Consider the following 57,831-nt stretch of genomic DNA (forward strand, 5'->3'; position numbering starts at 1 on the left):
ATGACGCCAGGCTACGATAGTTATTCAAAGGATACCTAGCTAAGAGGATCCGATCCCTTCTGGTGCCCAGATGTGGGGGACCCGATATCAGGGTTTGGGGCACCTCTTGCTAGTCCAGCATCAGACTGGGAGACCTTTCCCGTGTTATCCAGCAGGAGCATGAACCGGGGCAGGACTGCACCTGGATCTGGAGGTCGGGGCTGAAAGTGCATCCTAGGTTCTTCGGTGTTTAGCATGCTGAATTTTTTTTTTAAAAAAACCATGGCTGAACCTGATCGGGTTGCCTATGTACCCCTTCATAAGGGGGATCAAGCCACATGTAGTTCTTTTTAAGTTTCAAAAACACAACGAAAAAATGAATCAAATAATTTAATTCATGCATGCTTACAAGATCAAATCTAGAAATCAGCACATTAAGAACACATAGGATTATACCGAAATCGTTTAAACAATTATGCTAAAACTTTTATGCATGATTAACTATCAGATCTGAAACTTAAGAACTCTATTCCAATTAATCTCCAAATATCCATTGAATGAATTCTGGAGATATCTCCGTGAGGAGTCCCAAAAGAGGGTAAAATCTCGGAAAATCGGACCTAGACCTTGACACCATAATAAATGATTAATGCTAGATTAATACCTTTTATGATGGATAAAAGTTGTGGATCTGATCCTTGACTTCGTAGCCATGCACACGAATGGCCTCTACGAGAAGTACACGCGAAGCCCTGAAGGATCTTCTTCCGCAGCAGTGCTAATAGTTGCAGAACACTTGAAAGCTGAAATCTACTTGTCGGGATTCAATCAACTCTTGATCAATCGTCTTGAAGCAGATGGAGATGAGGTTTGTAAGAAAAGTAGAGGACTCAGATCTGATCTTGAATCTTCTAGATATTCAACCTGAAAACTCTATCTAAAATGGAGAAGAAGAGGAGGAGGAGGCGTGTGAGGAAGAAGGCTGCAATAGATATTTTGGGTGCCCATGTTTGACCCCTTTTAATGGCCTCCGAATTTTCATTCGAAATTCAAAATTTATCTTCAGAAAACTTCCTTTAGTTGCCGCATGCAAAGGAATAGGAACAACCCAAATCAGATCTCAACCAAATCTGATTTAAATTCAAATTTTAAACACATGTGCAAGAGGGGAGGAATTTGAAATCCATGCAGCATAATTTTCCTTCCTCTTGTCGCATATATTTCATTTGAAATTCGAATTTAAATGATTCAGAGGTTCACACGCCAGCTAGGGAAGTTATTTGATGTATGAAATCATTTAATATATTGCTTAATATTTGAATTCAAATTCAAACAACAAACAATGTCGCCATGTGTCAAGCAATGGGTCCATGCGCCATGCAATAATTTTGGTTTATTTAAAATTCATGAAATCCAATTCCATGTCGCCACTAATTGCCACATCATCTGAGCCTAATCCTCTTGGGTTGCACCTAATCAAATTTGGTCAAACCCGGATTAAAACAAAGCAATTTGGTTGAACCCAATCTAATGAGGTCAGACCCTGATTGAGCTCAAATTGAATCCAATTCAATTTTTGGCTCATCCAAACTCAATCAAATTGAATTAATTACTTTGTGTTGGACCTAATCCAATTAGGTCAATCCCCAATTAAGCGCAAATTAATTTAAAATTAATTTGATCAGCTTAAGTCCTTTTTGGTTCCGACCTAATCCAATCAGGTCAAAACTCTGATTGAGCCCAAAGTTGAATCCAATTCTATTTGGCTCATCCTTAGCACAATTACTCAATCAAATTGAGTTTATTAGTAATTTAATTACTAATTAATCCTCCAATAATTACTTTAATTATTTTATAAGATAATTTGCCAATCAAATTGACCAAATTATCCCTGAATAATTCTTAATAATTCATCAGCCTTCTTGATCAATCAGAAATCTTCTATGTGTGTGACCTCATAGGTTCGAACTTAGGCCGGTAGTATAGGAACGACTTCCTACACTAATCGATGTAACCATCTAGCAATGGTACCCGACGTCCGGATAGGCTGAATATATGCGAAGCAAATATTCTGAAACCCTAGACTATGGTTACTGTATAATTCAATCCCTTTGACTCCTAATGCCAGGATGACTTAGAGCTCACTGTCAACCCTATAATTAGTACATCCATTATGTGATTAACTTTAGATATCCCATGACTCCTCACTGGAATTACCCTGGCCAAGGTTTTGCTAAATTAATCATAAGACATTATCTCTTGCTTTCAGGAGGGGTCAATTCCATCTTGACTCATAACTGACTACGCAAGTACTTGACTGTACCCAGTGACCTTCCGTCACTGAATTAGAAATTTAGGTAGTCCGGTACCAAAGTACAGTGAATTGCTTGGTAGTCACAGATTGCGGTCTCAGGTCAGAGAGCCAAACTTATATCCATATCTACTCGGAACATCTCTCGACAGTAGAGCATTCCGGAATTGGTCACGTTCAGTAAAATGTACTCCTACACTTCACCTGTGTGGCATACCAGTGTCTCCACACTCTTTGGTTAAGAGGACAACCAACGTATATGTCACACAATGATCTAATCTCGATAATGTTGTCGTCCTAGTAACAACATATCATTTGGTAACGAACAAGTTTAAGGACTCAAAGATAAATCCTCCTTTATTATAACATAAGTCCTAAGGACTTTATCATATAAGAGTTCATTTGAAGATGAAATGATGAATAATGCCAAATAACACTTTATTAATTTGTCAATTCATTTTCAAAATTTAATCATCAATATGCTGACGAATGACATTTAGGATACAAATCCCAACAGGGGCTTCATCTGAGGGCGGCAGTCTTTCTATGGAAGGTGGCGTGGGACCGCCTTTCGACGAGAGCAGTGCTGAGCAGGCGAGGCTGGGGGATCCCAGCGGAGTGCGCGACATGCAGTGTTGAGAAGTCGGTCAACCACGTGCTCTTCTAGTGTACGTGGGCGGGGTCGGCATGACAGTGGGCAGGGATCCCGCGGGAGGTCTGGTGTGGGAGGCTTCAGTTTTTACAGATGATACAGCAGTGGTTGGCCAACCCTCGGACATGTTAGGCGGCTATGAGAGCGACCTGCACAGCTCATCAGATCTGGCTGGCCAGGAATGCCCGCACCTTCGGTGAGCGCAGGGTGTCACCGAGGTTTGTAGCGGAGTTCGCGTGAGTACATGCATTGGAGATCAGACCTTCTTCAGATGGACATTTAATAGCTCGGGACACCAGGGGTTCCCTCTCTACTCCAGAAGCTTCTCAGACGGTGTTCTTCACCTAAGAACCCCCACCCCCGAGTTTCCTCAAGGTCGACTTCGACGGATCGGTTCTGGATGGAGGCGCGTAAGGTGGTGCGAGCTTTGTGATACGGGACCCGCACTCCAGAGTGGTGGCAGCAGGTGGCTGTCAGTTGTTCGGCACGTCGGTTCCCAGGGCAGAGCTACGAGCTGCCTGGGCGGGTCTTCGATATGCGAGGCAAGTATTGCAGGCTGGCTCGGTTGTCCTGAAGGGCGACTCAACCACAGTCATCAGTTGGATCCAGGAGAGGCTGAGGGGTGAGGGCACAGACCACCCCTTGGTTCGGGATATAGGGATGATGTGCGGAGTTGGGGTGGCCGTCCAGGCCAAACATGTATTCAGAGAAGCCAATGGGGCGGCCGATTGGGTGGCTGCCTTTGCGGCTCATCATTTAGGATACACCCTTTGGGTGGGGGAGGGGGAGCTGCCACTGGCACTCCGTGAGTTAGTATTTTTTGACTTTATTGGGTGTATTCGTACACGTATTGTATGAAAATCCGTTTTCAGCAAAAAAAAAAAAGAACAAAACTACTGTCCCCAACTTCCCAAATTGCCCCTCTGCAGGCCAGGAAACTCTCCACCTCCCTTCCATCAAGAGAGAAGACTCATAGCCAGCTCCTGTTCCCGTTTTATATGGGGCCTTTGCTTCCTTTTGGTCAGCCTCCCGGAGGCCTTCCATTGGCCCAAGGCCTTAGGTGACCGCCTCGATCACCTTGGGCTCGGGCCGGCCCTGGTGCAAAGAAAGAGATACAAAGACTATAGGATAAATTTAATTCTAACTAATTTATACTTTTAAATATTATTTTTAAATTTTTATGTATTAAAAATATAAAATGTTATATACATATTTCTCAATAAACATCCTAATAAACTCATATATATATATTTATATATATATATATATATCTTTTTGTATGCATGAAACATGTGTTCTATAGTATGCCGTACGGTTAATGAAACAAATTACCTTGCTTGATGCAACAACAAACGAGAAAAGAAAATTCAGATGCATGAATTAGAAAAAAGTAAGACACAGAATGCAAGCATTTTGATTTATTCTCGAGTCGAATATATCTTGCTCAAGTGATTATTATTTCTAGATAATGTTAAATTTTCTCTCGTGTGCGCATGCATGTTGTATTTTACTTATCAAATTAAAAATCTTGACCAGTCTATATTTTTTTCCCCAATACCTGATGGTACAACGCCGTTTTGGGAGAGATCCCTCTAACCTATGCCTGGAGGACGAGAGTCCGTTGCAGCGCCCTGAAATCTAGCCGTCGTGTGAGCGATCTGAAAAATCAGACAGATAGCGTACTTGGGCTGCAATAACGATGGCAAGAGAAACCATCAATCTTATTAGATGCGTCACTCGGGGTCAATGAGAGTCTGGGCAAGCTGGCATTTACTTTCAAGCCAAACTCAAAATAAGATCTCTACTAGAAAAAAAGTGAAAAAGGGTCGAGAGCTAAACTATCTTCTGAGCTTTTCTTAGTTCTAACCTGATCATCTTCTCCTCCAAGCGAATATTGTGTCATCTTGAATTTGAGTGTGCCAACTTTATTCTTGTCATACCTCGAATTTTGCTTGCACCACTTTTCTCCACCCCCGCTGCCCATGGTCTTTGTCACGCGCAGATTCCAGCTGCCTCTGCCCACCGGCACTTTCCGTATCGCCTTCGAATGTTTATCATAAAAGAGAGGGGTGTAGCACCAGTATCCCATTGCACTGTTGACAGGAGCTTGTCCAGTGGAATCGAATAATTCTTCCTTAGAATCTACATATAGGAATCATCTATAAATGTGGGCTCACTAAAAGTAAAATCTTGCAGTCCAAAGAACGAGCAGGCACCTGGCTGTATATATATATGTTGTGAAGCACTACATAATCAAACCAATATGGGCAAAAGTAGATAATGTGTGTGTTTTTTTTTTTTCGCATCGAGAAAATCACTACGAGATGATTGGCAATCTTGTTTAACTATATCATTTATCCTGCTCACTTATAAAGTTTTCTGATACCCTCTCATGTTGATAAGGTATGGTGTAAATCTGTTTTTTACTCTAATAAAAATAAAAAGTATAAAAAAAAATATCGGTTCTAATAATACATTGTAGCAGTCGCACAAGAACCAGTACCACCACCACCACATGAACCGCTAATTATAGTAGAAGCCGAGCAAGAACCACTACCACCACATAGGGTTTAGGGCAAGCTAGATTAAACTAGACTGATAATTACACCTGTTTCTGCTCTGTTTCCCTTGTAGAGGATTTCTCAGTTATCTAGTCTGCATGTTCCAGCTGGTCGGTCAGGTTACGGTCAAAAATCTCGTAAAGCAAGGATAACTCGGGGATAGAATTGATGTCCCGCATTGCCATCAGCCGGACTTGGGTTACTTCAACTGATGAAGGACCTTCATCATGGAGACGGGAATTAGTTGAGGTACATTCTAGGTTCCTGGGAGCCCAAAGCCATCCCACGCGCTGACACAAGCCTGAATTTCTGCCTATAACGTGATATAAAAATTTCTCTGCGTACCTAGAGACATTTAAGGCAAAGCACGTGGTCTTGGGGGTCGCTTGTGGTTGCTGAATCCAGAACCCAGATACCAAATGAGGCCTCCATTGACTTGATCGCGCGCATACAATTAAGTTTCCTCGGTTCCAGAAGCAGTCGAGCTTTAGGCTAGGCATTATTTTTATACTAGTTTCCCAGAACTTTCCCATTCCTCCAATGAAGTCTTATAACATACAGGGCTTAATGAGGTGCATCCCTACAATATCGAAAAAGAGTAGTTGCCGTTCTAGATGGGGACGATAGACATGTGCCTTGGTGAAGGGCATCCATACAATATCGGAAATTGTAAACAAATTTTAGTTTGGTTCTGGATTTGAGGATGAGGTTTTACATATATACTATATATATACATATATGAATTCATTGTTATGATAACAAATGCACACTTTGGGGCACTCGTCCGAGTAGTTGCACGTCCCAGCGAAATTGCAAATGCTCGACATTGCCAACCAAAAGCATGCAAAGACGCCATTAGGCTTTCCAAAAACTCTAAGCTGAAAGAAACAAACTTTTATATAAAAAAAATAGAGATCGATATATATGTACATATATATATATATATATATATATATATATATATATATATATATATATATATATATATAGAGAGAGAGAGAGAGAGAGAGAGAGAGAGAGAGAGAGAGAGAGGATTTTTTGTGATACTGACCGTCGTGGGCTGATACAACGAGAGCTAGTAGGAGAATGCTGACGATGAACAAGGACTGCTTGGCCGCCATCTTTAGAGAAAAATGAGGGGGGGAAAAATATAAGGTGTTTTGGGCCTTTGGCTTTTTGGTGCTGGCATTGGGATTTAAGGATGAAGGGCTCTTTGGAATAGGTCGTAAAAAGGAAAACTATTAATGGTGACATAATAGAAATCCATTTTTGGTAGTTACAGAATGGAAACCCTTTATAGTGTATCTCTACGAAGATTATTGAAAGATTTGCTATTTTTTTTCAGTCTGCATGTGGTCATAAATTGGCATACATGCATACATGCGGGCCACATGAGCCTATCTCAAGATGGGCCGGTGAGCCAAATTAATGAGAGGGCCAGGTCCTCACAACTTAGGATCATTGAATTAGTAACAGAAAATAAAGCTAGAAATGAGTCTGCCTGAGACCTATCAAGCTGGCCTAACATGAGATCAAGCTTTGGGTATGAAAATAATAGAAATAGTGTGTCATGTTTACAACTATCACTAGCTAAAAATATTAGGTCTTAAATGACCACATTTTTTTTCTTGAGCTTCAGTGTAATTCTACTTCTGAGTTTCGGTCGCAGGAACATGCATTTCTTGAAAAGCCTTCCTGGCAGAAGCATAGATCACTTGAACCAGGTTTGTTGGATCCACATTAGTATCAATGCATTCTCAGCAAGAAGCATAGAGAAAACAAACTTCCTGTCCTGTAAAATAGACATAAACTATACCAGGTGTTTGTAAAGAATCCAACATCTGCAAAGTTAATTGCATAAATACATCCCTAACATGTCATCAGTTATTAGTTTACTCTCCTAAAAGGAAGAGAAAAAGTAAAATTAATTGCATTTTATTCAGAAATGTACTCTTAGGGCCTTATGCCATCCCAAACATCATCAACAACATTGCAGTTAAAACTTGGATAATCTAGAAATTCTCAAAGAATTTACAATATCCTTCCCAGATGAACTTAGGGGATGGTCCACACTAGGATACATCATCAACACACTGACGAATTTTGAATTAATTTAACAAGTAAACACAGAATTCTATTATGGTAAAGTTTGGAAAGGGCAAGAAGTGGAGTTTCTAACTTTTTCAGATAAGCATATATTTATATACTAATTATTCTCCAACAGTGTACCTAAACATGTGTTTTTCATCACTAAGCAAAGCATACACAGGAACCAACTCATAATTCGATAGAAGTGAACCCCTAAGATGAAAAGAGCACTTCTATTCAATAGAAACTCAGAAGTCACAAAATATTCCCACTAAAGCAGAGGTTTTTGAAGGTCAGGATACCTGAGTATCTCAACAGTTGTTTGAAGACCTCTAGCTGACTCGGCCGCTGAAATATCAATGTTATCAGCAAGCTCAAACGTTCTGTTGCAATTCCTTTGGAGCATTGTAGCAATGCAGTCAAGATAAGGTTGTTTTAGACTTTTAGATGTTTGGGACTATCAAGCACTTCTGTCCTCTAGCGCAAAATATCCGCCACAACATCACCATGGAGACCTTCTTCCCACGAAGAACTCATTTCTCTCCCTCAACCTCCCTCTTATCATCACCAAAATCCAACGAACAACTTTCTGATTCCTCCAAAATCAAGCCTGGATTTTCACCAGAGGTGTCGCCTTTTTCACCAAATTCAGCAACATCGCCATTGGAGAAGCATTAGATTTGTCGCCAAAACCGGAATTTTTTATCGATTGCAGCCTCACCGGATTCAGAAATCGACGCGCTGTCCGGCTCCACAAAATTAAAGCTAGTGCTTTTGCCATCCTCCTCTCCGGATACCGCCTCGCTGCCGGACAAGAAGAATCTATGGTTCTGGTGGTGGGAGTGGGGAGAATCCATCTGGATGGAATCGGGTTTGGTGGTGGGATTTGGGTTAGAATTTCAGAAAGACATTGGGGATGGAACGGAAGAGGCCTCTGAATCGAGGAGGATCTCAGAAGGAAAACCCTAGCTCTTGTGGATCTCCACATCTCTTTTCTCCTCTATGTGATGTGGAGGCCTGATAAGAGAGAGGGAGGTGGTTTTTAGGGTTTACGGTTTCGTAACCCAAATAACACCGATATTTCTACGTAACGGGCTCCTACGGAACAGTTAATTGTGGATGTTATAGAAATAACAGCTGTTATCTATCCGACTGTAATCAGCCCATTATAACTGAAAATAATGGATGATTACCAAAAAAAAAGTGTTGCATGATAAGATGAAAATAAATATCTTCCGGTAGATATAGAGATTTTATGTTATTGAACACTAGAAATTTTGAATGGCAATTGTTTTTGTTGTTATTTATGAACTGTTATGGTGGGGTAGTGGCTAGATAATGATTGGACTTGTGTACATTTAGCGAGGTCATGATAAATGTAGAACTTTATTCCTTAGGAGCACAAATTTGAAGAACCATCTTAATTGGTATCAACCAAAGGGTTACAGTAGCAAAATATAACATGAACTTCACATGTCATACTTGATTCTACTTTGATGCCTATCTCGCTTGCTAATTAATGACGATCATGCCAACATCAAGGATACTAGCTAGAGCTAGAATCAAGCAGGCTGGGTCAGGCTAGGCCCTTAGTTGAGTATGACTCAAAATTGTCAAAATCTCACCCGAGCCCCAGCCCTATCTTAGCCCAGAACCCAATAAGGTTGACCTGACCCAACTGGGATGAAAGACTAGGCCGACCCAATCCATCCTTGTTGCCCTCGTTGACTCTCATTGTAGCAAGCTGGTTGAGCTCATCGAGAAGGCCCTTACCTTTGAGCGCAACCAACCAGGTAGACCTCACCGCCATGGTCCATCTGGACATGGTGGTCCTCCCCGACAGCGTGATCCACAACATCGAGTGGGAGGTGGAGAAGGTGACCGAAGTAAATACTCATATGGGCTTGCCGATGTCTTTGATGAAGCATAATGGTATGATCACCGAGCTTTATGCAAGGTCGCTTATGCGATCTGGCTCATAGATATTATCTGTTGGTGCTGCAAAGAGTAACTCCCAGCAGCATCTCTCAACCATTCAGATGATTAACTTCTTGATGAAGTGTGTGGATCCAAGGAGTATCTCTCCAAAGCCTCTAGTAAAGTAGTCCATGTCATGGAGCAATGCCAAAGTGATCTTATACCATTTGGCAGGAATGCAGCGTTTGAGGCATTACAAACTGCAAAGATGATAGCTGGACAAAAAGGATCTAAACATGCAATTGTTTCTTTCGAGGATGGCTTTTATATCAAAGCCTGCTTGGAAAGCAATAATGCAAAAGTTGAGTTAGAGTAGTCTGGCGATAGCGAGATGAGTGACACAAACAAGAGAAGTCAGAGGCATTTTCTGGATTTATATAGAGCAGTGCCACAAGCGCGGTAACAAGAGATATTGCCCCTAGTCCTCATGTATGCGAGTTGGAGAATATTGAATTTATTAACTAACTGTGTTATGTTCAGAGAAAATAAAGACTCGCAACGAATTTATTGGTCTTCCAGAATTTCCTACTACAGCTTATAATTGAGGGTTTGTTTGAATAATTGGACTGAAAATTTTATTGGATTCGTGGATTGGGCTAATACAACTAGCAAAATTATAGAATTATGGATTGGGTTAATACAACTAGCAAAATTATAGAATTATAGATTGGGTTAAGCCTATATTCATAAGTATCTAGAAATAGCTTTGGACAGGGCCGGCCCGAGTCCTAGGCGACCGAGGCGGTCGCCTAAGGCCTCGGGCCAATGGAAGGCCTCCGGGAGGCTGACCAAAAGGAAGCAAAGGCCCCATATAAAACGGGAACAGGAGCTGGCTACGAGTCTTCTCTCTTGATGGAAGGGAGGTGGAGAGTTTCCTGGCCTGCAGAGGGGCAATTTGGGAAGTTGGGGACAGTAGTTTTGTTCTGGGTGGGGAGAAAGAGAGAGAAGGGATTTGGTTGGCTTGATACACGCGCGTCTGAAGCCACTCTTATCTTTCATCCCTTCTCTTTTTTGGTTTTGGTCTTGGTTTTCCTTCCCTCACATTACTCCTGATCCAGCCGGGCCATCAGGAAGAAAGATAGGGGGATTGGAGATGGACTTCTTGGAGGGTAGAGAAAGAAAAGGGGGGAGGGGGGGAGGAGGGGAGGGGGGGGACTTTTATTAATTAGATGGAGTGAATTTCCCATAATGCCCCTACTTTCTCTCACAGAGATTCTTTCCGGGACAAATTCTTTCCTTTACCTTGACCATGAAGTGCCATGGGATAACCCAAGCATTATCTCAGTTTTTTAATCAATTTTATGGCCCTTCTTTAAGCATAATTACTTTTTCGTGCTTTCATTCAAAAATTATATTAAACTAAAAAAGCTTTTTATCTGTCTTTGTTTCATACATGCATTTTTTAGAAATAATGTACTTGATAACTATCTATTTTTATATCTTTTTTCTAAGTATTTTATATTTATTAAAAAAAATTATTATTAAAAAAAAGGCCTCATTCACTGAATCTGTCTTAGGCCTCCAAATGTATTGGGCTGCCCCTGATTACATTGGTTTACACAAGCTATAAAATATTTCCCATCCTCCTTTATTTTATTCTATTTTATGTTTATCTAGCATTTATTTATTTCCGCGTCTCACTTGCAGTCAAGGGTTGCTTCGTTGAGCACCAAAGTGGAGGCCGGCCAGTCCCATAAGATTTGCCGAGTATCAAAGCACAAAGCAGGAGGTGGTTTAGGAGGTGGCTTGGATGGACAAGCGCACTCATGGAGTTTTGCCTGCCAAAAATCAAAAATATCAAGAGAGCAAGATAACCAAGGGCCTTCAAAATTTGAAACTCGACACTGATAACAAGGCTGGCAAGGAAAAAGAAGTGGATAGATACAAAGAGAAATAAATGATTCGATAAATAATGTTTTTAGGATCTCAAAGATTTGTGGCTTGCAGTGATTGTGTAGCATGATAACACCACAACTTTTGAGAATCTTGTGGTATGTAGAATCGCACATAACCAGGGCCGGCCCAAGCTTAAGCGACCTAGGCCTAAGGCTCCGCCCATAGGAAGGCCCCCGCCCAAACCCGTATCTACACTACATGAGTGAATTGCAGTCGCAGAGCAACGGCTATAATTGCAGTCGCAGAGCAACGGCTCTCGACAAAGACGTGTGAAAAGGAGGGTCAAAGGGTGTGAGTCCGGAGTCGCTGTTCGCCAGTCCCAATCCCATCGCCCACGGCAAAAAGCTATAAACCTACGCCTCTGGCTCCTCTGGCTCTACGCCTCTACCTCTTCAGCTCTCCTGTATCTTCCTCCTCTGCTCCTTGCCTCCTCATCGTCCTCCTCTTCCGCAGTTCTGCTTCACCGTCTTCACCTTCGTCGTGATCAACAAGGGCGTCGGCGAGCGGGCGAGGTCATCTCCGGCCGGCCACCGGGGTTACAACTTACAAGGAGTACCGCCGACCATGGCTAGTCCTCAGTCCTCACCTCATCGTCCTCCTCTTCTGCTTCTGTGCTTCACCGCACCGTCTTCGCCTTCGTCGTGAGTCCACTCTGTACCATAAATTCTAAATCCCTAATCCTGTTACATATTGGAAATGGAAGATCTCTCCGTGGATTTAGATCTTGTCTCGTTGGAAAATGGAAAGCTGATGTGTTTGGAGTATAGCTTAGAGCCTCAGATCGTTCGAGCTTTAGCTTTCTTGATGGTTTTGTTCGGAAATATTTTTTTTGCTTTGGAGAGCCCATGTGAGGCATTTTAATACTCGTTCTCCTGGGAGAGAGAGCTCAGAGAGGTGGGTAGCTGTTGGGAAAGTTTATTCATAGAAAAATAAATGGCATTTATCTCGCATGATATACAATGCTCTCTCTCTCTCTCCCTTTCGCCGAGAGCAGAGGACAACAGTCGAATATCCCTCTCTCTTGGGGGGCTCCATCCACAATGAAAAAAATGGTGATAGATCTGTTCCTCCACTCTCTTCTCCCTTCTCGCCCTTGGACCGTTGTTTTCTTTCTATTTTTTTAGCGTTTTCGGTCGTATTTTTCTTCCTTGAGAACTCTTTTAATCTTCTCTTTTTTTTTTTTTTTTTTTTTTTGGTACAACGGCGGCTCACACCCTACGGGTGTGGATACGGCCTGCAAAATCTGAAGCAAGTAAAGCTGAAAGGGATTCCGGCACTGTGTCGGAATCCCTCAAGATAAAATCCCCGGTGTGATGAGCCGCATAGGAAGCGACCCAATCAGCTGCACAATTCGCTTCCCTGTAAACATGTGTAGCCTGGAAGGTATCACACGCCTGCAGAAGTCTGCGAACGTCCAGAAGCAGCGGTCTGCCCTCACCTGCACGATCTCGCTTCCCTGTAATCTTCTCTTTTCTGTCTTTGTTTTGTACTGGTTTTTATATGTATCATTGTTTCCCTTTGTAAATTAGATTGTTTTAGTTTTTTCTATTCGTTCTCTATTTCTATCACTTATAGAGCGTCGAGGTTGTGAATCCAAAGGCGTACCCTTTGGCCGATGCTCAGCTGATGATAACCATACTGTATCTCCGATCTCGTCCAGCAAGCAGCGAACTAAAAGCAGCTCAAGAAGAAAACTAATGAAGGTTGCCACTCTCGCCCATATATATATATATACACAAACATCCCTCTGCTTCTCTCTCTGTTGCTTTTCTTTAAAAAGTCTGAATTTTGATGCATCGGGAAGGAAAAAGTTTGCATTTTTGATTTTTTTCGGCTACTTATATTTATGTTGAACATCTATATTTGGGTTTTAATTCTTTGACTGCACAGTGATGAAGACTCTGAACAGGGGCATCTCCGAGTTTGTTGTGATGGCGGTGGATACAGAGCCACTTGAAATTCTTCTACATCTTCCTCTGCTTGCACAGGATAAGGTATGTATTTTCTCTGATAGCTTATTAATTGAAGATTATTGTCCTTGCTGCTGCTGTTAGTTTTTCATTCTGTGCCTGTATGTGAGAGTTGAGGTGTGAAGTGAGGATGGCGCCAACACTAGTGATAGCATAAGCTTTTATTAGAAAAATAAGTTTCTACCCTTCTTAGTAACTTCAAATGGTTGGTAAATAGACGGTTCCTAAAGTATATTGCACTTATTAAAATTTTTTTATTATTTAAAATAAAAAATAAAAAAAGGCCTTTCTTAGCAAGTTCGCCTTAGGCCTCCAAATGCATTGGGCCGCCCCTGCATATAATGAGGCAATGTGGTCTTTATCTTTGAAGTTTGGCATAACCGTTTATGGTAGGTTGTGAAAATTAAATTATATGCTTTGGTTATAGGGTGGAAATGGCCTGACTTTGCACGCTTTGAAGATCTTAGATTGCTAATAGAGGATAGCAGAACGAAGTGTTAGTTTGGAATTATCAAGGAAGTTTTAAGAAGCAAAAAATTTTGGAAAATCCAAACAAACTATGTGGAATATAGGCTCACTTGCAATATATGGAATGCCAATTACAACAAGAAAAACAAAATCAAGTTTAGAGCAAAATTGATATATACAAGAAAACTAAAACAAATAATATAAAATTCTATTTTAGTGGGCAAATGAGGAAATATTAGTATTATCAGTAAGATATGTAGCTTGTTAGTTAAGGAGGGAGAAAACATAAAAAAAAGGGGCCTTTTGGCTCTTCGGTTTTTCTAAAAAAAATATTATTTAACGTTTTCAATGCTCATTAGAGTAAGATATCTTTTTTAATCTCTAATTTTTATGTCAGCAGATTTTTTTTTTCCTCGATAAGTAGTAGCTGAGCAATTTTTCTTAATATTCTTAATATAATTACAAATGGCCAATAATTTTAGCTAGGTGGATTAGGAAGCATCTTAATTGCAATGCGTGTAGCCATTTTTTATTTACACGGAGTATAGATGCGTGTGCCTGCTCCCCAAATATTAGTATCTCTCCCAAAGAGAAATAAACCCTGCAGTTAAGAATACCTGGTGGATCATTTTGAAGTAATATTTATTAAGAAAACATAGAACCCTCACGGAGTCCAAAATAATCCTCAAATCTTTTCCTGACGTGCATTATACGTTCAAATAAAATTAGATGGGAGAAACAATATGCTTCTATTTATTAAATTCACTCTCTTGACTAAGATGACCTTATGAATTTGTTATATGAAAATTGCCTTCAAGCCGAATCTTGTAGCAAAACTCTTCAACGCCACATGCTTTATATTAAAATTCTTGAAGGCAATTGGTGGAAGTACATAAGATTTCCAATCCGTGAAAAGGAGGAGCTATTATTGGCACGTGCTCTCATATTTTCCTGGCAATAAATACAGATACCTGGCTACTTTAGTATGGGAGGCAAATACATGATGTATGTACCAAGGCCATTTGCCCATTCTGAATCTGGACATCACTGAACTCTGAAGCTCTTGCAGTTTTAACTCATTATTAAAAATGTCAAGAAAAGGGACACTCCAGTTCCCCACTACGTCTCTTTGAACATGAAATCCTGCTCTTGGAAAATCGCAATTTTGTGCCAAATTGCTTCAATTGTACTTCTGTTAGCATGAAAACATATATTTCAAGGGGAATCGTGTTTTTCATTGTTGTAGGCTACTGTCTAACCCAGTAGAGATGGATCAGATGAGACCATTAACACATGATCTTAAAGGACGAGCATATTACTTACATTTCTTGAGATGCAGATTGTTAAAAGTGCTTTCCCAACTGTGAAATTTCTAGTAGGATTAATTTTCTTTGCACCTAGTGATGCAAGTATGACCTCATAGAGTGGTTGTTGAAGTTTGATGTGCAAGCTTGTTAGATCAGAATGAGTTCCAGTTCATGGTTCACGAACTATTTCTTTTCTTGTGACTTTCTTATGCAAATGTTACTTTTCTCGTAAGCGTTCAATATGCAACCATATGCATGATCTTTCAGGTCGATTACTCTAACTAGCCCCCCATAAGTCCATTAAACAACTTGTATATATAAAACAACTAGGCTACATATGATTTCGTGTCTGTAGAAGATTAGAAGCTCTCCAATCCTAGCAGACAACCAGACCCTTACTGCTACCCTTGAATGAAAATTAAGGAAAAGCTGGTGGCGAAATGTGTTCGAGTGGCGAAAACCAACCTACCTTCCTTTTTGGCCAGATTGAATGGTTGGACTTCTTGCTTGCCAGTGTAGATTTCTGATTTTCTCAGATAGGTCTTTTTCTCCAACCTATCTAAATGCAGTGGAAGTACCATTTGGTGTCTTCCAGCAAATTACGCAGATGAATAACAATTCCATTTCTGTATGAAAAGAGCTGATATACAGTGGAAGTATCAATTGGCTTCTTGCTGGTTAGTCAATGTCTCCAGGCGAAGGGCTTCATAAGGTACCTTAAAGTGTAAGGTTATTTCCACTCTCCATTAAATAAATCTTAATGCAGATTCAAGGTTATGCCCAAGCTTATGTCTTATGGTAGTATCTTATAGCTTACTAGGATCTATTCCAAAATTTCTTATAGCATAACCTAAAGCGTAAGGTTATTCCCTAAGAATTTTTCCTATTACTTTTTAATGTAAGTACAAGTGGCCAATAATTTTAGTTGGGTGGATTGTGAGGCATCTTAATTACATTAGTCTCTCTAACATACAAAAATAAATTCCTATCTGTAAAGTATACCTGGTAGAAAATTTTAAAATAATATTCAATAAAAAAGATATAGTGTAAGGCCTGGCCCATTGCTAAAATAGGTCCAACAAAAAAAGTAGGGGGGAGCCTCCATTGCCTATAAGCCGAGCTTCTACCCTCTCGAGGGGTCAGTGGTTCGTCGTTGCCAGAAAGAAGAAAAAAAAAGATTCGCTCTCGCTCAACCATCATTTTTCCTCGCTGTCATTCTTCTCAGGGCCTCGCCGGAGTTGTGCTACCACACCCCTACCTCTCCTGACCTCATCGTTCATCGAGCCATCGTTGCCAGCCGAGATCTCATCATGAGATCATCGAACTTGGAAACGGGAGCAAATCCCCTATTTTTGTGATCTACCCCTTCTTACTTTGATATTTTTTATGATGGCCAGTCGGACCTTCGGCCAAGTCTTCATGGGACTCTCCTTGACCCGCATGGTGGAACTTCGACCGCCGGCGAGTGATTTGAGCTGAGTGAGGCTCCGGTTCATGTTTTAGGCTGACCATTGTATTGTTTTTCTATTCTCTTTCTTCCACCTTGTCATTACCGCTGTCTCTGCCGCCATCGCAGCCTCACTGGAGGCTGAGCCTGTGGCAGGTGCTAGTTGCCACTGATGCCGGCTCTCTTCCACCCTAGTTCAAGTTACCAAACCTTCCCTATTTAGACTTCATTCACTGCTGACCAACACAGTCGTTGATGTTGTTGTGGTTGTCACCAGTGGCCAGACATTAGGCCAACGATGATGCAGCCGATCGCCAGTGTCGCCTCCATCTAGATCAACCTCTAACCTCCCTATTTTGAGAAAGAAGGAAAGAGTTTCCACTTTTCTTTCTCTTTTCTATCTCTTCCTTTCTCTCTTGTCTTCCTCTCTCTTTTGTTTGCTTCTAAGCGGATCCAGTAGAGAATCCTTCTCCCTCTTTTGTTCCTCTCCATGTTCTTTGGTCAACCTTGTAGACAGTCTTAGAGCACCATTGTTGTGATTGCCTTGAGTAGCTATGCAGCATGTCAGCCCCCACCGCAGCACTTGCCAAGCACAGTTTAATTTCATCATCATTAATCTTTCTTGAGCTATCTATACTATAGTCTGACTCTAGGTTTATAATTGGACTAGTGAGATTACCTAGATCAGATCAACCGGAGTCGTCTGATGTTACTACCTAACTGGCCATGTCTTTCCTCCACTCCGACCTTCGTCGGTTATCTAAAAATATGACATGTTACATTTGCTTTGATCAGAGACCGATTTCTTGATCAGATGAATTGGGATACATTATGCTGACCGAATCTGACTACTCGCCACCGCCACCCGACCGGCCTCATTTTTCTTCATATGCATATCTACTTTATGGTCAGCCTTGGTTATGTATGGGGGTGCAGTCATTCAAACAAGAAGAAGAACAAAAGAATTTTATACTCTAGTTCTTCAATCAAGGTAGAACCCTAATTTCTTATTTATTTATTTAATCTCAAATTAGGTAGGAAAGAAAAATTAGATTTAACTGTAATTTAGATATTAGAGCTCCGAAATAGGAAACTAACAATGATTGATTTATTTCTTATACTAATGTTTGGTCAAGGACGGGTTGGATTTATACAGATTGATTGGGGGTGCAGTCATTCAAACAAGAAGAAGAACAAAAGAATTTTATACTCTAGTTCTTCAATCAAGGTAGAACCCTAATTTCTTATTTATTTATTTAATCTCAAATTAGGTAGGAAAGAAAAATTAGATTTAAGAGTAATTTAGATATTAGAGCTCCAAAATAGGAAACTAACAATGATTGATTTATTTCTTATATTAATGTTTGGTCAAGGACGGGTTGGATTTATACTGATTGATTGGTTTGTATCGCTGGGTTTATATCGTGAGATTTGCATCAACAAATTTTGTTTTGTATGAGATATGTTTTATTTGATTTTCAGATATGAACATATTTATGTGTTATTATATATGGATATCAGCTATTGAAGTTATAATTATATAAATTCTAATTCATATTATTTTGAAATTATGAGAAATACATTATTTAATTAGAGTTGATTTGACAAGAATAACGTATAAAATCAGATAGATAAGAAGCGGTTTGGACTAACTCGTCATGTGGATAGCCTTCACGGGGTTATGTGTGGGACGGCCTCAATGAGCTTATGCATGAGATGGCCTCCATAAGCTTATACGTAGAACAGCCTCCACAAGCTTATACGTGGGGTAGCCTCCACGAGCTTATGCATAAAAACTTTGTTTATCAGTCATGGACTCAGACATGATCTTGGTTAGTCCAAAGCTGGAAAGTAAATTATTATAGAACCTAGAATTGAGATAATAAGAAATGGATGATAAGACATATGAAACCAATGCTAAATAAAATGTTTTGGTTGTTGGTATTTGTGATATATATATCCCTTTTGATAAGCCAAATATTTGATGTATGTTTATGCAGATATTTGTCAGTTTAATTGAGTGATACTGAATGTTTGAAAAGAGGTACCATAATTTATGTTTTCATTTTGATATCGTTTATTACTATTCTCAAATTATAATATTATATTGGTACAGATGGGCAGAGAATCTTACTAGGCTGTAAAGCTCACACTAACTTTTTTCTTTTCTTTTTAGAGTTGCAGAATTCTTAGTACTTGGTTATGGTTAGGATCATGGGTGAAATGATAAATAGGTTGATACCAGTTAGATGATTGAATTTTGAAATTGTACAAGTTTATTACTTGTTATGAATCGAGATCATTATTATTTACTAATATTGAGGTTGCAATGAATCTTCAAGCTTTACATGTTCTGAAGAGCCTTGTCCTAAGGAGTATGCAAGTTGTGTCATGTGGTCGACCTGGATGATAGGTTTGGAGCATGATAGAAGTGGTGTCAGAGCATAGATTTAAGATCACTAGGGACTGTGACAAAAGTTGTATTAGAGCTTAAGGTTATGATCACTAGGGATATGACAAAAGTAACAGAATAGATTCAGAGCCTAGGTTTAAGATCGCTAGGTATTGTGATAACATTTATGCATGGGGTTTGGCAAACGATGAGTACTGAAGGGCTAGATGATATATGTTTCTAATTTCAATAAGTGGGTTGACCTAAGATGAGTGCAAGAGGTTTTGGCTATGGATTATAGTGTTACATTAGTAGGTTAATTATGCCATATGTACTTATTCAATCGTCATTTAAGTGATTTGGAATCCCAAACTTGATGCGGGTGCAAACCATGATAACGTTCTTGTTCTATTATTAATTGTTCGGTTGCAAATTTTGGATTTATTAGCAAGAAGTTGTGAGGCAATAACCTCTAATGAAACTATATGTAGATCACGTATTCTAGTTTATCGCCTAAGAAAGAGTTTCATAGTATTAAAGTGGAATTTGTATGTGGATCTTTCATAGTACTAAAGTGAACTAAGAAAGATTTTCAAAAAGGAGTGTTCTTCGTGGTTGAATCTATATGTGGATTATATAGGTAATTGGCATTTTTGGATACTATAAATAGGTATATTTCTATTAATAGATTTTATTTTATTTTATTTTTAAGGTTATAGAGCATTCATATTGGTGGAAAACACTAGTAATTTGAATTTTTATGTTTGGATTGGGCTACTAAATCTTTTTCATAATTATTGGAGACAATTGAATGTGCTAAAGCAAACTCAAATCTAGGTTTATAATTCGATCAAGAATTTGTCATTGTTGATGAAGCCACTAGTAAAATATAATAATGAGTATAGACTTTGGTTATGAGCCGCTTAGATAAGTTATTACATATATCATTGCTACATTAATACTATTATAACTGTTGATGGTTGTGCTATTTGATGAATGGTTAGGAGGTTTCAAAGAAACATGATTTTTGGTTTCTTAATGTATATCATGATCAATGTTATGTATTCTTAATTTAGAATGTCCATTATCGACTTTGAGTTGGTAAAACAAAAGATCTTGATCCTTTCAAAAGGAGAGTAGACAAACACTCAATCTACAATTCTTCTTCTTCTTCTTTCATCTCTATCATCATGGTCTACAGTTCCATTGATTCTTTATAAATGTTCATTCTTCCAAGCATTTATTAGTTATAATAGTTCTTACATGTCTTGCTTCAAGCTAAAATAGGCTTGTTTTATGTACAAGTCATGATTAGACAAAATTGTTTAGACTCAATAAAATAATGAACTCATACTTTTGATTACAATATCTAACCAATTGAACTAAACCTACCAATAAAGAAGGATTCTAAATTTTGAATTTTTTTTATGAGTGGAATGACTTGATAAAGATGATCTCTGTAGACATAATAAGTGGTCAGCAAATTCACTACATGTGGGGCTCTATCTAAATATGCATTATGTTTTGCCTTATAATCCAAGTTGATCAACCCAAGCCCAAGCATACTTTTGAGGCTCGATAAACTATTTTTCGAGTTTAAAATGGTGAAGGAGATTTCTTCTTCGTATTTTTGTTGGTTGGGGGGGGGGGGTTTGTGATGGTGTGAGGCAACATGCTTTTGTGGTAAGTTTTATAATACATAGCAAAGCATGTTGAGAAACATGTATAATTCATTTGTTTTTGTTGTTGTTGTTTGTGAGGGCATGCCATCCACATTTAGTCATGCACAACATGCATAATTCATATGACTCGGTGTGCATGGATCTTAGAAAGCATCAAAAGAGCAATTATTTTATGTATGGGAAATGCCTCATTCACCCACCAAGTCATTACAATAACCCGATGTCGTGCTTTACTAATCCAACACTTTTGACTTGCATGAAACTAGTACTCTTGCAATACCAAAGCATGCAATGTTGTCATGCCAATATACATGACCTTGATGTTCACAACTTTTTGCCAAACTTGGTGTCGCAGATAATAGTCATTGGCTTTACAACCAAATGCAATTCAATAACACAACTACAAATACTTACAATCCAATAGAACATAATGGATTGCCAAACCAAGTGACAACATGAGTCCTCTATTCCTTCTTCTAATCTAAAGTTGAAACCCTAATCATCTCAGAGTCCCATCTAAACTCCTGCAAGACCCAGCCCAAATGGAAAAGGACAAGGAGGCCTGCATCTCCATTCCAGTGGCCTCTATTCTCTACCATTTTGCTCTGGGCCCCACCTCTTTGGTAAAGTAAGGATTTTTTTTTTTGGTGAAAAATTAAGGTAAGCCTGCCGCCGGGATGCTCTATAAAGGAAACCGGATTCCCTCTTTCCGCTCCCCACCTCTTCATCTCCGAGCGCTGGAGAAATAGAGGGGGAGGATCGGGGAATCCCTAACCCTAACCCCTTTTTTTAACTCCCCATCCTCTCTCTTCGATCTGATTCCACCCCTTAAATCTGTCCATCGCTTTGAGTTCTCTACGGATCCTTCCCCGGTTGATCCATCCAGGTCCCTCTGCCGTTCGATTTGGGGTTCTCTCGATCGTAGAAGCCGTCGTTTCTTCGTTCTCTTCTCGATTTTCCCGGTTGGAGTGGTTGTTCGGGGGATCCTCGGATGCGCCGCGGCTTCGGGCGATTCTGCTCTGGCGATGACGGTCTAGTGAGCTCGGATCCAATCTCTCCTCCTCCGGCTGAATCCCTTTGATCGAAGGGGTTTTTCTTTTCGCGGAAGCCTCTCTCCTCTTGTAGCGGCTGGGGGCGTTCGGCGATCTTGGGGATTTATCTGCGGATCGTGGCTCTTTGCTGTTGGGATCGCTGTTCTATTCGTTCGGAACGTAAAGGGGTCGGCGGAGAACTCATCTCGAGCTCTTCCTCTTTTCCCTTCCGGAAAGATCGTTTCTTGATGGGATAATTGAGCGTTATCGACATCAAGGATTGCTTGTATCAGGCCTTAATATCAGGCCTGCTTTTTAATTTTCGGCCTTTTAAATTCAGTTTGCTGCTTTTTTCCGGGCAATTTGTTCATTGTGGTCGAGCTGGTCTGCAATTAGATCAGAGGAAGTCCGGAAAGGGAAAAAAAAATAATGGTTGTGTATTATAAGTTTAAAAGTGCAAAATATTACGAATCTATTCTAATTGAGGGTCAATTCATATCTGTTGCCAATTTGAAAGAACGAATTTTTGAATCCAAGCATTTGGGAAGGGGTACCGATTTTGACCTCATGGTCTCCAATGCGCAGACTAATGAAGGTTGGTTCTTCTTCTAGACTAGGTTCTCTTGATTGGTTTATTCATGCAGTTTACTTGTAGGAGGATAGTTTAGTTCATTCAGAATTAATTGTCATTAGACTAAAAACTAATAAAAAAAAGGATTGATTGGAGTATTTTTAGATAATTGTGCTTGAAAAATTAAGAGATAAGGGGTAATGGAGTTGGGGTGAGATTGTGGCTACTGTTCGATTGATAGTGTGTCTGTTGAGTTACTTTGCTGGGAGCACTGTGGGTTGCTCTAATCTCACTCTGGATTTTTATAGACTCTGTGTTCTTCCATTTTCGGTTTCAGAATATGCAGACGAAGCTGCTATGATACCCAAAAATACATCAGTATTGATTTGTCGCATCCCAGGACGGCCATGGAAGCCCATTGTTACGGAACGAGATGAGTACTATCTCACACTCTGAATCTTGAGCATTTGATGAGCTCTTCTATTTGCATTTACATTATGCTTTTGCTAATGATTTGTAGATTTGGTTATGTGGGAGGGATGTAGTGTTACTGAAATATTTTGAAACTTTATTAGGATCAAATTTTGTAAGATAAAAATTGAGACAATGTTGATGACTTTCCTGACTGGATTTTGATATTGAAAGTTTGCATTCCATCTGCAGGACAAAAGTTGTAGAGGATAAGTTAGAAGATCTTCCACCAGCAAGTAACACTTTGGTTGGCGACCCATCTACCATGAAATATGTAAGACTAATAATTTTTGAATATGATTCTCTAGGTGCTTAATTTTTTTTTTTTTCATTCTGAATTGGTGCCAGCCACCATTATTATCTTAATTCTTGAGTGGATAATGGGTGTATCTTTCCTGAACGTTCTCATCTTTGATTGATGGCAAGGATATTGATAATACACATTCAATCACATTTTGCAGCCTGAAGAATCTGAATGGGATGAGTTTGGTAATGATTTGTATGCTATTCCAGAAGTCCTTCCTGCTCAGTCAAGCTGTTCAGTGGTAGATGTTTCTCCTGCAAATAAGGTTGATGAGGATAGCAAGATTAAGGCTTTAATTGACACACCTGCCCTTGACTGGAATCAGTGAGACATTTAATTGGATCATTGATATTTCTTATATTTCAGTGGTTTTATTTTTTAGAAATTAAAAAGTTTAGAGAAGTTCGAGAGAATGGAGTAGCAATAGCAGTCACATTTTGTTTACCAATGAGGAATCATTTATAACATAATGTTTTTCACTGGGTCAATGTAACTTTGCAGTCAAACACAAGAAGGTTATGGTGCTGGAAGAGGCTTTGGTAGGGGAATGGGTGGGAGGATGATGGCTGGTCGTGGTTTTGGTAAGCCCATGAACACTTGTAGAACTCTTCATGCTTGTCTCTTTTCCCGTCTTTGTATAGCTTTTTATTCTTGTGTCATTTTCCTTCTTTGACTGTCTTACACTCAGAGCCTCACAATAACATTAACTTTTTAAATTGAACTAGGATTTGGTTAATTGCATCTTTATATATGTATATTCCTCTAAAAGTAGCATATACTCTCTTGGTTCCTGTATATGTTTGTGATGATAGGGATTCCACAAATGCATTTTAGGATTAAAACATTTGCTATCCATTCTTTTGTAGACTTTTTGTTGCAAGAGCAGTCAAATTCTTAGTTTTATGATATATGTTGCATGTATCACTTTATTTTATCTTCCCATTTTCCTGGATACTGACATTTTCATTTTTCTCATTAAATTAAGGCCGAGGTGGGCTGGAGCGAAGGACACCTCCAGCAGGCTATGTTTGTCATAGATGCAAAGTGCCAGGTACGTTTATAATATGTTGACTAATGAGGTCATTGTAATTAATTGTTTTCAGCATTTGCGAGCGCCAGTTAATGTATGTTAAGAGTTTTTTTTAATTTTATTCAGGTAATTTTATCCAGCACTGCCCCACAAATGGTGATCCAAGTTATGATGTTAAAAGGGTGAGACCCCCAACTGGCATTCCTAAATCAATGTTAATGGCAACTCCTGATGGTTCCTATGCATTGCCTGGTGGTGCTGTTGCTGTTCTTAAGCCAAATGAGTAAGTTGATGACTTCATGCAATGTTCCTTGTTATTACAGAATTGTGATAGATATGACAGCTGATGACCAACTCTTTTTTTTGTCATAGTTCTCTTGATTTTATATGCATAGTTCACTTATAGCATATGGGAAAGCTGCATAAATTGAAAAAAATATACATTTTGCAGGGATCTGTCCGATTTAGGCATCGTGGGTATGAACCAGGGGCATGGATATTTGACCAGGTAAGAATTTGAGGCTAAGAAAGCTGATCTAAGATGGAAGCGTGAAATGGGCCGACTCAATGAAAGGTAATTCAAATGGTTACTCTTTAGTTCTGTTTTTTTTTTTTCATTTTTCTGAATTTGTTGATGTTTTTGCAATGCCAAACTGAAGTGTTGCTTAATGTGTATATACACACACGGACGCACGCACACGCATTTGCGCACATGAACAAGATAACTGTGTTAGGCAGCTGAGGAGATTTCAGCTTCTAGGTCCTAGAATGGTGTTTGGTAATTTTATGAAAATTATGCTGTGGAATTTATGTGTTCAAGGCTTGCTGTTTGTGGTTTAAATGGAATTGAAAGATAAGAATTTTAATGGTGTTATGCGAAAGCTAATATACACAATGTTACAGCTATAACATTACATGCACATGATACTCCTTGATCTTTTTTTTTCTTTTTCAATTTTAAGTTTCTCGTAGTGGTTTATTTGCTATATTACATGAGAAACTAGTAGTATAATTACTTATCAGATAAGATAAAATAGTTGACCAAAATATGCACATATATTCATAGGCATAGTGTAGATGGATGTAATCATGGGTGAATATTTACAACATGTAGAGAAGAAAGGCAGTTAAAAATAAAATGACATTATGTGGTAGATGCAATAGTTTAGTCTACAGTTCCATTGATTCTTTATAAATGTTCATTCTTCCAAGCATTCATTAGTTATAATAGTTCTTACATGTCTTGCTTCAAGCTAAAATAGGCTTGTTTTATGTACAAGTCATGATTAGACAAAATTGTTTAGACTCAATAAAATAATGAACTCATACTTTTGATTACAATATCGAACCAATTGAACTAAACCTACCAATAAAGAAGGATTCTAAATTTTGAATTTTTTTTATGAGTGGAATGACTTGATAAAGATGATCTCTGTAGACATAATAAGTGGTCAGCAAATTCACTACATGTGGGGCTCTATCTAAATATGCATTATGTTTTGCCTTATAATCCAAGTTGATCAACCCAAGCCCAAGCATACTTTTGAGGCTCGATAAACTATTTTTCGAGTTTAAAATGGTGAAGGAGATTTCTTCTTCGTATTTTTGTTGGTTGGGGGGGGGGGGGGGGTTTGTGATGGTGTGAGGCAACATGCTTTTGTGGTAAGTTTTATAATACATAGCAAAGCATGTTGAGAAACATGTATAATTCATTTGTTTTTGTTGTTGTTGTTTGTGAGGGCATGCCATCCACATTTAGTCATGCACAACATGCATAATTCATATGACTCGGTGTGCATGGATCTTAGAAAGCATCAAAAGAGCAATTATTTTATGTATGGGAAATGCCTCATTCACCCACCAAGTCATTACAATAACCCGATGTCGTGCTTTACTAATCCAACACTTTTGACTTGCATGAAACTAGTACTCTTGCAATACCAAAGCAGGCAATGTTGTCATGCCAATATACATGACCTTGATGTTCACAACTTTTTGCCAAACTTGGTGTCGCAGATAATAGTCATTGGCTTTACAACCAAATGCAATTCAATAACACAACTACAAATACTTACAATCCAATAGAACATAATGGATTGCCAAACCAAGTGACAACATGAGTCCTCTATTCCTTCTTCTAATCTAAAGTTGAAACCCTAATCATCTCAGAGTCCCATCTAAACTCCTGCAAGACCCAGCCCAAATGGAAAAGGACAAGGAGGCCTGCATCTCCATTCCAGTGGCCTCTATTCTCTACCATTTTGCTCTGGGCCCCACCTCTTTGGTAAAGTAAGGATTTTTTTTTTGGTGAAAAATTAAGGTAAGCCTGCCGCCGGGATGCTCTATAAAGGAAACCGGATTCCCTCTTTCCGCTCCCCACCTCTTCATCTCCGAGCGCTGGAGAAATAGAGGGGGAGGATCGGGGAATCCCTAACCCTAACCCCTTTTTTTAACTCCCCATCCTCTCTCTTCGATCCGATTCCACCCCTTAAATCTGTCCATCGCTTTGAGTTCTCTACGGATCCTTCCCCGGTTGATCCATCCAGGTCCCTCTGCCGTTCGATTTGGGGTTCTCTCGATCGTAGAAGCCGTCGTTTCTTCGTTCTCTTCTCGATTTTCCCGGTTGGAGTGGTTGTTCGGGGGATCCTCGGATGCGCCGCGGCTTCGGGCGATTCTGCTCTGGCGATGACGGTCTAGTGAGCTCGGATCCAATCTCTCCTCCTCCGGCTGAATCCCTTTGATCGAAGGGGTTTTTCTTTTCGCGGAAGCCTCTCTCCTCTTGTAGCGGCTGGGGGCGTTCGGCGATCTTGGGGATTTATCTGCGGATCGTGGCTCTTTGCTGTTGGGATCGCTGTTCTATTCGTTCGGAACGTAAAGGGGTCGGCGGAGAACTCATCTCGAGCTCTTCCTCTTTTCCCTTCCGGAAAGATCGTTTCTTGATGGGATAATTGAGCGTTATCGACATCAAGGATTGCTTGTATCAGGCCTTAATATCAGGCCTGCTTTTTAATTTTCGGCCTTTTAAATTCAGTTTGCTGCTTTTTTCCGGGCAATTTGTTCATTGTGGTCGAGCTGGTCTGCAATTAGATCAGAGGAAGGCCGGAAAGGGAAAAAAAAATAATGGCTGTGTATTATAAGTTTAAAAGTGCAAAATATTACGAATCTATTCTAATTGAGGGTCAATTCATATCTGTTGCCAATTTGAAAGAACGAATTTTTGAATCCAAGCATTTGGGAAGGGGTACCGATTTTGACCTCATGGTCTCCAATGCGCAGACTAATGAAGGTTGGTTCTTCTTCTAGACTAGGTTCTCTTGATTGGTTTATTCATGCAGTTTACTTGTAGGAGGATAGTTTAGTTCATTCAGAATTAATTGTCATTAGACTAAAAACTAATAAAAAAAAGGATTGATTGGAGTATTTTTAGATAATTGTGCTTGAAAAATTAAGAGATAAGGGGTAATGGAGTTGGGGTGAGATTGTGGCTACTGTTCGATTGATAGTGTGTCTGTTGAGTTACTTTGCTGGGAGCACTGTGGGTTGCTCTAATCTCACTCTGGATTTTTATAGACTCTGTGTTCTTCCATTTTCGGTTTCAGAATATGCAGACGAAGCTGCTATGATACCCAAAAATACATCAGTATTGATTTGTCGCATCCCAGGACGGCCATGGAAGCCCATTGTTACGGAACGAGATGAGTACTATCTCACACTCTGAATCTTGAGCATTTGATGAGCTCTTCTATTTGCATTTACATTATGCTTTTGCTAATGATTTTTAGATTTGGTTGTGGGAGGGATGTAGTGTTACTGAAATATTTTGAAACTTTATTAGGATCAAATTTTGTAAGATAAAAATTGAGACAATGTTGATGACTTTCCTGACTGGATTTTGATATTGAAAGTTTGCATTCCATCTGCAGGACAAAAGTTGTAGAGGATAAGTTAGAAGATCTTCCACCAGCAAGTAACACTTTGGTTGGCGACCCATCTACCATGAAATATGTAAGACTAATAATTTTTGAATATGATTCTCTAGGTGCTTAATTTTTTTTTTTTTTCATTCTGAATTGGTGCCAGCCACCATTATCTTAATTCTTGAGTGGATAATGGGTGTATCTTTCCTGAACGTTCTCATCTTTGATTGATGGCAAGGATATTGATAATACACATTCAATCACATTTTGCAGCCTGAAGAATCTGAATGGGATGAGTTTGGTAATGATTTGTATGCTATTCCAGAAGTCCTTCCTGCTCAGTCAAGCTGTTCAGTGGTAGATGTTTCTCCTGCAAATAAGGTTGATGAGGATAGCAAGATTAAGGCTTTAATTGACACACCTGCCCTTGACTGGAATCAGTGAGACATTTAATTGGATCATTGATATTTCTTATATTTCAGTGGTTTTATTTTTTAGAAATTAAAAAGTTTAGAGAAGTTCGAGAGAATGGAGTAGCAATAGCAGTCACATTTTGTTTACCAATGAGGAATCATTTATAACATAATGTTTTTCACTGGGTCAATGTAACTTTGCAGTCAAACACAAGAAGGTTATGGTGCTGGAAGAGGCTTTGGTAGGGGAATGGGTGGGAGGATGATGGCTGGTCGTGGTTTTGGTAAGCCCATGAACACTTGTAGAACTCTTCATGCTTGTCTCTTTTCCCGTCTTTGTATAGCTTTTTATTCTTGTGTCATTTTCCTTCTTTGACTGTCTTACACTCAGAGCCTCACAATAACATTAACTTTTTAAATTGAACTAGGATTTGGTTAATTGCATCTTTATATATGTATATTCCTCTAAAAGTAGCATATACTCTCTTGGTTCCTGTATATGTTTGTGATGATAGGGATTCCACAAATGCATTTTAGGATTAAAACATTTGCTATCCATTCTTTTGTAGACTTTTTGTTGCAAGAGCAGTCAAATTCTTAGTTTTATGATATATGTTGCATGTATCACTTTATTTTATCTTCCCATTTTCCTGGATACTGACATTTTCATTTTTCTCATTAAATTAAGGCCGAGGTGGGCTGGAGCGAAGGACACCTCCAGCAGGCTATGTTTGTCATAGATGCAAAGTGCCAGGTACGTTTATAATATGTTGACTAATGAGGTCATTGTAATTAATTGTTTTCAGCATTTGCGAGCGCCAGTTAATGTATGTTAAGAGTTTTTTTTAATTTTATTCAGGTAATTTTATCCAGCACTGCCCCACAAATGGTGATCCAAGTTATGATGTTAAAAGGGTGAGACCCCCAACTGGCATTCCTAAATCAATGTTAATGGCAACTCCTGATGGTTCCTATGCATTGCCTGGTGGTGCTGTTGCTGTTCTTAAGCCAAATGAGTAAGTTGATGACTTCATGCAATGTTCCTTGTTATTACAGAATTGTGATAGATATGACAGCTGATGACCAACTCTTTTTTTTTGTCATAGTTCTCTTGATTTTATATGCATAGTTCACTTATAGCATATGGGAAAGCTGCATAAATTGAAAAAAATATACATTTTGCAGGGATCTGTCCGATTTAGGCATCGTGGGTATGAACCAGGGGCATGGATATTTGACCAGGTAAGAATTTGAGGCTAAGAAAGCTGATCTAAGATGGAAGCGTGACAAGGTAGAAGGGTTTTTGCCCTCTTCCTTCTGAAGGTCCTTCATCGGTTGAAGAAACCCGGGTCCGGCTGCTGGCAATGGAAAACGGAGAAGACAGAGACAAGTTATTAGAGCTTTACGAGATCCTTCACCTTCATCTGGCGAATGTCCGGCTGGTAGATGCTGACAAAATCTATGAGGCGTTCCTCTACAAGAAAAATAGAGCAGAAACAGTAATTATCTGTTTCTGCTCTGTTTTTCTTGTAGAGGAATGCCTCATAGATTTTGTCAGCATCTACCAGCCGGACATTCGCCAGATGAAGGTGAAGGATCTCGTAAAGCTCTAATAATTTGTCTCTATCTTCTCCGTTTTTCATTGTCAGCAGTCGGATCCGGATTTCTTCAACCGATAAAGGATCTTCATGTTCAAAGAGCAAAAGTACAATTGAAGCGAACGCGAGACGAGGGGCGGAGACGCGTGATGGCTCGGATCACACGCGGACGAAGGATGGAGAGCCAGAGGGGCTTCGGAGTGGTCGTGGGGAAATGGGAGCGATGTGTGATGGCCCGTAGTCCGCGTCGACGTGGGGGAAAAGGGCACTGATGGATTCCGAAGCAGAGGGGGGACGTGATAGGGTGTGATGGACGATGGCTCGCCTTGTACGGGAGTAATTAAGTGGAAGGGGGAGTGAGGGGAGTTTTTGTCTTTGTTCTGTTGGTTAACTTGTATTGGGTTTCTCTCACCCGAAGAGGGAACTGTATCTTTGCTATTTTGCATGGCTTCTCTTCTCTTTGGGAAGAGCTTTGGGAAGAGCCACTGAATATCATTTCCTTTCCCCTATCTTTGTTGGTTTCTTCTCTGGTTGGGACCTACCACCCTTTTCTTGACATTTTTAATAATGAGTTAAAACTGCAAGAGCTTCAGAGTTCAGTGATGTCCAGATTCAGAATGGGCAAATGGCCTTGGTACATACATCATGTATTTGCCTCCCATACATCATGTATTTGCCTCCCATACTGAAGTAGCCAGGTATCTGTATTTATTGCCAGGAAAATATGAGAGCACGTCACGAATAGCTCATGAGTAAGAAAACTTAACTAGAGTAAGAAAAAGGAATAACTTTACCATTAAGCTCATGAGTGCCAGCCAAAACTAAACATTTTTATTATATTGTGCATACCATTGTCACTGGGTTTCATTCTTTGACTTTAATTCAATAACTTAACGGTAGAATTTTATTTGTACTAGCTTGTCACTGGGTTTCATACTTTGACTTTAATTCAATAACTTAACGGTAGAATTTTATTTGTACTAGCTATGCATTCCCACATGCTGTCATCTTTCAATACAATTATGGGAAAGCCCACGTCCACAAAAAGAAATAAGACATCACCTTTCAGCTAATTAAGAATGGAGTTCCATACGGGGTTCATTGCTAGGGCTCAAGAATGGATGAAAAAAGGACTCAACAAGCCACAATAGCTCTAACTTTGGGGGTTCATGAAGTGCTATAAAATAGCATAAGCTTTGCAATACATTTATCTGGCTATTGTAATTTTATTTTCTTTTGAAGATCTTTCCATTTTCTTGCCAGTGTCATTATAAGGGTGTCATTTTTTGAAATAATGAAAATTCCTACTGCACTGTTATACAATAGTCATATAATGATTACTATGAATTGAAATCCCAGAGAAATTGTAAAGGTATTATGATGACATTTATGTATCTTAGAGATTATAATCATATGAAATAGTGGTTAGTACTTCATATATTTAGAAACCAGACTATTTATTTTTTTTGGAAAAAACAAAAAATTAGGCTGTTTAAATACTAGCTAAAGAGTCAGAGAGTTTTAACATAAGTCATGAAAAGTTGAGATCAAATTCACAAAGGTCCACTGGATGTACTACTTTCGGGCTAAAGAATCCTCAATATTAATTTTCATTATATAAGAAGTATATAGGTAGGTCAAACAAAGATAGAAACTATCGGAACTGATTTAAACAACTCATTTTTGCCATGCTATAACTTGGACAACCTATGCAAGTCCCATTTTTGTTGCAATATTATTGACTGTTTCAAACAAAAGAACTACACAACCAGGATAACATTAACCTGATTATTACAAAAAAGAACATTGATTGTCCAAATTAAAACATGATCACCGGTGAGAAGAGAAAAATACAATACAAATTTCACCATCCAAAACATAAGCTCTAGTTATCTGATAATGTAAGCAAGTGAGACGATATAATTATCAAAAAGAAAATGAAAATCTCTAGTAAAACTCGAATAAAACCAAAATTTAATCATTGTTAATCAGAGAGGAAGAGCGGTGAGGGACAGAGCCTCTAATTATTATTAATCAGAGGGAGTCTCTATTTTCTGAGAAACACAGGGTGGATTTAATTCTACCCACAGCCTACAGGCAACCGGCTAAGCTCTTAAAACAACAGCAGCAGCAAGCCAACAACAACAACAAATACCTACAGGGAACCTGGCCCTCAACAGATTAAAAAAATAAATCCCAACCCATACTGTTTGCTGTGTGGGGAAGCTCTCATTAACAGAGCATTTCATGCGCCACATCAAAGCCATTCAGCTTTCTCCGCGGCAAGCCCCATCAAGATTCAAACCCCACAACAAAGCCCCATCAAACTCGAATAAAAATGGGGAAATGGTGGTTCAACAACCACAGCCCCTAAATTCCAGATCGACTGAAATCCCCAAACTTTATGAGAAATGAATTGAAACAAAAACCCATCCAAATCCATCCAATACAAAACCCAAGCTAGGAAAAACAAAACCATCGCCAACAGAGATCACGAGAGCAAAGCAAGCCAGAACCAATTAGAAATCTACGGCCACATAGAGAGCCCGGATCGAAAAAAGAAAACCAAGAGACAGGGTCGGATCAAGAACTGATCGACGATGATACCTGAAGGAAATGAGGTCTGACTTCCGAGGAGGAAAAAGGAATAGTCGTGCTGCCTTGCTGGGATTTGGGAACTGGAAAGTGGGAATTGGGACCAAGGAGGCAAGGAGACGTCAAGGACAAGGGGAATAGCCCGTAGCCGCATGCCATAGGTGATAGGTTTACGGCTTACCAGCTTTACAGCCATGGCGATGGGATTGGGACAAGCTACAGTTGACAGCTATTTCTCAGCGATGCAGGGCCTTTCTTCGGGCCTAGGCCTTAGGTGACCGCCTCGGTCGCCTAACGGACGGGCCGGCCCTGAGCACGTGCCAATAATAGCTCCTCCTTTTCACGGATTGGAAATCTTATGTACTTCCACCAATTGCCTTCAAGAATTTTAATATAAAGCATGTGGCGTTGAAGATTTTTGCTACAAGATTCGGCTTGAAGGCAATTTTCATATAACAAATTCATAAGGTCATCTTAGTCAAGAGAGTGAATTTAATAAATAGAAGCATATTGTTTCTCCCATCTAATTTTATTTGAACGTATAATGCACGGCAGGAAAAGATTTGAGTATTATTTTGGACTCCGTGAGGGTTCTATTTTTTTTAATAAAAATTACTTCAAAATGATCCACCAGGTATTCTTTACTGCAGGGTTTATTTCTCTTTGAGAGAGATACTAATATTTGGGGAGCAGGCACACGCATCTATACTCCGTGTAAATAAAAAAAGGCTACACGCATTGCAATTAAGATGCTTCCTAATCCACCTAGCTAAAATTATTGGCCATTTGTAATTATATTAAGAATATTAGGAAAAATTGCTCAGCAACTATTTATCTAGGAAAAAAAATCAGCTGACATAAAAATTAGAGATTAAAAAAGATATCTTACTCTAATGAGCATTGAAAATGTTAACTAATATTTTTTTTATAAAAAGCGAAGAGCCAAAAGGCCCTTTTTTTTATATATTTTCTCCCTCCTTAACTAACAAGCTCCATATCTTACTGATAATACTAATATTTCCTCATTTGCCCACTAAAATAGAATTTTATATTATTTGTTTTAGTTTTCTTGTCTATATCAATTTTGCTCTAAGCTTGATTTTGTTTTTCTTGTTGTAATTGGCATTCCATATGTTGCAAGTGAGCCTATATTCCACATAGTTTGTTTGGATTTTCCAAAAATTTTTGCTCCTTAAAACTTCCTTGATAATTCCAAACTAACACTTCGTTCTGTTATCCTCTATTAGCAATCTAAGATCTTCAAAGCGTGCAAAGTCAGGCCATTTCCACCCTATAACCAAAGCATATAATTTAATTTTCACAAACCTACCATAAACGGTTATGCCAAACTTCAAAGGTAAAAGACCACATTGCCTCATTATATGCGATAACATCAAGCTTCTACATGCCACAAGATTCTCAAAAGTTGTGGTGTTATCATGCTACACAATCACCGCAAGCCACAAATCTTTGAGGTCCTAAAAACATTATTTAACGAATCATTTATTTCATTTTGTATCTATCCACTTCTTTTTCCTTGCCAGCCTTGTTATTAGTGTCGAGTTTCAAATTTTGAAGGCCCTTGGTTATCTTGCTCTCTTGATATTTTTGATTTTTGGGCTTGTCGGAGTCCAAACGATTTCCATCCAAACCACCTCCTGCTCTGTCCTTTGATGCTTGGCAAATCTCATGGGATTGGCCGGCCTCGACGTTTGGTGCTCAACGAAGCAACCCTTGACTGCAAGTGAGACAAGGAAATAAATAAATGTTAGATAAACATAAAACAGGATAAAATAAAGGAGGATGGGCAATATTTTATAGCTTGTGTCCAATGTAATTTCTCTTTTGGCTGACCTGAAGAAGTTTTATAATTTCATCTTTCGTCTTCTGATCAGGTGCAGACTTGTACTTTTTGAGTAGATCGACTACAATCTTGTCATCGATTATCCATTTAGTTCCATTTGACAGATCGACGATATGAAGCTCCTTTGTTGTAGTTGAACATTTACCTTTGTCGTTCGATTTTATATCTAACTTAAGCATCTTATCTCCAAGTTATACTTTAGGAAGAGGCAAGTGGCTTGGCTCATGCTTGCTAGGGGTTTCTTTAGCAGATCCTTGAAGAATTTTGTCACCGGAACTAGGAGCATCTCCTCGAAGATTGGATTTTTCTAATATATTGTAGAAATACATATCTTAATATGAATTCAATGATGTAGCAGCATGAAACGGAAAATGCTTGAGGATACTTGATGGTACATTGTAGAAATACATATCTTAATATGAATTTAATGATGTAGCAATGTGAAATGGAAAGTGCTGGAGGAATCGTGACATGTTGTGCATCATGGCTTCTTATGTTACATGTGGATGTGTTTGTGGATCGGGCTGGGCTTGGCTTTGCCCGCATATCAACATAATTTATATAGATTCAGGCTTATCTTCCAAGTCCAAGTCAAATCCTTACTCGAGCTTCAGGCCTTAAGTTGGATCTCGGGTTTTCTGGCTGAAGTATGAATGATTAAATATTGCTGACAATCTAAACATGTTTATTGTTCTATTAAGTTCATGTATCAGCAACAATTGTCAAATAAGTAAATAAATAGATCAAATAGAAACAAACAATACAAGAAAAATAAAAAATATTCAGGCCAAGCTGGCTTTAATCCTGATGTCCGAGCCTGGTCTATTTATTAAACAGGTTTGTTTTCCGGGCATGGCTCAGCCCACAGAGTCTGGAACTTGTCCTAAGGATTTCGGGCTTTAGCAAGCCGAGCGGACTGACAAATAATGAACAGGTAACGTTAAAAAGGAACTTTAACAAATGCTCATACTCAAGAAGAGATCAAATGGCAATAAAAATACATATGACCACAATGAGGACTCTCCAATGTGGATCAAAAGTTCCTGAATGAACTTCACTCACCTTTCCTCTGAGCCATGCTGATCTCCCTCAAGCTGAGCTTCTGCCTAAGAACTCTTCTAATCGGGCTTTCTCTAATGCTTGTGCATGTGGAAGGTGATTGCATGATGGCTTCCATTGCATAATGAGATTTTATCGGGCTTTCCCTTCCCCATTCCCTCTCCCTGGGGAGAGGGAAAGAGGGGAGTACCCTCTCCCAGGGAGAGGGGAAGAATCAAAATTTTATTTATTTATTTTCTTGTCCCTGATCCGACGACAAGCAGCATAAGAACGTGATAATTTGGTATTCTTTATCAGTGCAAGGGACATATGGCCAAGTGAAGCTTATCTCACTCAGCACCCACTTGGAGGACAATTGGCCAAGTGACGGCACGTTCATAATTTTGATATTCTCCCAAGGAAAGGCCGTTCATTGAAAGATAAATTTTATATTATTTTTTATTCTTTATTGGGGTTTGACCTACAAAAGGATGGTTACATGATCTGCATCTTTCAACTCTGTATAGTTTTCAAATTACCGTTGTCCCCATCCAGCTATAGAAAAAGCATGATTTAGGAATTGAACAACTGTTTATTTAGATTGGGCTAGCCCAAAGCTCCAGTAACCGAGCTTGGACCTAGTAAGTAGGCCCAGAAGCCAGGCCCGGGCATGAGTGATTCTAGTTATTCCTTAAGGGTAAGCTCGACCTGAACCCTACATGGTTCGCCTGTTGAACAAGTCCATTTCCAACATAGACAGGATTTTACAAGATATCTATCTCCTTGCTTAATTTCTTCTCCTCCATCTTTTGTTTAACCTAAGAACCTTAAATGAAGTCAAATAAGTAAACTAAGCTTAGCCAAATTATTTAAATGAGGGGAAGCTGCTTGCACCAACCTAGAATAGACCTGAACCTAGATTGATTACGAATCCGTCCAGATTCTCGCTAAACAATTTTAACAACCTCACCACCTTAACCTTAATTTTCGCTAATGATTCAGCTCTATCATATTTGTGCCCGAACCAATCCACAGGTCTAATCTGAGTTGAACTTATATCCTCCGAAACAGCATCAAAATATTCATCCATTCTGTAACCCTTTCTAGGCTTATTCTATGATATCTTGACTTCGAAGCACTCTCAAAAATCATCAAATATTACTCCTCTTTACCATTAGGTCTGCTAGCTGTAGGCCACAGAATAGCAAATCTTAGTTTCTTTAATTCCTAAAATCACACAATAGACTTTGTTATAGGCTTTCTGCATCACCCAGTAATGAAGTCACGGAATAGCAAACAAAAAGAATTGTAGTATATATCTGACCTGTGCATAAACATAGGGGTCTACAACACACCAATAAAAGTTATGTCCCTTCTTGCAATATCTTTCGAGGAATGGATGATAAAAAAGACTCGAGCAGCTTGAACTTTATCATGGTGGAGAAATTATCGGAAGTGAGCGTACTAGTAAATGGTGCATTTGCATGCTAACTGAAATGGTAACATCAACTAGACATGATCACACAATTCACAACTTTGAAGATATGTGCAAGGTAGTGGAATGGGAAATCTATGTTCAGTTAATCATCCAGCGATGATGGAAACAACGTTTGAAGTTTTGTCTGCAACTTCGATATTAAAATCTACACTTTTAGCCAAAACTAAAACTGAATCTGGGGTCAGTTTTGAAGTTTTGATAGAAAATAACTTATGGAACCTAATTTTGAACAAAAATGGCCACTTTAATTTCTTCTTTGTTCATGTAGGTACTTTTGGATGATAAAGAGTAAGCCCCTAGAATGCAATATTTGCAAGATTGAACTCAAAACTTGTAGTTTTGAATCGCTTGTAAGCAGTCAGGTGTTTAGTTGCAAAACATTTGGTGGAAACATGAATTTTTCTAAAACAAAAATGTTATTGATTTAAATTTGACTCAAACTAGACAGAGTTTTGTAAACCTTATCTACATTTTGTCATGTATCACAAAAAGGCCAAAAATTCACAAATATGGATATATTTTTATAAAAGTTAAAAAATTTATAAATTGATGCCCACACACACATTTTGGGATAAGATTCTAAGTAGCGTCTTATAACATTAAAATGGTATCTGATTTAATTTTCAAACTTTGTGCTACAACTTTAATTTTTTAAACATTTTACACTTTTATTTCTGATAAATCTTATATTTTAAAAGCCATGAATCCATTGAGACTATATATAATACCGAGAAATTCCAGACTATAAAATACAAAGAAAAATGTTAAGTAAATACTTGCTTTATTTTTCCTTATTTTTTCTATTTTTGTTGATTTTCCATAATCTTTTTGGCTAAAGCTCCAAAACTCAACCCAACACTGATGGATTGTACAATTTGCTTGGTATTCAATATGAAATATGATTCCATTCAAGATTGCAAAATTTTAACCTTGCCCAACAATTGCTATCAATTCCCAAAGAAGTCCATGCCTGCAAAATTCAATATGAAAAACAAGACGAACTTGAGCTTCGTGGCATCCTTAGACCCAGTGCTGCTTTTAAATTATTTCTATGACGACCACTTCTTTTCAAAACACGCTCAAAGGACTGCCCTGACAAACTTTTTAGCCCCTAAGACCTTCATTCACAGTATTAGGCTATTTAATTAAATGTCTAAAAGTATTCAAATTCAATATATAATGAACCAAACTTTCTCCATGGCTCCGTTCTATTCTACTTGTTTCTTCACTTTAGTTTTTTCTATTTCTCATTTCATTCTTGACCGCAAATATATATTGACTTTGTACTTAAGATCCAGTAAAAACAAGAACAAAAGAATAAGCCATTTAATAAGGATATTGTGAGACCCTGAAACTGGGCCCGGTCCATTGACCGGCCCAGCCCAAGGATTTCGACCTCACGTGCGGCGCACGTGAGGGCGGGTGAGAGGGGGGGAGCCATCCCGAAGAAGCCGGCTCCCCTGTTCTTTTTTAGGGCTTCTCCTCTCATTGAAGAGATTGGAAGAGGAGCCGCTGCCGGCCGAGAGAGAGGGGGGGGGAGAGAGAGAGAGAGAGAGAGAGAGAGAACCATTAAAAAGGTGGGTCTTCTTCGGCACGGGTCTTCCTCTTCCTCCATTACCGCCGAAGAGAAAGAGGATCGCCGGTCTTCGTCGGAGGCTAAGGTAAGGGCTTCTAACTTTCATCTCCTTCCTTCCGTGATATTTAGCCATGATTTACTGTGGTTTTGAGCCGGCCAAGCGCCGGACTTGGGTCCAAAACGGGGTTTCGGCCCGTAAGCTCGTCGCCGTTGCGCGTTCATCGCCGCCAGCCGCCGGGGGGTGGCCGGGCTTGCTCCGCCACCACCTGCCGCTGCCAAGGCCGGCTGCCGCGGCCGCCCTTGGGTTCGATCGAGAGCAAAGAGGAGGGGGCGGCAGGGGGTGATGAATCCCTGTTTCGCCGAAAGAGAGGAAGGGAGTCGAGAGAGAAAAGAAGAAAGAAGAAAGAGAAAAGAAGAAAGAAGAAAAAGAAAAGAAAAGAAAAGAAAAGAAAAAGAAAAGAAAAGAAAAGAAAGAGAGAAAGAAAAAAAAATAATGATAATAAAATAAAAGGAGGGTGGTCTATGGGTATGAATCTGAATCCGAACTCGAACCCGAGGTGCTAGACACTTCGGCAGGATCGGCCCTGGGAGCATGTTAAAATTTAAGTTTTTATATATATTGTGATTAGTTTTAAAAAAAAATATGATTTTTGGATATTAGGTCCTGCGAGGAATTTGTGAGATTAATTGGATTTGTTGTGGATCGCGTTCAAAGTAAGTAATGAACTGCCTTCGCTAGACTCTTATTTATATAATATTATTTTTGTATCGAATAAATTGTTAATAAATTTATATGTGATTTATGAATTTTACGAGATGATGCTTTGAATGAAAAATAGATATATAAATTGGAATAATATTTTTTAGACTATTATTATATTACTGTTCTTGCATTGTATATGCATATTTAGATCGGATTATGATATATCTATTATGTTACAAAAGAATTTTGATGTGCATTAGATTTAGAACTCTCAGCCTGGCTATGTTCTGGATCCTGCCAATAGGGGGTTATGCATTGGCAATTCTGGCCCCACCACAGGGTATAAGTGTGGTATTCTGGCCCACTCCGCAGGGTATAAGTGCAGTATTCTGGCCCACTCTGCAGGGTATAAGTGCGGTATTCTGGCCCACTCCGCAGGGTATAAGTGCGGCTCTGTTTCTGGCCTAGCCATAGGGTATAAGTGTGGTCGTAGCTAAAGGCTGATGAGATGAATATGATTTGTTTCGAATCAGATTTATGATTATGTATATAGATATTTGAAAAATACGAATTTTAAAGAATTTATGCTTGAAAAGGAATTGATTATGTTATTATGTTGATTCATCGTAATTTGTATTTATATTTTATGTTATTATATGAATTGACTAGTTAAGGTGTTTATTACTTACTGGGCTGTCTAGCTCATTATACAATTTCTTGTTGTTTTACAGATTCTGAGAACTAACCTATCGGGGATTTAAAATGGGAGAGCGACTAGAAGAACTGAAGCACAAGTTATCCTAGATTAGGCTTTATTTAAATTGATGTTTTATATTTATTGTTCCGCTGTGTATTTAGAACTGTGAGACTATATAAATTGTGTCAGTCAATGGAATAAGATTGCATTTATTTCAGCTGAATTATTTTATTTATATAACTAAGATGTTTGGTTAAGATGCCTTGCATGCTCGTGGGGAGAGTTTCCTACGGGTGTGCGGCGGTTGGCGTGGACCCCCGGCTCGCGATCTCGGGCCGGGGGCGTGAGATCGCGAGCCGGGGGCGTGACAACTTTTATGGTATGAGAGCATGAATGGATAAATTCTAAAAAAAAAAAAAACTCTGACATGACATGAGTGTAGGTGGGTAGACACTAGGGACATTGGGACGTTAGTTTATGATGATTGTAATAACCATTCTATGTACTTGTAATGAACTGGTAAGCTTATTATTGGTATGCTGCTATCTGATAGACATAGATCAGGATGCCTCCACGTCGGACGAGAAAGACTACTCGCAGAGCTACTAATAAGGCACCCAACCCGCAAAATGACAGTACACCCCAACAAGCTGGTAACACCCCTCAGCAGGAGAGAGTCGTCAATCCTGCTAGTGATACTCAGACAGGACAACAAGAGCCAGGCCTAGGCCAAGTTATGCAGACCAGAGTGGGCCTTATGCAGATGCAACAGCAAGTGCAACAGCAGTTGCTCCAACAACAAGCACAGTTGGCCCAGACACAACCACAGCAAGGACGAGGGGAACAATGTGAACAACGTAGCAGTATAGCTGAATTTAAGAGGCTGGCTCCTCCAGCTTTCAAGGGGACTACAGAACCGTTGGAAGCAGACAATTGGCTTATAGAGATGGAAAAAGCATTTGCTGTCTTGAGATGCCAGGATGATGAAAAGATTTTGTTTGCATCGTACATGATGCAAGGTGAGGCATTCAACTGGTGGCGGATGTTGGAACATAAATATGAGCAGGATAGGGAGCCACTCACTTGGGAAAAATTTCGAGGAGCATTTTATGATAAGTATTTTCCTCGGAGTGTAAGGATGCAAAAAGAGCAGGAGTTTATTCATCTAAAGCAAAGGAATATGACTGTTGCAGAATACGAAGCTAAATTTACCGAGCTAGCCAAATTTGTTCCAAAGTTAGTCGAGGATGAGCTAGATCGAGTGCATAAATTTGAGATGGGACTAAAGACTGAAAGTAGAAAATAAGTGATACCTTATGAATTGACTACCTATGCAGCTGTGGTAAATAAGACTTTAATAATTGAAAGGGAAGTTAATGATGAACGGTTGGAAAGGAAAAGAAATCAAAAGAAGAGGAACAAATCGAATGAATTTCAGGGGCAGAGCAATGAAAACGCCGAAAGTTCGAACAGGAAATCAACGAGTGACAACACTAAGCAGGTGAATATCAATAAATGTTCTAGATGTGGTAAGGCTCATGCTAACAAGGATTGCCATTGAAACACCGGTGCCTGTTTTAGATGTGGTAAGATAGGTCATAAAATTGCAGACTGCCCACAAAGAAACGAGAATAGATCTACTCAGGCAATGGAAGGAAGCCAGGGGCCAAAGACTCAAGGAAGAGTATTTGCACTTACACAACAAGATGCACAGGCTTCTGATGTGTTGACGATAGGTATTAATCTAGTCCCAATATTTATTTCTATTTATTGTTTTGCCATGCCCACTTCTCTTTGTTAGACAACTCATTATGCTACTAGAAAAGATTCAATAGTTACATAACATTTTTTTGATTAATTATCAAAAGAAGAATATGAACTTTTAAATTTTGAAAGTGTTCACCTAGATTAAGACATAGTAATGAATGTACCAACAAGCAAGTAATTCTAGGAAAAAAAAAATCTAGACTTGACACGGGTATGTTGAGGTTTAAATCAGAATGTGCAGAGAAAATGTAGTGAATAGAATTATTTGAAATTGGTCAGATAAGACGACTTTGATTTGAAGAGTGTTATGACTTAGTTTGGAAGAAGTATAATCTACTCTTGAACTGCATGTATGAAAATTTCGTGGACGAAATTTCTTTTAAGGGAGGAAGGATGTGAGACCCTGAAACTGGGCCCGGTCCATTGACCGGCCCAGCCCAAGGATTTCGACCTCACGTGCGGCGCACGTGAGGGCGGGTGAGAGGGGGGGGGAGCCATCTCGAAGAAGCCGGCTCCCCTGTTCTTTTTTAGGGCTTCTCCTCTCATTAAAGAGATTGGAAGAGGAGTTGCTGCCGGCCGAGAGAGAGGGGGAGAGAGAGAGAGAGAGAGAGAGAAACATTAAAAAGGTGTGTCTTCTTCGGCACGGGTCTTCCTCTTCCTCCATTACCGCCGAAGAGAAAGAGGATCGCCGGTCTTCGTCGGAGGCTAAGGTAAGGGCTTCTAACTTTCATCTCCTTCCTTCCGTGATATTTAGCCATGATTTACTGTGGTTTTGAGCCGGCCTAGCGCCAGACTTGGGTCCAAAACGGGGTTTCGGCCCGTAAGCTCGTCGCCGTCTCGCGTTCATCGCCGCCAGCCGCCGGGGGGTGGCCGTGTTGGGAACCCGCACACGACGCTGATATTTCAAAAATTTTTCAGATGGCAGCGGAAGAGGCATGTGCGGGATCGACGTTCATCGCATGAACGTTGTTTCATGAACCGTTCGTAGTTAGATAAGAATTAAAACTTTTAAAACCTTTAGGAAGATCAGATCTTCACCTTGTGCGGGTAGATGATCACCGCAAACTGAAGTTCGTGGTTTTAGGATGAAGGTTCGCTTGAAGCCGTTCAAGTGTCCGGCCTCTACGGGTGTCCACACGAAGCAGGAACCGATCCAAGCTCTCTATCTCACCGGGGTGCTATCTCCCTTGCAGAGATAGCTTTTGATGGCTGATCTCCTCTCTTTCAATCAATCCTTGATTGTGCTTGAGAGGAGGAAGAAGAAGGATGAAGATGGGAAGAAGATCAAAAGCCCCTGCAGCCTTCTTCTCTTTTCATGCGTTGGAGCCAAGGAAGAAGACCAAGAGGAGGGAGACGCCTCCTCTTCTTTTCCCTTTGCTGATGGCGGCTGAACCAAGGAGAGAGGAGGCCACGGCTGGAAGGAGGTTATTCACCCACCTAGGGTTCCGCCAAGGCCTCTCCTTTTAAAGGTGTGGAGCTCCTAACTTTTAGGAGCTCCTTATTTTCTTCCAAAGAGGGGCGCCGGCCCCTCTCTTCATGCCGCACTAAGGAAGAGCAAAGGAGGGGCGTGATCCTTCTTTATTGTGTTGCCCTAATCCTCCTCTAAGGAGGATTAGGTGTCCCTCTTATGGCTAAGTCCTAATCCTATTAGGCTTTAACCAAATCATGAATCAATTGGGTTCAATCTATGCTAGTCCTAATCCAATTAGGACTTGAATGAACCATGACTCAATTGAACTCTTCAATCCTAATCCAATTAGGAGTCATGTTGATTCATTAGATTAATAATTAATTAGGACTTAAGGAATCCTAATCCAATTAGGATTTGTTTAATTTTAGTCCTAATCCAATTAGGACTCTATTTGAATCCGAAGTCCTATTCCGATTAGGACTCTAGGAATCCTATTCCAAGTAGGAATCCAATTTTGATTCAAAACTCCTAATCTCATTAGGATTGCAGGAATCCTATTCCAAGTAGGAATCCCAGTCCTACTCCAACTAGGATTTTCAGTCCTAATCTAATTAGGACTCTAGGAATCCTACTCGAAGTAAGACTCTTGTTTCAAGTCCAATTAATTAATTCCCTTTGTTCCTTCTTCAGCTTCTTATCAATCGAATTGATTATTTGTGATTCATAATCACTTTTCAACCATCGGATCGGTCAATACTTCTGGTGTGTGTGACCCCATAGGTTCTACTCTGACTGGTAGTGAGATATATTGGGATCTCTATCACAATATCATTGAAAACTCCTTTTAATGGGTTGGAACGATTCCAACTCAACTCATTAGGGTTTATTGATCATCGAGATAATCCCTGTGAGTCCCACCATCCACCAGTGACACCTACAGGATCAGGAGAGTCCTCTGGCGGGAGATCACCAGTCTTACCGCCCAGGGTGTCTCGACAGTTGTAGTTGGTGACTTCAATTGCATCTTGAGTTCGAGTGACAAGAGGGGGGCAGCCTTCATGGATAGAGCGGACAGGAGGAAGTTTCGCGATTTTGTGTCACGTATTGGCCTGGTGGACTTAGGGTTCTCCGGACCTCAATTTACTTGGTGCAATAATTAGCTTGACAGTGCTAAGGTTTAGGAGCGTCTAGACAGGGCCTTTGCGTCCTCTGACTGGATCCTCTATTTTCCCACCTGCAGGGTTAGTCACTTACCTCGGATTGCTTCGGACCATTTTCCCCTGCTGATTTCCACATCATCGGGACCTAGTCATCACAGCCCCTTCCGTTTTGAGAAGGTTTGGCTATCGTACCCCGAGTCCTGGGATATTGTCCGTGATGCATGGCGCATCCTGGTGCGTGGGGATGCTATGCACAGGGTGTCGCGCAAACTAGAGTTGGCTAAGAGGCATCTCCGGCAATGGAACTGTGAGGTTGTGGATGATATTTTTCGGAGAGTTGAGGGGGTCGAGACTGTGATCGTTACGTTGCAGAGGAAAGAAGATCTAGAAGGTGCGCTCTTGGTGGATGACATGGGTGACCTCTGGGGGCTTCTAGCGACTCACCACTCACTACTACGGCAGCACGAGATCTTCTGGCGACCGAAATCCCGAATTCAGTGGGTACGTGAGGGTGACCGCAACACTAGTTTCTTCCACTGGACTACGGTTATCCGGAGGCAGCGGAGCACGATCCATTCGTTGCGAGATGGGTCTGGACATCGGGTGGCAGGGGAGCCTGCCATTCGACAGATCCTGTTGGATTTCTTTCGTGCCAGATGGACGGAGGATGCGGATTCCGGCGACAGAGACCACCCCCCGAGGGTGGATGCGGGAATCAAGGATGATGAGAATGTAGCCCTGGTCCGACTGATGTCGGCATAGGAGGTACAGAAGGTAGTCTGGGCTTTGGCTCCAGATAAGGCCCCGGGACTGGACGATTTCCCCCCGTTCTTTTTCCGACAGTATTGGGGTATCATTCAGACAGCGGTGGTAGAGGCTATTCAGTGCTTCTTCTCTCAGGCGGTGATGTCGGAGGATTGGAAGGCTACCTTCATCACGCTCATTTCGAAGCGTCAGGAGGCGGCTGAGCCTGGTCACTTTAGGCCCATAAGTTTGTGCACAACCTTGTATAAGGTTGTGGCAAGAATAATGGTCGGAAGGATGAAGCCCCTTCTGCCTGGCATCATCAGCCAGGAGCAGGGGTGTTTGTAGCTGGCAGAAATATTTCCTATAGTGTTCTGTTGGCCCAGAAGATGATGTGGGATCTTCAGCGAGTATCGAAGCGATGTAGCTTGATGGCTATTAAGCTGGATATGGAGAGAGCTTACGAAAGGATCAGATGGAGTTTTCTTCAGCAGGCACTGGAGACGTATGGGTTCCACATGTGATGGATCGGTTGGGTTCTGGGGTGTGTCAGGAGGCCAAAGTTTTCTATCTTGGTCAACGACACACCATCACCTTTCTTCGAGTCTACCATGGGGCTGCATCAGGGATGCCCTCTATCACCTTATTTGTTTATTATTTATGTTGACATTTTGTCTCGTTACTTGCAGAGAGTGTGTGCCCTTAGGGAGCTGGAGGCCTATGTCCCTGCCCCGGGGCTAGCCCTCTTTCTCACTTACTCTTCGCTGACAATTGTCTTCTTTTGGCCAGGGCGCGAGTTTCTGATGCACGGGTCCTTCGTAGGGTGGTGGCGGATTACTGCACGATGTCAGGTCAGAGAGTTAATTTCCAAAAGTCAGCTGTTCACTTCAGCCCGAGCACGGAGAGCAGGGTCATACAGGAGATCCGAGGGATTCTGCAGATACCTAAGCAGGAAGAGACATTGACCTACCTAGGAGTTTCCATCACAGGCTGCAGACTACAGGTGGCAGAGTGCTCTAGTCTGGTGCAGCGGATAGAGAGCAGGTTGGAGGGATGGAGAGCGGCTTTCTTGTCTATGATGGGGAGACTGACTTTGATCAGATCGATGTTGGGGTCCATGCCAGTATATCTCATGGCCAACACCGTGGTTCCGAAGACGACATTGCTGAGAGTCGAGCGACTGCGGTGATGCTTCCTATGGGGGTCACATGGCGGAGGCCGCGGGGTGCATTTGGTGGCCTGGGAGCATGTTTGCCGGCCTACCAGTGAGGGCGGTCTCGGGGTGCAGTCCCTACTGGAGCGGCACGAGGCTTTCATCGCTCGGCATGCAGCTCGGTTCCTGCTAGAGCCACATGGGCTGTGGAGTCAGGTGATGGCAGCCAGATATGGCCGCAAGGGCTCAAGGGTGGCATGGAGTGGGCAGCGAGTCTCCTTCATGTGGCATGAGATTGGAAGGTACTTGCCGATGGTGTCAGCAAACACCAGGTGGCTGATAGGCGATGGGCAGAATATTGATGTGACTGCGGACCCATGGGTGGATACCGCCCCGCTGAGGTGCTGGCCGACCATGGTCGATACGGAGGCAGTGGAGGGGTTGCTGGTTTTCGATCTTCTTGCCTCGGGAGAGTCTGCGTGGGATGACGCCAGGCTACGATAGTTATTCAAAGGATACCTAGCTAAGAGGATCCGATCCCTTCTGGTGCCCAGATGTGGGGGACCCGATATCAGGGTTTGGGGCACCTCTTGCTAGTCCAGCATCAGACTGGGAGACCTTTCCCGTGTTATCCAGCAGGAGCATGAACCGGGGCAGGACTGCACCTGGATCTGGAGGTCGGGGCTGAAAGTGCATCCTAGGTTCTTCGGTGTTTAGCATGCTGAATTTTTTTTTTAAAAAAACCATGGCTGAACCTGATCGGGTTGCCTATGTACCCCTTCATAAGGGGGATCAAGCCACATGTAGTTCTTTTTAAGTTTCAAAAACACAACGAAAAAATGAATCAAATAATTTAATTCATGCATGCTTACAAGATCAAATCTAGAAATCAGCACATTAAGAACACATAGGATTATACCGAAATCGTTTAAACAATTATGCTAAAACTTTTATGCATGATTAACTATCAGATCTGAAACTTAAGAACTCTATTCCAATTAATCTCCAAATATCCATTGAATGAATTCTGGAGATATCTCCGTGAGGAGTCCCAAAAGAGGGTAAAATCTCGGAAAATCGGACCTAGACCTTGACACCATAATAAATGATTAATGCTAGATTAATACCTTTTATGATGGATAAAAGTTGTGGATCTGATCCTTGACTTCGTAGCCATGCACACGAATGGCCTCTACGAGAAGTACACGCGAAGCCCTGAAGGATCTTCTTCCGCAGCAGTGCTAATAGTTGCAGAACACTTGAAAGCTGAAATCTACTTGTCGGGATTCAATCAACTCTTGATCAATCGTCTTGAAGCAGATGGAGATGAGGTTTGTAAGAAAAGTAGAGGACTCAGATCTGATCTTGAATCTTCTAGATATTCAACCTGAAAACTCTATCTAAAATGGAGAAGAAGAGGAGGAGGAGGCGTGTGAGGAAGAAGGCTGCAATAGATATTTTGGGTGCCCATGTTTGACCCCTTTTAATGGCCTCCGAATTTTCATTCGAAATTCAAAATTTATCTTCAGAAAACTTCCTTTAGTTGCCGCATGCAAAGGAATAGGAACAACCCAAATCAGATCTCAACCAAATCTGATTTAAATTCAAATTTTAAACACATGTGCAAGAGGGGAGGAATTTGAAATCCATGCAGCATAATTTTCCTTCCTCTTGTCGCATATATTTCATTTGAAATTCGAATTTAAATGATTCAGAGGTTCACACGCCAGCTAGGGAAGTTATTTGATGTATGAAATCATTTAATATATTGCTTAATATTTGAATTCAAATTCAAACAACAAACAATGTCGCCATGTGTCAAGCAATGGGTCCATGCGCCATGCAATAATTTTGGTTTATTTAAAATTCATGAAATCCAATTCCATGTCGCCACTAATTGCCACATCATCTGAGCCTAATCCTCTTGGGTTGCACCTAATCAAATTTGGTCAAACCCGGATTAAAACAAAGCAATTTGGTTGAACCCAATCTAATGAGGTCAGACCCTGATTGAGCTCAAATTGAATCCAATTCAATTTTTGGCTCATCCAAACTCAATCAAATTGAATTAATTACTTTGTGTTGGACCTAATCCAATTAGGTCAATCCCCAATTAAGCGCAAATTAATTTAAAATTAATTTGATCAGCTTAAGTCCTTTTTGGTTCCGACCTAATCCAATCAGGTCAAAACTCTGATTGAGCCCAAAGTTGAATCCAATTCTATTTGGCTCATCCTTAGCACAATTACTCAATCAAATTGAGTTTATTAGTAATTTAATTACTAATTAATCCTCCAATAATTACTTTAATTATTTTATAAGATAATTTGCCAATCAAATTGACCAAATTATCCCTGAATAATTCTTAATAATTCATCAGCCTTCTTGATCAATCAGAAATCTTCTATGTGTGTGACCTCATAGGTTCGAACTTAGGCCGGTAGTATAGGAACGACTTCCTACACTAATCGATGTAACCATCTAGCAATGGTACCCGACGTCCGGATAGGCTGAATATATGCGAAGCAAATATTCTGAAACCCTAGACTATGGTTACTGTATAATTCAATCCCTTTGACTCCTAATGCCAGGATGACTTAGAGCTCACTGTCAACCCTATAATTAGTACATCCATTATGTGATTAACTTTAGATATCCCATGACTCCTCACTGGAATTACCCTGGCCAAGGTTTTGCTAAATTAATCATAAGACATTATCTCTTGCTTTCAGGAGGGGTCAATTCCATCTTGACTCATAACTGACTACGCAAGTACTTGACTGTACCCAGTGACCTTCCGTCACTGAATTAGAAATTTAGGTAGTCCGGTACCAAAGTACAGTGAATTGCTTGGTAGTCACAGATTGCGGTCTCAGGTCAGAGAGCCAAACTTATATCCATATCTACTCGGAACATCTCTCGACAGTAGAGCATTCCGGAATTGGTCACGTTCAGTAAAATGTACTCCTACACTTCATCTGTGTGGCATACCAGTGTCTCCACACTCTTTGGTTAAGAGGACAACCAACGTATATGTCACACAATGATCTAATCTCGATAATGTTGTCGTCCTAGTAACAACATATCATTTGGTTACGAACAAGTTTAAGGACTCAAAGATAAATCCTCCTTTATTATAACATAAGTCCTAAGGACTTTATCATATAAGAGTTCATTTGAAGATGAAATGATGAATAATGCCAAATAACACTTTATTAATTTGTCAATTCATTTTCAAAATTTAATCATCAATATGCTGACGAATGACATTTAGGATACAAATCCCAACAGGGGCTTCATCTGAGGGCGGCAGTCTTTCTATGGAAGGTGGCGTGGGACCGCCTTTCGACGAGAGCAGTGCTGAGCAGGCGAGGCTGGGGGATCCCAGCGGAGTGCGCGACATGCAGTGTTGAGAAGTCGGTCAACCACGTGCTCTTCTAGTGTACGTGGGCGGGGTCGGCATGACAGTGGGCAGGGATCCCGCGGGAGGTCTGGTGTGGGAGGCTTCAGTTTTTACAGATGATACAGCAGTGGTTGGCCAACCCTCGGACATGTTAGGCGGCTATGAGAGCGACCTGCACAGCTCATCAGATCTGGCTGGCCAGGAATGCCCGCACCTTCGGTGAGCGCAGGGTGTCACCGAGGTTTGTAGCGGAGTTCGCGTGAGTACATGCATTGGAGATCAGACCTTCTTCAGATGGACATTTAATAGCTCGGGACACCAGGGGTTCCCTCTCTACTCCAGAAGCTTCTCAGACGGTGTTCTTCACCTAAGAACCCCCACCCCCGAGTTTCCTCAAGGTCGACTTCGACGGATCGGTTCTGGATGGAGGCGCGTAAGGTGGTGCGAGCTTTGTGATACGGGACCCGCACTCCAGAGTGGTGGCAGCAGGTGGCTGTCAGTTGTTCGGCACGTCGGTTCCCAGGGCAGAGCTACGAGCTGCCTGGGCGGGTCTTCGATATGCGAGGCAAGTATTGCAGGCTGGCTCGGTTGTCCTGAAGGGCGACTCAACCACAGTCATCAGTTGGATCCAGGAGAGGCTGAGGGGTGAGGGCACAGACCACCCCTTGGTTCGGGATATAGGGATGATGTGCGGAGTTGGGGTGGCCGTCCAGGCCAAACATGTATTCAGAGAAGCCAATGGGGCGGCCGATTGGGTGGCTGCCTTTGCGGCTCATCATTTAGGATACACCCTTTGGGTGGGGGAGGGGGAGCTGCCACTGGCACTCCGTGAGTTAGTATTTTTTGACTTTATTGGGTGTATTCGTACACGTATTGTATGAAAATCCGTTTTCAGCAAAAAAAAAAAAGAACAAAACTACTGTCCCCAACTTCCCAAATTGCCCCTCTGCAGGCCAGGAAACTCTCCACCTCCCTTCCATCAAGAGAGAAGACTCATAGCCAGCTCCTGTTCCCGTTTTATATGGGGCCTTTGCTTCCTTTTGGTCAGCCTCCCGGAGGCCTTCCATTGGCCCAAGGCCTTAGGTGACCGCCTCGATCACCTTGGGCTCGGGCCGGCCCTGGTGCAAAGAAAGAGATACAAAGACTATAGGATAAATTTAATTCTAACTAATTTATACTTTTAAATATTATTTTTAAATTTTTATGTATTAAAAATATAAAATGTTATATACATATTTCTCAATAAACATCCTAATAAACTCATATATATATATTTATATATATATATATATCTTTTTGTATGCATGAAACATGTGTTCTATAGTATGCCGTACGGTTAATGAAACAAATTACCTTGCTTGATGCAACAACAAACGAGAAAAGAAAATTCAGATGCATGAATTAGAAAAAAGTAAGACACAGAATGCAAGCATTTTGATTTATTCTCGAGTCGAATATATCTTGCTCAAGTGATTATTATTTCTAGATAATGTTAAATTTTCTCTCGTGTGCGCATGCATGTTGTATTTTACTTATCAAATTAAAAATCTTGACCAGTCTATATTTTTTTCCCCAATACCTGATGGTACAACGCCGTTTTGGGAGAGATCCCTCTAACCTATGCCTGGAGGACGAGAGTCCGTTGCAGCGCCCTGAAATCTAGCCGTCGTGTGAGCGATCTGAAAAATCAGACAGATAGCGTACTTGGGCTGCAATAACGATGGCAAGAGAAACCATCAATCTTATTAGATGCGTCACTCGGGGTCAATGAGAGTCTGGGCAAGCTGGCATTTACTTTCAAGCCAAACTCAAAATAAGATCTCTACTAGAAAAAAAGTGAAAAAGGGTCGAGAGCTAAACTATCTTCTGAGCTTTTCTTAGTTCTAACCTGATCATCTTCTCCTCCAAGCGAATATTGTGTCATCTTGAATTTGAGTGTGCCAACTTTATTCTTGTCATACCTCGAATTTTGCTTGCACCACTTTTCTCCACCCCCGCTGCCCATGGTCTTTGTCACGCGCAGATTCCAGCTGCCTCTGCCCACCGGCACTTTCCGTATCGCCTTCGAATGTTTATCATAAAAGAGAGGGGTGTAGCACCAGTATCCCATTGCACTGTTGACAGGAGCTTGTCCAGTGGAATCGAATAATTCTTCCTTAGAATCTACATATAGGAATCATCTATAAATGTGGGCTCACTAAAAGTAAAATCTTGCAGTCCAAAGAACGAGCAGGCACCTGGCTGTATATATATATATGTTGTGAAGCACTACATAATCAAACCAATATGGGCAAAAGTAGATAATGTGTGTGTTTTTTTTTTTCGCATCGAGAAAATCACTACGAGATGATTGGCAATCTTGTTTAACTATATCATTTATCCTGCTCACTTATAAAGTTTTCTGATACCCTCTCATGTTGATAAGGTATGGTGTAAATCTGTTTTTTACTCTAATAAAAATAAAAAGTATAAAAAAAAATATCGGTTCTAATAATACATTGTAGCAGTCGCACAAGAACCAGTACCACCACCACCACATGAACCGCTAATTATAGTAGAAGCCGAGCAAGAACCACTACCACCACATAGGGTTTAGGGCAAGCTAGATTAAACTAGACTGATAATTACACCTGTTTCTGCTCTGTTTCCCTTGTAGAGGATTTCTCAGTTATCTAGTCTGCATGTTCCAGCTGGTCGGTCAGGTTACGGTCAAAAATCTCGTAAAGCAAGGATAACTCGGGGATAGAATTGATGTCCCGCATTGCCATCAGCCGGACTTGGGTTACTTCAACTGATGAAGGACCTTCATCATGGAGACGGGAATTAGTTGAGGTACATTCTAGGTTCCTGGGAGCCCAAAGCCATCCCACGCGCTGACACAAGCCTGAATTTCTGCCTATAACGTGATATAAAAATTTCTCTGCGTACCTAGAGACATTTAAGGCAAAGCACGTGGTCTTGGGGGTCGCTTGTGGTTGCTGAATCCAGAACCCAGATACCAAATGAGGCCTCCATTGACTTGATCGCGCGCATACAATTAAGTTTCCTCGGTTCCAGAAGCAGTCGAGCTTTAGGCTAGGCATTATTTTTATACTAGTTTCCCAGAACTTTCCCATTCCTCCAATGAAGTCTTATAACATACAGGGCTTAATGAGGTGCATCCCTACAATATCGAAAAAGAGTAGTTGCCGTTCTAGATGGGGACGATAGACATGTGCCTTGGTGAAGGGCATCCATACAATATCGGAAATTGTAAACAAATTTTAGTTTGGTTCTGGATTTGAGGATGAGGTTTTACATATATACTATATATATACATATATGAATTCATTGTTATGATAACAAATGCACACTTTGGGGCACTCGTCCGAGTAGTTGCACGTCCCAGCGAAATTGCAAATGCTCGACATTGCCAACCAAAAGCATGCAAAGACGCCATTAGGCTTTCCAAAAACTCTAAGCTGAAAGAAACAAACTTTTATATAAAAAAAATAGAGATCGATATATATGTACATATATATATATATATATATATATATATATATATAGAGAGAGAGAGAGAGAGAGAGAGAGAGAGAGAGAGAGAGAGAGAGAGAGAGGATTTTTTGTGATACTGACCGTCGTGGGCTGATACAACGAGAGCTAGTAGGAGAATGCTGACGATGAACAAGGACTGCTTGGCCGCCATCTTTAGAGAAAAATGAGGGGGGGAAAAATATAAGGTGTTTTGGGCCTTTGGCTTTTTGGTGCTGGCATTGGGATTTAAGGATGAAGGGCTCTTTGGAATAGGTCGTAAAAAGGAAAACTATTAATGGTGACATAATAGAAATCCATTTTTGGTAGTTACAGAATGGAAACCCTTTATAGTGTATCTCTACGAAGATTATTGAAAGATTTGCTATTTTTTTTCAGTCTGCATGTGGTCATAAATTGGCATACATGCATACATGCGGGCCACATGAGCCTATCTCAAGATGGGCCGGTGAGCCAAATTAATGAGAGGGCCAGGTCCTCACAACTTAGGATCATTGAATTAGTAACAGAAAATAAAGCTAGAAATGAGTCTGCCTGAGACCTATCAAGCTGGCCTAACATGAGATCAAGCTTTGGGTATGAAAATAATAGAAATAGTGTGTCATGTTTACAACTATCACTAGCTAAAAATATTAGGTCTTAAATGACCACATTTTTTTTCTTGAGCTTCAGTGTAATTCTACTTCTGAGTTTCGGTCGCAGGAACATGCATTTCTTGAAAAGCCTTCCTGGCAGAAGCATAGATCACTTGAACCAGGTTTGTTGGATCCACATTAGTATCAATGCATTCTCAGCAAGAAGCATAGAGAAAACAAACTTCCTGTCCTGTAAAATAGACATAAACTATACCAGGTGTTTGTAAAGAATCCAACATCTGCAAAGTTAATTGCATAAATACATCCCTAACATGTCATCAGTTATTAGTTTACTCTCCTAAAAGGAAGAGAAAAAGTAAAATTAATTGCATTTTATTCAGAAATGTACTCTTAGGGCCTTATGCCATCCCAAACATCATCAACAACATTGCAGTTAAAACTTGGATAATCTAGAAATTCTCAAAGAATTTACAATATCCTTCCCAGATGAACTTAGGGGATGGTCCACACTAGGATACATCATCAACACACTGACGAATTTTGAATTAATTTAACAAGTAAACACAGAATTCTATTATGGTAAAGTTTGGAAAGGGCAAGAAGTGGAGTTTCTAACTTTTTCAGATAAGCATATATTTATATACTAATTATTCTCCAACAGTGTACCTAAACATGTGTTTTTCATCACTAAGCAAAGCATACACAGGAACCAACTCATAATTCGATAGAAGTGAACCCCTAAGATGAAAAGAGCACTTCTATTCAATAGAAACTCAGAAGTCACAAAATATTCCCACTAAAGCAGAGGTTTTTGAAGGTCAGGATACCTGAGTATCTCAACAGTTGTTTGAAGACCTCTAGCTGACTCGGCCGCTGAAATATCAATGTTATCAGCAAGCTCAAACGTTCTGTTGCAATTCCTTTGGAGCATTGTAGCAATGCAGTCAAGATAAGGTTGTTTTAGACTTTTAGATGTTTGGGACTATCAAGCACTTCTGTCCTCTAGCGCAAAATATCCGCCACAACATCACCATGGAGACCTTCTTCCCACGAAGAACTCATTTCTCTCCCTCAACCTCCCTCTTATCATCACCAAAATCCAACGAACAACTTTCTGATTCCTCCAAAATCAAGCCTGGATTTTCACCAGAGGTGTCGCCTTTTTCACCAAATTCAGCAACATCGCCATTGGAGAAGCATTAGATTTGTCGCCAAAACCGGAATTTTTTATCGATTGCAGCCTCACCGGATTCAGAAATCGACGCGCTGTCCGGCTCCACAAAATTAAAGCTAGTGCTTTTGCCATCCTCCTCTCCGGATACCGCCTCGCTGCCGGACAAGAAGAATCTATGGTTCTGGTGGTGGGAGTGGGGAGAATCCATCTGGATGGAATCGGGTTTGGTGGTGGGATTTGGGTTAGAATTTCAGAAAGACATTGGGGATGGAACGGAAGAGGCCTCTGAATCGAGGAGGATCTCAGAAGGAAAACCCTAGCTCCTGTGGATCTCCACATCTCTTTTCTCCTCTATGTGATGTGGAGGCCTGATAAGAGAGAGGGAGGTGGTTTTTAGGGTTTACGGTTTCGTAACCCAAATAACACCGATATTTCTACGTAACGGGCTCCTACGGAACAGTTAATTGTGGATGTTATAGAAATAACAGCTGTTATCTATCCGACTGTAATCAGCCCATTATAACTGAAAATAATGGATGATTACCAAAAAAAAAGTGTTGCATGATAAGATGAAAATAAATATCTTCCGGTAGATATAGAGATTTTATGTTATTGAACACTAGAAATTTTGAATGGCAATTGTTTTTGTTGTTATTTATGAACTGTTATGGTGGGGTAGTGGCTAGATAATGATTGGACTTGTGTACATTTAGCGAGGTCATGATAAATGTAGAACTTTATTCCTTAGGAGCACAAATTTGAAGAACCATCTTAATTGGTATCAACCAAAGGGTTACAGTAGCAAAATATAACATGAACTTCACATGTCATACTTGATTCTACTTTGATGCCTATCTCGCTTGCTAATTAATGACGATCATGCCAACATCAAGGATACTAGCTAGAGCTAGAATCAAGCAGGCTGGGTCAGGCTAGGCCCTTAGTTGAGTATGACTCAAAATTGTCAAAATCTCACCCGAGCCCCAGCCCTATCTTAGCCCAGAACCCAATAAGGTTGACCTGACCCAACTGGGATGAAAGACTAGGCCGACCCAATCCATCCTTGTTGCCCTCGTTGACTCTCATTGTAGCAAGCTGGTTGAGCTCATCGAGAAGGCCCTTACCTTTGAGCGCAACCAACCAGGTAGACCTCACCGCCATGGTCCATCTGGACATGGTGGTCCTCCCCGACAGCGTGATCCACAACATCGAGTGGGAGGTGGAGAAGGTGACCGAAGTAAATACTCATATGGGCTTGCCGATGTCTTTGATGAAGCATAATGGTATGATCACCGAGCTTTATGCAAGGTCGCTTATGCGATCTGGCTCATAGATATTATCTGTTGGTGCTGCAAAGAGTAACTCCCAGCAGCATCTCTCAACCATTCAGATGATTAACTTCTTGATGAAGTGTGTGGATCCAAGGAGTATCTCTCCAAAGCCTCTAGTAAAGTAGTCCATGTCATGGAGCAATGCCAAAGTGATCTTATACCATTTGGCAGGAATGCAGCGTTTGAGGCATTACAAACTGCAAAGATGATAGCTGGACAAAAAGGATCTAAACATGCAATTGTTTCTTTCGAGGATGGCTTTTATATCAAAGCCTGCTTGGAAAGCAATAATGCAAAAGTTGAGTTAGAGTAGTCTGGCGATAGCGAGATGAGTGACACAAACAAGAGAAGTCAGAGGCATTTTCTGGATTTATATAGAGCAGTGCCACAAGCGCGGTAACAAGAGATATTGCCCCTAGTCCTCATGTATGCGAGTTGGAGAATATTGAATTTATTAACTAACTGTGTTATGTTCAGAGAAAATAAAGACTCGCAACGAATTTATTGGTCTTCCAGAATTTCCTACTACAGCTTATAATTGAGGGTTTGTTTGAATAATTGGACTGAAAATTTTATTGGATTCGTGGATTGGGCTAATACAACTAGCAAAATTATAGAATTATGGATTGGGTTAATACAACTAGCAAAATTATAGAATTATAGATTGGGTTAAGCCTATATTCATAAGTATCTAGAAATAGCTTTGGACAGGGCCGGCCCGAGTCCTAGGCGACCGAGGCGGTCGCCTAAGGCCTCGGGCCAATGGAAGGCCTCCGGGAGGCTGACCAAAAGGAAGCAAAGGCCCCATATAAAACGGGAACAGGAGCTGGCTACGAGTCTTCTCTCTTGATGGAAGGGAGGTGGAGAGTTTCCTGGCCTGCAGAGGGGCAATTTGGGAAGTTGGGGACAGTAGTTTTGTTCTGGGTGGGGAGAAAGAGAGAGAAGGGATTTGGTTGGCTTGATACACGCGCGTCTGAAGCCACTCTTATCTTTCATCCCTTCTCTTTTTTGGTTTTGGTCTTGGTTTTCCTTCCCTCACATTACTCCTGATCCAGCCGGGCCATCAGGAAGAAAGATAGGGGGATTGGAGATGGACTTCTTGGAGGGTAGAGAAAGAAAAGGGGGGAGGGGGGGAGGAGGGGAGGGGGGGGACTTTTATTAATTAGATGGAGTGAATTTCCCATAATGCCCCTACTTTCTCTCACAGAGATTCTTTCCGGGACAAATTCTTTCCTTTACCTTGACCATGAAGTGCCATGGGATAACCCAAGCATTATCTCAGTTTTTTAATCAATTTTATGGCCCTTCTTTAAGCATAATTACTTTTTCGTGCTTTCATTCAAAAATTATATTAAACTAAAAAAGCTTTTTATCTGTCTTTGTTTCATACATGCATTTTTTAGAAATAATGTACTTGATAACTATCTATTTTTATATCTTTTTTCTAAGTATTTTATATTTATTAAAAAAAATTATTATTAAAAAAAAGGCCTCATTCACTGAATCTGTCTTAGGCCTCCAA

The 57,831-nt window shown here is 40.5% G+C and overlaps 2 protein-coding genes and 1 long non-coding RNA gene across 7 annotated transcripts; 2 read left to right on the forward strand and 1 right to left on the reverse strand.

Annotated features, from left to right (window-relative positions):
• Positions 1 to 11,767: 11,767 nt before the first annotated feature.
• LOC149750921 (E3 ubiquitin ligase PQT3-like) lies at positions 11,768 to 24,712 on the forward strand. 5 transcript variants are annotated; one of them, XM_089928389.1, is made up of 10 exons: positions 11,768 to 12,922; positions 13,040 to 13,167; positions 13,355 to 13,458; positions 22,670 to 22,769; positions 22,996 to 23,077; positions 23,265 to 23,431; positions 23,609 to 23,688; positions 24,093 to 24,158; positions 24,264 to 24,420; positions 24,589 to 24,712. In XM_089928389.1, the coding sequence occupies exons 4-10, from the start codon at positions 22,690 to 22,692 to the stop codon at positions 24,647 to 24,649; spliced, it is 693 nt and encodes a 230-aa protein (XP_089784515.1). In that variant the 5' UTR covers positions 11,768 to 12,922; positions 13,040 to 13,167; positions 13,355 to 13,458; positions 22,670 to 22,689; the 3' UTR covers positions 24,650 to 24,712. The 5 variants fall into 5 exon arrangements, with proteins under 5 accessions (XP_089784515.1, XP_089784514.1, XP_089784516.1 ...); XM_089928388.1 differs by having other exon boundaries at positions 13,374 to 13,458; positions 24,589 to 24,711; XM_089928390.1 differs by having other exon boundaries at positions 11,771 to 12,922; positions 22,670 to 22,763; positions 22,994 to 23,077; positions 24,589 to 24,711.
• On the forward strand, positions 24,589 to 29,961 carry LOC149750922 (E3 ubiquitin ligase PQT3-like). Its single transcript, XM_088714652.2, has 8 exons — positions 24,589 to 24,711; positions 27,737 to 27,836; positions 28,061 to 28,142; positions 28,328 to 28,494; positions 28,672 to 28,751; positions 29,156 to 29,221; positions 29,327 to 29,483; positions 29,653 to 29,961. Exons 1-8 carry the CDS (start codon positions 24,705 to 24,707, stop codon positions 29,711 to 29,713), a joined length of 720 nt encoding a protein of 239 aa, XP_088570778.1. The 5' UTR covers positions 24,589 to 24,704; the 3' UTR covers positions 29,714 to 29,961.
• Positions 29,962 to 34,010: 4,049 nt separating this feature from the next.
• LOC120112441 (uncharacterized) lies at positions 34,011 to 35,804 on the reverse strand. Its single transcript, XR_015974783.1, has 3 exons — positions 35,587 to 35,804; positions 34,515 to 34,831; positions 34,011 to 34,398 (listed from the first exon to the last, which is right to left on the reverse strand). It is a non-coding gene; the product is annotated as an uncharacterized LOC120112441 (long non-coding RNA).
• Positions 35,805 to 57,831: the final 22,027 nt, after the last annotated feature.

Source organism: Phoenix dactylifera, chromosome 18, assembly GCF_051530095.1.
Source record: "Phoenix dactylifera cultivar Ajwa chromosome 18, Ajwa_hap1_PhDact_Kaust_v1.1, whole genome shotgun sequence".
In the NCBI taxonomy this organism is placed as follows: domain Eukaryota; kingdom Viridiplantae; phylum Streptophyta; class Magnoliopsida; order Arecales; family Arecaceae; genus Phoenix; species Phoenix dactylifera.

Bases quoted from the DNA above. Each gene is read 5' to 3' on its own strand.
- LOC149750921 (XM_089928389.1), top strand. From the start codon at position 22,690: ATGATACCCAAAAATACATCAGTATTGATTTGTCGCATCCCAGGACGG. The intron at 23,078-23,264 runs GTAAGACTAATA...CACATTTTGCAG, and splicing joins ACCCATCTACCATGAAATAT to CCTGAAGAATCTGAATGGGA. The intron at 23,689-24,092 runs GTAAGCCCATGA...CATTAAATTAAG, and splicing joins GATGGCTGGTCGTGGTTTTG to GCCGAGGTGGGCTGGAGCGA.
- LOC149750922 (XM_088714652.2), top strand. The intron at 28,143-28,327 runs GTAAGACTAATA...CACATTTTGCAG, and splicing joins ACCCATCTACCATGAAATAT to CCTGAAGAATCTGAATGGGA. The intron at 29,484-29,652 runs GTAAGTTGATGA...TACATTTTGCAG, and splicing joins GCTGTTCTTAAGCCAAATGA to GGATCTGTCCGATTTAGGCA.